General features: G+C 31.9%; 1 protein-coding gene across 4 annotated transcripts; it reads left to right on the top strand.

Moving 5' to 3' along the window:
* Window positions 1–35,575: 35,575 nt before the first annotated feature.
* LOC139500662 (orexin receptor type 2-like) lies at window positions 35,576–60,861 on the top strand. Of its 4 annotated transcripts, none has more exons than XM_071289438.1 (2): window positions 35,576–35,696; window positions 59,586–60,861. In XM_071289438.1, exon 2 carries the CDS (start codon window positions 59,662–59,664, stop codon window positions 60,781–60,783), a length of 1,122 nt encoding a protein of 373 aa, XP_071145539.1. In that variant the 5' UTR covers window positions 35,576–35,696; window positions 59,586–59,661; the 3' UTR covers window positions 60,784–60,861. The 4 variants fall into 4 exon arrangements, with proteins under 4 accessions (XP_071145539.1, XP_071145542.1, XP_071145540.1 ...); XM_071289441.1 differs by lacking the exon at window positions 35,576–35,696 and adding an exon at window positions 40,654–40,752; XM_071289439.1 differs by lacking the exon at window positions 35,576–35,696 and adding an exon at window positions 40,823–40,982.
* Window positions 60,862–72,089: the final 11,228 nt, after the last annotated feature.

The raw sequence follows: 72,089 nt of genomic DNA, 5'->3' as shown, positions 1-72,089 counted from the left end.
CGAAATACATAATGTAAAGAGGGTTTCATTCTCAAAATTTGCACACGGTCAACGTTTATACAACCCTATAAAATTACCTAAATGTCAAATACTTATATTTACTTATTTTGCGAGAATCGGGAAACAACAGTTTCTATCAGTTTTTTTTTTTTTTATTTACCTGACTTTTGTGCACGCTGAAATGAAAATTAATTTCAGAATGACGCGATATTACTGTTAGTCGGTCAAAATAACGTATCAAATGAAACATACATGTAAAAGAATTTTTTTTTAATTCTGAAACGAAAGTCCAAAAAAAATATAAGTCTACTGTCGTAGAACAGAAACACTACCCTTTGGCCAAAAAAAAACAAACAAAATAAAAAATATCAAGTTATATTTTAATGAGGTTTTTTCCAGCTATGCTGATGACGGTTGAACTTTGAAATTATGGTTCAAATATATCATCCAATAACAAACATTATAACCAATTAAAATATAATGAATGCTGCCATTTTAACCTTTCACTAAGTGACCATAAAAATAATTGGGATCTCATCCTGTACATAAATTCTAGTTCAGATATGTTTCCTTCAAAAGGTATTATCTGGCAACCAATATTTTGTACCTACTGATGCATGGAAATCGGAGGGTGTCAATCATATTTTATTATGAGTTGTACAACATCCGAAATTGTTTCAAAAGTATTAATCTTTTTAACAATTATAGTAGTAAACGGATAGGAAGTTACGATCCGACTAGAAAACACATATACATGACGATTATTTTGTTGAGGAATAAACAGGTTCTAGAGTAATTTCATTAAGTTTCTCATATTTTAATTCAACCTTTCTAACGATAACAATCTCTGTTCCACCAGTAACCACTGTCTGCTTTTCAACGCGCGGAAGTTCAAAGATAGCTATCTGTTCGTCCAAAACTTTCGCAACTTCAAATTCAGTTGCCTCAATAACGTCACAAAATTCCTCATGTTTCAATTCATATGACTCAGCGATGTAGAAAACAGACTGTTCACTCGGATAAAGGAAATTATTACGTACATTTAATTTACTAACAGTATAATTCTCTTTTCCCAAATTCTGCTTACTATTATATAAACTAATGTCGTTTTGCATATTAACGGCAGTATTTTCAGAAACTTTATTCCTCCGAATATCATGCTCTGTGAAATTCATATTACGCTTATTGCCTATTTCAAAATGTTTCTCAAAGTTACTGTCTTCAGTGCAACGCGATTTTTCTACGGACTTTAAAGAGTGTATACAATGTTCCTGCCACAATATTTCTTTTATAAGTTCACTAACTGTTGACGGTTCTTTAGTCAGAACTCAATATCCAATGTTACCATCAGGATATCCATATATAGCATACTCAGTAATCAGCTTCACTAATAAATCTTCGTTCACACCAGGGAACGATTTCCGAACATTTATCTCAGTTCTACATACGTACTCTTGAACGCTTTCACTTGTAAGCATAGTCATATTTCTCAATTTCATTCTACAAATCTGAGCAGTCTCAATATCACCAAATCGACTTTTCAATGCAGAATACAAAACAGATACATTATAAAGATCTCTGTGTGGTAAATACGACACATATTCTAAAGCTTTACCTCTCAGTGAAGTAACCAAATAAAAAGCCATATCACTAGATGACCAATTAAAACGTTCAGCAAAGATAGAAAATTTAATCCAGAAACCTTCAAAAAGTTCAGAACCGTCAAACTCTGGTAAGTCACACCAGCTCATGGTTAATATATCAAAATGCTGACAAATATAAGTTATAGACATACATAAAACAACAATTATTTATAGATATACGTGACAATGTTGATTTCTTTCAAATTTGCACCTTAGATTATCATTTTATCCTTGATGCTAACACCGAACAAAAATGTTTAATTAATTTCCGTCCACTTTTGCCGATTAAATACTTCTCTGTGAATTATGTGGTCGAATCTGTTTTAATTCCAATATCACTTTTAAAATGACGAATCTTCGTATTCCAGTGCCGTATCGTCCTTCTGTTGTAATGCATACATTTGGTCACAATCGTATTGTCGAATAAACTTGTTTACGGTACCTTCATTGTTTAATTTCATATTTCCTCCCCTCTTTAAAAGCATTTCGTCTGTATAAAAATATAAATCATCTGTCTGCGTAGATCCGTTTCTGTTCGCTGCCACCAATGTTGTAAACGTAGAATTCCGAGCGTTCAAAAATTTATAACTTAACACCATCTTTGTAGAAAATAGCAGTCACGATTTATTCACACTATGAGTATATACAGACGTTACATAAAATACAAAATACACGACATACACTCCGACAGTACAAACATTCAGCCATCTTGTCCATCCGGCAACACATCTCTCTCTCTCACGTCACTATCACACCACGTCAAAAATACGGGAAACAACGTTAACAGTGTTTTGCGACATTACGGACATGAAGACAAAGTCACATTCACAACAGTGTGATAGAGCCGATTGATATCCCTCGAAAAGACATTGCGAACCTTGGCTTCGCCTCAGTTAAAGATGTTTTATAGGGGTAACAATTGTGTATTATTTATATACTAAATGTATTTGACTGGGTTCTTTACCGAAAGAAATCTATGCAACGTGCTTAATTCGAACAAGGTTTTTCATTGTAAGTTTCTACAAATGTTCGTTAAAGACATAGACAATGTATTATGATCTAAGCAGTGTTTTGACGTCATACAAGCATTAAATAGTGGGAGTCATCATTTCCATGTCTTAAATTATTTTGATTGGTAATTAAAGGTAAAACTAAATACCGTAGGTGTTTTTGTAAAGAGATATTTTCATAAATATGAACGCAATTTTATGTTATTCAAATTCATAGAACAAAAGCTTAGTAGTCAACAAATTCTTGATTTCAATCAACAATTCCTTTTAAGTTGTCAAGAAAACGCTGGCGAACATGATTGCTAAATTTAATCAAGGTTAACATTTCACATTTTACCATTTGCAATTCAAAAAGTTATTATTATTCTCACCAGGTAACTTTTGCATTTGTATTTCCTCAGTAATAACAGTATTGCGTTTCGATTGTTACATGTGCACGCATTTACTTCTGATGCAACCTTGATGTTTCATTTAAACAATATTAAAAAAAACTATTGTAAACCGGCGTTGTGTGCAATACAATAATGAGTAAGATTATTCACAAGAAACAGGTAAACAATTTAAACTTACATCGAAGTATGATGCGTCTTTGGATTATCGACATCTTCACAATAAAGATATTTTTAGACAATACCCATGAAGGCACAGATATTGATACGAGTTTTTCATATAGGCAATCAGGGGGATCAATGGTATTACTTTCGGCACAATCTTCATAGTAGTTTTTTCATCTGACTTAAAGTGGCCTTTAACATAATTTAAAAAATGTACAAATATAAGTAATTAAAGCAAGTCCGTCAAACAATGGTGATGAATTAGTCCTATTTGATGAGTGTTGAATCTTTTTCTACAGTAACTGCTTTAAATTGAATCAAATGTTGTTGGTTTATATACATCAATTCATTGTCATAATTTCTTTTAACCTAAAACTATTTATAATTATATGTTATGTGACTTTGACTAATCTCTGATAACTTTCAATTTATCAAAACATTATATTTTTTTTACAAATATTTATTGAAACTTAAGTTCAAACTCAGGCAAAGTAGACGTAATGTGATGTTGTTATTCTTTTGACGTATATGTTGGTTATATAGCAAATCTTTTATTTAAATCATATGACGCGTGTGTACATCGATGGCTCATATTTTGTTTAGTTTTAGCATTCTTGCTAAAATTTTATAGAGAAAAATACGTTAATGATGGACTCGAATATGAACTGCTATTTCATGTTATAAGGGTCAATAATATGTTGTGAAAATAGAACTTAATCCCTTAATCTACCGGAAACAGTTTAGAAAGAAACTACAATAAGTAGCCCATCAACGCAAAATTCTACAAGACAACAAAAAGAGGCATTGAGATATAAAAAAGACAGCCACTTATGATGTATTTGTCTTGAAAACTACACATGAAAATGAAGCGCGACTAAACAAGTGTTATGAGATCCAATTTCCCAATTTAACCTTGATCTGTTAAATATAAAAAAAAATAAGTCAGAGCATGCACCAAAAAAGTGAGAAAATTAAAGGAATGACAAGATCTACAACGGTATTATGAACCATTTGTGGATTCTTATAAATTCTACAACGGTATTATGAACAATTTGTGGATTCTTATAAATTCTATAGAACTTTTGGACTATTTTAAATCTCGGTCTATTTCTGAAATTAATATTAACATACTTTTGATTTTTTAACCCTGTATGCTAACATTGCCCATTTGAAATTTTAAAATTGTTTGTATAAACATTGAACGACAAAAATTCTGTGACGTAACCATTTTCTGCCGTCAGACACGCCAAATTCTTTTTTTTTTTAAATTGTAACACGATGAAGACTGCTGTACCAATATTTATTTATTATGTCTGTTTAGTTCACGAATCGTTGTAAATATAACGGAATTTGATGAGACTGTCTTACAAAACAAAATGAGAGGTTTAGCGCTATAAAACCAGGTTTAATCCACCATTTTCGACATTTGCAAATGCCTGTACCAAGTCAGGAATATGACAGTTGTCCATTCGTTTTTTATGTGTTTTGTCATTTGATTCTGCCATGTGATTATGGACTTCCCAATTTGATTTTGCTCTGAGTTCAGTATTTTTGTGATTTTACTTTTTTCATAATATGAATTATAAGCGACTGTTATTCAAAAAAGAAGTTATGTTCACGAATCATTGTAAATATAACGGAATTTGATGCGACTGTCTTACAAAACAAAATGAGAGGTTTAGCGCTATAAAACCAGGTTTAACGCACCATTTTCGACATTTGAAAATGCCTGTACCAAGTCAGGAATATGACAGTTGTCCATTCGTTTTTTATGTGCTTTGCCATTTTATTTTGCCATGTGATTATGGACTTCCCAATTTGATTTTCCTCTGAGTTCAGTATTTTTGTGATTTTACTTTTTTCATAATATGAATTATAAGCGACTGTTATTCAAAAAAGAAGTTATGCTAGCTATAAAACCAGGTTTAATCCACAATTCTTAACATAAGATATTGTCTTTACGAAATCGGGAATATGACAGTTGTTTTCCATTCCATTGATATGTTTTAGCTTTTTATTTTGCAATTTGATCAAGGACTTGCCGTTTTGAATTATTCGGGAGATCGGTATTCATTTCATGAAATTAGGGGAAAATGTTCAGTTACCCTGGTTTAAAAAGAGAGGCAAAACTCGAGAATAAACTGACAACGACATGGCAAAAAAGGACAAAAACATAATGCAAACACATAGAAAACTAAGCAAAGGCAAAGTTGTAAATTTGCAATAAATGTTACTTACAACTTTGTTTAAAAAGTAAAATCACAAAAATACTGAACTCAGAGGAAAATCAATTTGAAAAGTCCATAATCACATGGCAAAATCAAAAAACAAAACGCATCAAAAACGAATGGACAAGAACTGTCATATAAAAGAGGGACGACAGATACCAAAGGGACAGTCAAACTCATAAATCTAAAACAAGCTGACAACGCCATGGCTAAAAATGAAAAAGACAAACAAACAACAGCACACACGACACAACATAGAAAACTAAAGAATAAACAACACAAACCCCACCAAAAAACTAGGGGTGATCTCAGGTGCTACGGAAGGGTAAGCAGATCCTGCTCCACATGCGGCACCCGTCGTGTTGCTTATGTGATAACAAATCCGGTAAATAGTCCAATTCGGTAGGTCACATTCATTGAAGTCATATTACTAAATTTTGCCCTGAAAATGGCCAATGTTCTTGTGTTTTATCGATATTTAATATGAGGTTTTCAAGCTAATCTTTTATTTAATTTATATGACATGTGTACATCGATGGCTCTCAATTTGTTTGGTTAGAGCGTATTGGTGAAATTTTATAGAGAAAAAAACGTTAATGATGAACTCGTTTATAAACAGCCATTTCATGTAATGATGCTCAACATAGAGCCGTAAATAATATGTTGTGAAAATATAACTTAATCGCCTGAATCTACCGGAAACAGTCTAGAAAGAAACTACAATAATTAGCCCATCAACGCAAAATTCCACAAATGAACAAAAAGAGGCATTGAGATATATAAAAAAAGACAGCCACTAGTGATTTATCTGTCTTGAAAGCGACACATTAACATTAAGTGCGACTAAACAAGTGTTATGAGATCCAATTTCCCTATTTAACCTTGATCTGTTTAAATATCAAAATATAAGTCAGGGCATTTGCAAAAAAAATCAAGTGGGTAAATAAATGACAAAATGTACAATGATATGATGTCATTAAATGGATAATATGCGACTATCATCCAAGTAAGAAGTTAGGTTAGCTATAAATTCAGATTTCATCCAGCATTTTCTACATAAGAAAATACCTGTACGAAATCGGGAATATGACAGTTGTTTTCCATTCGTTTTGAGATTTTGAATTTGTAATGAGACCAAGGACTTTCCTTTTGAATTTTCCGGGAAGATCAATATGTTTGTTTTTCTACTTTTAATTATTGAAACAGGGGGGAAATGTTCATTTTACCCTGGTTTCAAAAAGAGAGGTAGATCTTATAATATGGAGAACAAAAAGACAGTGACCTATAGTTTTAGTCATATGCCCGTCATTCCTATCAGGGTACTAAATTTTGACCCCGAAATTGATTGATGCTCCTCCGTTTTACTGTAATTAAAAATGTGGTTCTTCGTTTCTTTTGACATATGTTCATGTCATCTATTGTGTAAAACAAAAGAAGCTCATGTAAAACCTTTTACGCAGAATATGTATTCTTATAACCATGATCAAATTGAATAAGATTATTATTTATAATATCTTGATTTTCATCGTTTTATGTCAAATTATGAGTATTTCGAATACTAATAGTATATACATTCAATTATAAGGGTGACTTTATGTTTTGTGGAATGCATGATAAGCTGTTAATGGTTATATTTATATATCAAAGTCTCAAGCAAGACAATAACCGTATAACTCAATGACTGATTATCACAAAGGAATCTACGGTCAATACAGTTTGTCTTCACAAACAGCAGAGTTGCAGTATAAGTGTGTATGTAAAGTATAACAAAATGTGTACAAGTGTTTTTATTTCCATAGAATTATATCAATTTATACAAATGATAAGGTCATCCACAAATAGGTACTGTATTTTTAGGAAATGTGTAATCCCATGTAGCTTTTTGAAACCGGAAGTCTGTAAAGTTTTTTATTGTTACATATTTGTCAGTGGTGCATGTTTTCAAGAAGACACTATATATTAAAATTCGTGTATAATAAGATTAATCCCTTCTCCCGTTTCTTGAAAAAATATAAAGGTTTATTTTAGAGAACATTTTTGTGACAGTTGATTTCTAGGATGCTCTTCTTTTCTTTTGCAAATGTTGTATGTCAATCAAAGCAGTGACATTTTATTACATTGTAATAACAACCGCAGTCGTATGTAGGTGGATACAAAACGACAAAAATTACTTAGCTTATTGGAAAGGAAATAAGGCCTTAAAGTCAGACAGTACATGATATACTTTCTGACGTAAGGATGTCGTCTAAAAAAAGACGACAAGTTGTAATTTGTATGGAGAGTTGTCTCATTGGCACTCACACCACATCTTCCTATATCTTTAAGTTGTGTTACAGATTTATGTTGAGAATATTTCAGTGGCTGTCATACTCGATGTGTAATTTTATTAAACATAATTCCTTGAAAATCTATTGATGACAGAATGATGTTGTTCACATGAAATTGCTTACAACGACTATCAATACGAATATACTGAGGTTTAATTGTTGCATACACTCATCAAATATACTAAATACGTAAGACATTTAATTCGTGTTCGTTGGTATTACCAATGTTATTTCAACTGAACGGGCGGAGTTTACGGTTTAATTTGCATAAGGACAGTCTTTTTGAAGATGTGTGTGATAAGGATGATTAGCGTTATAATTAGTATTGAATTATAATCACCTATCAATGTCATCAAAGGAATTTACAAAAGAATGACAGGACACTTCATTGATGAGTTTATCCTAAAACACCTATATATAGGTGGACTGGTGTATTATAAGCGAATCGGTTAAACCCCGCCAAGTCAAGTTAAATAAATAGAGTAATAACATGGATTAAGAATTACAGATATTTCACTTATGCAAAGTCCGATATCATATATATCGACCTATCAGGTATATAAAACATGTGTCTAGAGCGTGTGACCAGAAGCACGTTCCATCCATGTTTTGTTAAGGATTTGGTTTTTTTTAACATCCCGTGTCTGCTTTTTCACTATCTTCCTTTAAGTTTCGAATCAAGTCGTGTGTCCTGTTTATCTTAGATTGGCTCAAGCAAATAAACTCAGCATATATACCAGATTTGAAATCTATTATTTGTGCCAAACACGCGTTTCGTCAACAAAAGACTTCTCATTTACGCTCGAATCTACAAATAAGTTAAAAAGGCCAAATAAAATACGAAGTTGAAGAGCGCTGTGGACACAATTTTACTAAAAGTTTTGCCAAATACAGCTGTGGTAATCTATTTCAGAGGTAGAAAAGCCCTAGAATTTAAAAATAAAATGCGTTTTGTTATTTGATTTTGCCATGTGATTATGGACTTTCCGAATTGATTTTCCTCTTAGTTCAGTATTTTTGTGATTTTACTTTTTACCAATATGTTAAGTACTGTATCTTTTTCTACAGTCATCGCTTTAAACGACAGCGAAGTCTATCAATTTACATTTATATATTTGAATATCATTGAACAAATGGTGTTTTTTAAAACATACATGTAATTAGATAATTAGCTTGATGGTTTATTTTCTGCAAATATTTTGTCTAGAACATGTGTCAAGAAGCACGTTCCATTCAGGGTTTATTGTGTTGTTTTGTTCATCCCTCCTGTGTCTGCTATTTTACTAGCGTCCTCATATGTTTAAAATCAAGACTAGTTTCCCGTCCTATACAATGCTATATCAGATTGGCCCTAGCAGGAGCTAATCACTCAGTTTTGGCCAGAACAGAACCATCGTTGGCTAGTGTACTTTATAATTTGTAAATGTTTTTGAAATAATGCCGTTTGTTTACATAATAATAAGATAACTAAGTTGATAGTTTAGTTTTGCTTGTGACGTTTTTTTCTTAAAATTTGGTCTACAGCATGCGTCTAGAAGCACGTTTCATCCTGTTTTGTCTTGTTTTTATTTGTTTTTGTCTATTATGTGTCTGCAATTTCACAAGTGTACAACACTATTCAATTTTGAGACCTGTTATAGTCGGTTTGTCTCCGAGATAACGATTATCTGTAGTATTATATAAAAACAACAAGTTTGTCTATGACTTTATAATTTCGTATAGTAATTGCTTGAATTGACGCGACTTAATTAAGTAAACCCCAAATGAAACTCTACGCATGTGGTTCCTTGTCGTCTACGTTTTGTACGCAGGTGAAAATTGTTTTGTATTCAATTTGTCTTGAATTCATGACAACTTGGCCAATAGCTAACTCGACAAAATTTAACACTCTCACTAATAATTACAACTTGCATCCTTTATAAAACGTGCACAATTAAAAAAGAAATATAACAAACTCGAAGAAAAATTGTTTGATAACCCAAAAACATATCAATGAACTGAAATTAAAACAAAAACCTACAAGATGACAAAGGCCAGGAGCTCATTAACTGTTTCCCTGCTCTATTCTCTTTCAGTCTCTCACCACCCTCTCTCTCACTCCCACTCATCGCTCCCGCCCACACTCAACATTCTCTCTCATACTCACTGGTCGCTCTCTCTCTCATATTCACTGGTCACTCTCTCTCTCTTATACTCACACATGGCTATGAATGAACATTTGGGGAATCATTGGGGAGGACACTACTGTCTACAAGTATTTTGGAACGGTCGGCACCCTGAGCGTTAGTTTCATGTACCTTAATTAGGTCAGCGTAGTTATCTCCTAGCTTGTTATATCAATGGAATAATTGTACATATTGGTAATTAAAAAATGTATATCTTGCATTTAAACTTTTTTCAAAAGAAATCTTTATTTAGTTGCTTTCATTTTATGTCGATTATTGATCTGTCTACAGAATTGGAACCAGTTTTGTTTCACGGGTTTACAATTCCTTATGAATACAACTTGAATTGGTAACTGTTGAAAACATCTTTTATTTAATTGTTTACATATCAATTTAACCAAACCAATTTCGACAAAGATAATAACAGAATTCCATTCATGCACGAAATGCATCAAAAATTAAATTTGTTTGAAGTACAAATTGAAAAGGTTGTGTCCATAAAACACATTTGATTAAGGTTAAAGATTCTGCTATTGGGTGAATATTGAATGAAAATCAATATCCTGTTTAAATACACACTATCAATGTGTCACACCCTGTATAATATTGAAGTTATAAAAGTTTCAGTTGTATGGGGAGTAAGCCGGACAAACCTTGTTGGTTTACAGCCGATTTAATATAGTGTGTAGAGAAAGGTAGAATATTTGGTTACCTTGTTTGTAACTTGTACCTTGAAATCATTTATAGGTAAGGAATACAATGTACTACCCTCTTTTCGAAGTAGTCTAGTGTTCCTGTTTACCTAACCTAATAATGACTTCACGGTTCAGCTAACAAACAAGCTAACCATGGATTCTATCTTTCCCTACACACTCAACAAAATCGGCTGTAAAATCAAGATTAGTGTCATGTCCTGTAATATATTGGCTCTCACAAGAGTCACTTACTCAGTGTCGGAAAGAAGAGAACCGCACTTGTGTATACTATATAATTAGTGAAAATCTTTGAAATTAATAATGGTGTTTGTTTATAACATAATTAGATAATTAGCTTGGTTGTTTGTGTTTGCTTGTTGCGTTTTTTTCCTCTATTTACAATGGTATATTGCAAATGAATTTAACGGACTGTTGGAACATAATTTCTTTAAATGTTCTATTTTATAATTCATATATAAAGGTCATGCTGGCAGCTTTTCTCGGTAATGACGACTGTTTTGTACTCAGCTGTAACTTTGTTTAAATGCATAAAATTATAATGTGATTCATGTAAGAACAAATACCTTCTTCTCTTTGCAAGGTTGTACAACTGATTGGTTGTAACAAAAATTAAAAGCGAAAATCGGATATTGTTGTATATAAATATGTAACTACTTCCGTTAAAAGAAAGTAGATTTATTTCAAATTAAAAAAAAAATCTCTATTACATTAACTCTGTCATTGTATAGTGGAACAGAGTCTGGTTAAGTGGGTGGGTGTTACTAATGTGTGATGTTTGTGTTTAAGTTGTCTTTAGTTTTTTGTCATGGCGTTGTCAGTTTCTTTTCAATTAATTAGTTTTGAATCTTCCAAAGAATAAAGCAGCCGCAGTCAACCGATACACTGTGAGGAAATTCAGCATCAAGAGGCGGGATTCAGCTGGCCTCTGAAACAAGTGTATACTTGTTAAGTGAAAATGGACGACACACTACACCCAAAAACATATCAATGAACTGAAATTAAAACAAAAACCAACAATACTGACAAAGGCCAGAAGCTCCTGATTTTTGACACAAACTGAATGCGGCCGGGCTAAATATTGTATTCATATATATTTAAAGTTTATGTTAAGGTTATCTTCTGTTTGCAACATTCTCAAAAAGTTAGAATTGTGTTTGCAGTTTGCTTGAAATCCTTTTTTGTATACTTTTTCAACAACAAACAAATAATCTAAAACCATCACATCGTTATGTTTAATAATGCAATACGCAGCCGATTCTTTCTGTACGTAAATAAGTTATTTTCACGGAGAAAAAATAATCCAAAATATACAGATCACAAAAGTCAAAACTGTACAGATCGTAATAATCAAAAGTGATACTCACTTTTATATCTTACTACTTTTTTTACATCAGCATGCCAATTGAAATCTACTTGCAAAGTGCATTTGACACATTGAAGTTAACCTACATGCATGTAATATAGGTCGATATCCTTAAAGTAATTCAGCCGTACAACCACTTGTAATTTGACTTACATCGTTCTTTACAATTACGTGTTTTTTAATTTCTCTGCATCTAATTTAGCAAAAACTGAATTGTATTTGAAGGGAAAAATTCAATTGAACGGATAAAACGGTCCATTTTTTAAGTTAACATTTAATTACAGCTTTATTGTTGTACATTTGTTTTTTAAATCTAAATCAATTATAGATGGCTATACTTGTAACTCAATTGATCCACGAACTACATCTATGAACAAATCATTTTGTTTGACTTGCTTTTGATCTTACTAGACAAAATAAATTAAATGGTAGAAGAAAAAAATATCAGCACGAAATATTCACATTTCCTATTTTGTTTGAAGTACATAAAAACATATTTACATAATTTTAGAATTAGAAACATAATATGAACCATTCTTACGTACATGTACCTATATATGGATACCTATGGATCTTCAGAACGCTAGCACTGTTGTACAATTATAATCTGCTCTACTTCATCATCGTTGTATCTAATTGTATGTTTCCCATTTCCGGATACAATTTCATATTCTGCTTTGAAATTATACATTGGCGGATGGTTCTTATAAGAGGATTTGTATTTATCTGATATTTGTACTAGCATTTTATTAATTTGAAAAGTCATGTCTGTTTAAATGAAAGGAAAACTGCAGAAAATTTCCGTTTCAAACATGCAATCTCATTTTTTAATCTCATTACCTTTATTTTGTTTTTCCTATCGTTGGTTTGCCAAACTAAAAGAACAGTTAGTGGCAACTATTTTTTTAATAAGTTTTTTAAATGCATCATTTTACTAAATACCTCAATTATTATATCTGTACTTTATAATGGTATAAGAAAATGTGGTATAACTGCCAGTGAGACAACTCTTTTTCCAAGTATTAATTTATAAAAGTAAACCATTATAGGTCAAGTACGGTCTACACCACAGAGCCTACGCTCACACCAAACAGCAAGCTATATGTTTTTTTAATCATTGGTTCATGTTGTTTAAGGAGAATCATTACAATGACTCCCGTCGTAGATCACGAAATGAAATCCACTATTAAGCAAATTATGAAGTATTTATGTAGATAAAGAAGCCAATACATCGATAATAGGGACCATTTAAACGTCGTCTGAACGGCATACTGAGCTGATATATTGTTATTTGGTCAGGTTGTTGTCTCTTTGACACATTCCCCATTTCCATTCACAACGTGACTTTTTGTAAAGCGTATGTACTTGAATGACGAATTTCTAATGTTATAATTCATGTAACAGTAGTGTCAGGACCTCGGTTCACGAGTAGTAGGTCAAACAATACATCAATAGACTGTCTACACGGATGTTGTGATTTCGAATTCCGCATAAAAACAAGTGAAACGACAAAAATACTGAACTCCGACGAAAACTCAAAAAAGGAAAGTCCCTAATCGAAATTATGGCAAATTTAAAAGTTCAAAAACATCAAACGAATCGCTAACAACTGTTTTATTTCTGACTTACACTTGTAATTAACGAAGATTGTCAGTTGTCCTGCCAACGGTCATCGTCCGGTACTTCGGCTTCCTCCACTTATGAAAAAATCTGACGGCAACGATCAAGCTAACACTTGAATGTGGCGTTAAAACACCAAGCATATCCATGTTTTTCTTGTTTCTTGAAAGATTAGGTGAATCCTGTTTTTTTTAATTTGAATGATCCGTTTACATAATAATATATTACATGTATAGAATTAAAACGCGTGCACCAAAAGACAGCCAATTATCAGGTTATATCAGTTGATAGTTATACATTTAGATGTCAAAGATGAAGCATTATGATTTCTACTTTTCTTATTTATGGCAGATGAATCATACTCGTTTATTACCCATAAAGTTTCAAGGAATGAGTAATCACCGGTGGGTTTATGATTGGTAACTATTACTTTTGCCCTGTATTAACTCCCTTTCAGATAAAACATGTAAATGTCTCGACAACTGTTCGAAATTAAAAGATTGTGTTGATATTCACAACTATTTGCGCATGTACAAGTTAATTGTTTTTATAAGAATATCAAAGTTGTTTTATAAATAGAAAAATATTGAAGCCAAAATTATTTGGGAGCAGGAATTTCAAATGTTGAGAAATGTACATTGAATATTGATAAAGCAAAACAAATATTTTCGTTACTGTGTGAGGTCAAAATCGATCATGCCAGCTTGGTTAGTACCTACAAACATGTTTATCCGCTGTACTGATGATACACGGTGAGGGAGGTATATAAGCTATTCGACATATAAAAAAGAACACGACATATGATTTCTTTTTCAGGTGAACTTTTTGATTACATTAGTTTACATTGAACACTTCAAATTTAGTACAAATTTGCATTATGATGTGCATATTTTGTTGTTGAATATAATAAATATCGATTTCAATGCCTAATAAGTGGCTATTTTACGGGTTGCTCAATGTAGAAGGGCGAAAGATACCAGAAGGACATTCAAAATCATAGATCAGAAATAAACTGACAAAGCCATTGCCAAAAAAGAAAAACGACAAGCAGAAAAATAATAGTACATTTTTACAAACGGTACAACATAGAGAAACTGAAGATTAAGGTGTTACCTAACACTTCAGGGGGAATAACTCTGTAAAATCAGCTAAACGTTTTAATCACGTTATATTGTTAAGGAAATATGAAGCTTCTCAATAATCAAAATAAGTCTAAGTATACCTAATTGCAATGTATCCAATGAAATTTTTCAGACAATGTGTGGGTTCAATTTTGTTTTTATTTTTTATATTTTATTCAAATGGTCAAGGTGAATATTCTGTACAAATTTTTAGGAAAATTAATCTAGCCAAATTTATTTTAGTCAAGGTGTTAGAAACCACATTAAGGAACACGAATCCAACAAAAAACTGGGGTGATCGCAGGTGCTCCGGAAGAGTAAGCAGATAGACATGTAGACATGTGGCCATGGTACCCTGTAGACAAACATTTTTGTTTTAAAAATAACTTTGTATTGGAACTGAAAGATACAGTTAAGACATCTGTGTTAAAAACTTTATATCTTACTCGTATCCAGCTATTGTGGTCATCACGTGACTTTTACACGTAAGTTTTATGTCGTTAATAGCCGATTGATTATAAATGAAAAAGAACGGAGTACATCGATTAAATAACTGTTTTGTTATATTTTACCTCCAAACCCCGCGTTTTACAGTATATTCATTTTTACAATTCAAAAAGTTTAAAGTTTCAGTTAATATGTATAATTTTTTTATTAAAAATATGTATGAAAATTGAGGTGACATAACCACACAGCCCCCGTTGTCTTCATCGTTAAATACAGTAAATGAATGCAATGTAAATCTTTTTGAGCAATGCAAAATGTCGAGATTTAAAAAGGGTTGAAAGAAATATAGAGATACATGCAGCTTGCATTATTTCAATACTTGTCACGTGATTATCTTTGTCTTAATCCGTTAAACAATGGTTATATCAAAAGATTTGCAACAGCTTAAGGAGACATTGGTATCTTTTCTGCATAGCGTGATATGTTCTATCTAATTTATCTAAATTGTAAAGATAATTTCTGCCGGAAGGTTTTAGAAAATTTGAAATACTAACTTTGACAGATGTGGGTGAAATCTAAAAGTGCAAATATTTGTAGGTTAAAATGTAGGCATCACATACAAATGTAAGTTGTATGCACTTAATGAATAACTTTAGTTACTGTGGATTTGTGATCGTCAATATCAAATTTAATCACCCATCTTACAATGTATAAAATAATGTTTTAATTTAAATAAAACAAAATCGATTCCATAAAGCAGGCAATAAATTGTATGATTTTAATTTGTTCTATATCATTTTCTATAAAACATATTTCACTGGTTTGTTCGTCATGTTCGTGTCTTTTTGAAAAACAAATGATATGGGGTATCTACCCATTACACAAATACAAATCAGTACATTTACAATAAAACAAAAACACACAAAAAAGAACGCAGCGCTTTTATTGCTGTTCGTCGTCTCAAAGTCACAGTGATGCTTTCAACAGGGAAGCCAAAACCTCTATTACTGCACTGCAAGTTTAAGATGTGACAAAACCGAATTGGGGCCGATAAAAAAAGAACATACGGGAAAGTAGTACATATCTAAAGCAAATACATATAGTACTGCAACTGACCTCGATAAAGACGCTTAATTAACGAGTTTAATGTTTTGGAATAACACACGGCTGCAAATTGTTTAAATGATAGAATAATATCTATATTTTGATTTCCGTCTGGTGGTATAAAGTTTCTATGGTCACTTTATTTGTATTTTAGCCTTTAATGGGGTACCCCTCAATTAAAGGTTTCGGGTAGTCACCTGAAAATCTAAAAACTAACTTTTTTTGTTAAATTTTAGCTTTTTCGAAAATATTTTCGATGCACATAACATCAAGGATCATCGGAATGGTGAAGACATAAATATAATACAATCCCCGAGTAAAACTTTCAAACTTAAAGTTGGCTGTTTTTTAGATGGAATTTTAACATATGATTAAAAAACAGTATTTGACATTTGAGAGGACAAAATATATTTTTGCGATACTGCATGCAAATTTTATTGGACAAACTCCATATAATTTTGTCAAAAACTCAAAAATAAAAACATCATTTGTACCTTTTTTAATTACGGAAATGTCCTATCCGTCAATCAGCTCCACCATTTATATTTTCCTTCAAAATGAATATGCTAGTTTCGAGGTGATATTAGTTAGTTTAAGCATATTTATTTATAGTGGACTGGGAAACAAGAAACTTATATTAATCCCTTTCCACTTGCGGTTGCGAGTGCTACCTTGTAGCGGCATTCGCCTGCTCTTCTTAAAAGTCTACAAGGGTGTCTTTTACGTGCAAGAGATATGGTTCTCTCGTAACACGGGTCAGCCATTTATCTTCCCCTTCCGACGGACTATCATCGTTTCCTCAAGACCATACTCGCAAATGGTGTTAAGGGAGAGCCGAAAATGTATGATGTATGATGTAAAAATACAGGGATATTGGTCCCGCTTCAACAAAATGTTTTGAAATGAAAAACAAATATTTGGACATGAATGAGAGAAAAGAATAGAGAATAAAAGAGTGCGTTTTTTTAAATTTTAGTTTACAAACTGTCCTAACATTGAGGGAATGATATGGCACACAGAAGAGCAGTTATCTCAAGGACAAATACATCATAGCTTTATCAATCAGATGAACCAAGTCTTTTGTTAAGTGATTTGTATAGGTTTTTTTTTTATATAATGTGTCACAATGATTTGCATGTTATCCTATATTATAAAAATAGAACATAGCATGTCAAAATTCATTTAATTGTGTCGATGAGATGAAACACAACAAGATTAAGACGTGTGATTGTTCCAAATATTCACTTCTAAGATTACCCGTCATTTATTTCTATATTTTCATCTATCATTTTTAAACTGTATTTAAAGTAATAAAAAGTAGACTTTTAGTTTTCGTTAAATGCCAAGTGTGTCCTAAGTGTGTTTGTCCTCTAAAAATATCTTAAACTGTCAAGATAATTATTCATAATTCCATACAGACTTGAAACAGTCATCTATTTTTGTTTTGTTTTGACAAATTTACTCATATTTTATTATGCATTGCATTTAAAGATAATGAGAAAACATATAAAGATGGTGTGAAAATAATCAGAATTTTTTATGATTTCCAAATTATATTCATTAAATGCCACTTAATTAAAAAACAAAATAAACGTTTAACAAAACTTGCTTTATTAGACTGTTATATTATAGCATATTTAAAGAGAACAAGTGCACATTGCAAAGCCAATTACATAATAGTAAAGCACTATAATGTAACGAGATTATAAGTTCCTAAAAACACTATAATGTAACGAGATTATAAGTTCCTAAAAACAATTGTGCAACAAATTCTGAGTTATCAGGCTATTATAATTTCTCTCACTAAGATGTAAATGTATTGTTGGTGCTTTTTTCCTGACACAGTTAGTTACAGACCTTTCTTAAAATCTGCGTTGGTAAAGTAAGAAATAAAAGAGGAAAATTGTTCCAGGTGGTGGTAATTAGAAAAAAATCAATCATCAAGGACGTTGCGTGATAACAGTATGTTTATTTTCAAATTATAGTTCTGTCTTTGTTGGTAATTAAATAAAGAGTCAAAATTTAGATCTAAAGACGCCAAAGTCTCCACTGTTGGTTACACGTCATTTTGTAAATTTTTATTAATTTTGAATAATTATAATTACAGAGTTTGTCGGTTTCTCAATTTTTATTACATAGATTTGATAGTTGGTTTTCCCCCATTGAATTGTTTTAAACTAGTCATAGTATGGGCTACTTTGGGACTTCCTGTTCTGTGTGAGTCAAGGCTCTGTGTTGAAGACCTACTTTGACCTACATGACGTATAATGGTTTACCTTTACAAATTGTGACTTCGATCGAGAGTTGTTTCATTGACACTCATACCTCATCTTCGTACATCTATTTGATCTTAAAAACTGGATTAAAAAAAACATGTGCAATCTAACGGAATCATACGCATGTATATATTTTTTAATGTAAGACAGAAAGTCACACGGCAACAAGTCATGGATACAAATAAGTCAGGTACCATCAGTCATGGATTAAAAGTCACAAGACGAATAGATATAAGAAGATATGATATGAGTGCCAATGAGACATCTTTTCAGTGTAACAATAACAGCAGTAACTGTATCGCTTGACTGGCACTTTGGTTAAATTTGAGCATTTTTGTGCTATATGATTGGCTCAAGTGTATTTTACAGATTTCAAAAGCAAGGCCTGTTTACAAAATGAAAGAGCAACTGCAGAAAATTTCCTTTTTACATTTTCACTTTTCATTCTCGTTATCTTTACTTTGTTTTCCTATCGTCGTTTTGCAAAACTTAAAGAACCGTTAATGGCATTTTTTTAATGAGTTTTTAAAATGCATCATTTGACTAAATACTTCAATTATTACATCTGCACTTTGAGTTGATGTAAGAAGATGTGGTATGATTGCCAATGAGACAACTCTCCATCCAAAAAACAATTTCTAAAAGTAAACCATTATAGGTCAAGGTACGGCCTTAAAACGAAGCTTTGGCTCAAACCGAATAGCACATTTAAAATTACATTTTTATAACAAAATAGTCCTTACGCACAGGTGGTAATCTAAAACTATAATGTATGTAGCATATATTTAAAATATTAAAGTATCAGAAGAAAGGTGAAGGACTGCTGATCTTTTAAGCATAATTGTATATGGCTTGTTTCTCAAATATGAAGTGTCTGGTTTGGTGTATCCAGTATATAGAACATAACCTGTCAAAATTGATTTCATGGTGTCGATGAGAGGAAAAACATCCTATATTCCTGAACATGATGATGACGTGTGATCGTTCCAAATATTCACCTCTAAAACTACCCATCATTTGTTTCTACTTTTTCATCTTTCATTTTAAAACAGTATTTCAAAAGTAGTAAATAGTACAACATTTCAGTTTTCATTAAATGAGAAGTGCGCCCTAAGTGTGTATGTCATCTAAAATATCCTTAACTGCATAGATGATCATTGTTCATAATGCATGCAGTCATCTATTGTTGTTTTGTTTTGACTAAATTTATTCATATTTTATTATACGCTGCATTTAAAGATAATGAGAAAACATATAAAGATGGTGTGACAATAATCATTTTTTTTTAGATTTGGCAATTATATTCAAACACTCGTCTGATACTTTATTTTAAAACAATATAAACTTTTATCAATTTTATATTGTATCCTATTTTGTAAAAAAAGATAACAAGTGCACATTGCAAAATCAATTACATAAAATACAATTACATAACAGTTGTGCAATAACTAACAGGCTGTTAAATGTGAAAATAATCATTTTTTTTTATGATTTGCCAATTATATTCATGAAATGATACTAAATTTTAAAACAACATAAACGTTTAACAATTTTATATTATACCGTTTAAAAAAAAAAAAGATAACAAGTGCACATTGCAAAATTAATTACATAATTACATAACAATTGTGCCATAAAATAAAAGTTTGCATCGCTGTTAGGTTTTCTCTCTATAAATGTATTGTCGGTGCTTTGATACTGACACAGTTACTAATACACCTTTCTAAACATCCCCGTTGGTCAAATAAAAATATATATGGAAAAAACTGTTCAATGCAGGTGGTGGTTATATATAATACTAAAATTACGAGGTCCAATTTATCAGCCGTCATCACGTAAAAACGACGAATCAAAGAATTCAACTTTATATATAACTAATATAGTACAAAGGTGTAGATTAAAAATTACACCACTCCAGGCCCTTTTGTTTTCCACGTAATTAATATTGCCAATAATTAAGAAGTTCCGGGTTGAGTCCGATACCAATACCAATAGTATATTCACCTGTTACCTATTACCTTATTTGTACGTTCCGCATCTGACAGGTGCACCACCAAACGGTGTATTCAGGATTAATATGCTATATACACCGGTCATATTGACAGGGTTGACACTATTAGATTGTCAAATTGTTACCTATTGTAGCATTTTCATCAGTAAAACTTTCTAAGATAACAATAGGAATACTAAAAATCTGGACTAAAATAAGGCGTATAGTTACAGTTTACAATTTGTTAGCGGGCATGACGTAAAACAGCAAATCAAAGAATTCAACTTTATAACTAATATAGGACAATGCTGTTGATTAAAAAATATTCCATTCCAAGACCTTTTGTTTTCCAACTAATTAATACTACCAATAATTGATAAGTTCCAGTTCGACGGATTCAAACAGAAAGATTTGAAAGCAGAGAAAACTGTTTATACTGCACTCGTTCTATTTGAGCAGTCAAAATGCGTTGACCGTATATTTCTATGTCATATACAGTCACTGACCTGATATCACTTTTCCTCATGAATATTTAAATAGAAATTGTCGAAATTATGTTTGATTATTCATACGACCTCTTCAACCTGTTCTTGTTTTCAATGTAAACAACGATGCGTTTAACGACTCTAACTTGTTTCTTTTGAAATTTTCGGGAAAACATATTTCACTTTTTAATATTTTTTTGTTTGCAACCTATAAATCATAATGTTTTATGTTTATTGTTGATATTTCAGTCTGCAACGAATTCGTTCACCATTGATTGCGGTAATGATGTACATTTCATCGTGTTTTATATTTCTCCGTCTGTGTGATATGAGGCCTTTTTAAAGGTTTTTTTTTTCCAAATATCTAAATAAAAAAAATAACATTAACACAATAAACAACAATTGAAAATGTTTTTTTTTTTAGATTGCAGTATAAAGACAATAATAGTGCATTGACTTGACATATCAACGATATAAGGATTCAGCTCGAAACGGGGAAAATGCTCGGCACAGCCTCGCATTTCCCCGTTTCTAAGCCTCATCCTTATATCGTTGATATGTCAAGTCAATGCACTATTATTGTCTATGTATCTTATAATCGGCATGACTAATATCAAAATGAGGCTTGCGCATAGTTATATACTTTAATTCAGTCACGGACCCGCGATATCACGGGTGTGTTCTAGTTAACATAAAAAATATTCAAATGTCGTGGAAGAGGGAAATATCATAGAACGTTAATTATTAAATTCTGATTCTGTATTTGCTGCTAATTAAAAAAAAATATGTCGATAACTCAACTGGTGGTTACCCGTTTTGTTGTAAATTTTGTTTAAAAGTTATATTAGTACATAGTTTAACTTTAATAACTGACAGAAAGGAAAATCAAATCACAACCAGGCATGATGGATATAAAGAAGTTAGGTACAATGATAATTTAGCAACTTTACCTGACCATATAGGAAAATAGGTATTTAGTCGGATCTTAACACGTACTTGTGATTTGGTTAAACCGGTTTTGTTCAAAATATACGAAGAAATGTCGAAATGTTCAGGACTTAATTAAATCCGTATTTCGGTAGGATGGTGCAAGCATACGATTTTTATTGCGTCTTACACTTTGAGAAGCGAATAATCTTCAACTACTTTATTCAAATATTGTGTAAAAACGTTACTTTTGAGCTATGAAAGTCAAGTGGCTCGAGTATTTTTCTGAGGAAGTTTTAAAAAATTGCAAAGAAATATTTTTACCTTGGGTTAGCTTTTATTAGTCTTAACTATCTATAGATTAACAACTTTTGGTTATATTTATAATTTAGAATCATCATTGAAGGTGGGGGACGATTTCGCAGATAATTAATTATATTGATGTGCCATTTGTATGCAAGAGTGACATTTCGTTGTATTATGTGCAAATTCGAAAAAGTTATGCGAGTATTCTCTCCCCTTAACAGGTTCATTATTTTATAATTAAGTTTAGGTTTCTGATATAATTTTGAATAATTACAAAATGTATCAATTCAATATATTTTAATTTTTGTTATTGGTGTATCAAAAACATTGATGTACGAATATAATTTCATAAATTTGAAACGTTTAAAATGATTACATACCAATATAAAGAACCGTTCATTGTTCACTTTTGAAAAAGACTATGAACGAAAATCGATTTATTTATCTTCCCATGGTGACAGATTGATTAGGAAATGAACCAGCGTAATATAACGGTAATCACAGAGAGGGACCAGCAAGCAATTTTTAAAGTAGCTTATTCAACGTTAAAACAATTTTCCACTATAAACGAATGTTACTGTATACAAATATAAGGACTTTGTTAGCTAAATCTACAAATTTTATTAGATATTATGATTTTTTATTGCAATAGATTAATATGCTATACAATGTACCAACAGTTACGGACTAAAATTCACATGACGAAAAATCAACTCAGTTTTACAATATTTTTTACTTTGAAATGCAAAATGAATAACACATTGTTTGCACGCTTTTTTATGACCAATTTATGGGCATTATGTTTTCTGGTCTGTGAGTCCGTCCGTTCGTTCGTCTGTCCGTCCGTCCGTGCGTCCCGCTTCAGGTTAACGTTTTGGTTAAAGTTTTTGGTCGAGATAGTTTTTGATGAAGTTGAGATCCAATCAACTTGAAATTTAAAACACTTGTTTCCTATTATATGATCTTTCTGATTTGAATGCCAAATTATAGACCCCCCCCCCATTTTCACGGTCCACTGAACATAGCAAATGATAGTGCGGATGGGACATCTGTGTACTGGGGACTCATTCTAGTTAACTATTACATTGTAACACTAGAAATAAAATGCATTAAAAGAAAATAGTGTCGAATAATTATTAAAACAAAACCAGCTGTCAAGTTGCTTCCCAGCAGGCACCCGATGTTGTACAGACGTGGATATTTGGTTGTAAATAGTTCGCAACGTTGGTTCTTAGCTGACTTCGTGGTGCTAATAGAAATACCATGTTCATTTATCAAGACAGATGACCTAAACAATCTTACTTAATACTTAGACTTTGCTGGGAAACTACGCGTTTGAAATATTGCCGCTAATTTTGAACAGTATTGTGTATGTCATATTTTACATTAATATACTTATCATTCAAATTTGAATTATTAATAAGAATGATTGAACATAAAAAAGCGTATCTAAAATTACACAATATGTCTATATTATGATATCAGGCATTTTCAAATTAATTTGTCAAAATTTGAATATTCTTTTGGAATTATATTCTTTTGGAATAAAACATTAAATTTATACTTTAAAAAAATCCTAAACGGTTAAAAGGGTTAATCTAATAAAAAGAAAGTATTTCAAAAACTGTTTCTTGTATAATTTCATGTAAAATAATTGTACAATAATGTATATCAATTTGACTTTTCATCCTATGAATTGCCGTCCGTTTCTGACTTTCTAAATATGCACGAACTATCTGCTTCTCCTTCGAATATTTCGCTCAAACGACACAAGCTTTGTTATCTGAATAGTTTTGTATTTCCATATTCTAAATTTTGTACATATTTGTTGGAGTTCAATGGTCAGTTTTAATATAATGAACTTTGATAGGTACATTTGTACTACATGTACATGTAAACATGATGGAAATAAACGTTCTTTAAATATTTACGTCTCCATCATTGTCAATAGTATTGTAATAACATAGCATGTTTTAATTGGAATATCTATAACAGAACAAATGTTTTTATCAATAACTGAAAATTGATATGTGTGACCCTATTGAACAGAATGTAATCTTAAACGGTATAGATTACCATCTGTGGTCGTATATCTATTTACAGTATCAGTTGTCCATTGCGATTAACAACTTTAACATATTTTATTGAGTTTAATATATTACTGCAATGATTCAATAAACTGAAATAAAATAACTTTGGATTTCAAGAATAAATTGAATTGTAGTGATAGGAAATATTATCTTTATGAATGACACAATCTGTGACATACAGCACGTATAAAAATACTATTGAAATTTTATGATCTGCTTACACTTCCGGGGCACCTGATATCACCCCCTGTTTTTGGTAAGGTTCATGTTGCTCAGTCTTTGTGTTCTATGTTGTCTATTGGCCGTTTCAGAATCTAAGGCACCATGGGTAATTTCACTGTTCGTACCCCAAAGTGAAAATAACGTTACGTCATTGGTTGAATTTCCATTGTTTATAACGTTTGAACCAATCAATACGCTTTGGTGTACGCTTTTGAAAATATTACCCAGGATGCATTAGGTTCTGAAACGGCCAATTCTGAACTGTTTATAATTGTCTATAATAATTGGTCTTTTGCTCCTTTTTTTATCATGTCAATGTCAACTTATTGTCGACTTTAAAATTGTGTTGCCCCTTTGGTATCTTTTGTGTCTGTCTCTTTGAGAGTTAACATCGATAGGTAGACGATTTGTCTCAAAAGTCAGCTTATCAGTAAATGTTTTGGTTCAAATTTACGTCGTCAATTGAAAGATGTTATCCCGAGTTGAGTGAAATCAAGATCAAAATATAATTTATTATTCATTTTTTCACCAGCAGGTAACAACAGCATACTTTTGAAAGTCGTTCATTTTTTAAGAAAAATATTTAATCATCGAAAGGGAAAACCACCAAACCCCGGATTGTACTCATAAAATTAGCTTTCAATGGTATTTTAAGACGTATCGTAAATATCTATCGATTACTTTTATTTAGATTATGTATTAACTTTTGTAGATGTTTTAAATTAGTATTATGCTGTAGATAATTTGATTTTTGAAACGGACACGACAATTTATTGCAATATGTCACATTGTACACGAAACGCAATCGGGTTAATATTCTATCAATATAAATAGAGGAAATATTAGATGAAACAATATAGACAGGGTTTTGCTAATGAAAAATGGCCGTACGACGACCTATTATAGTTGTTGACACCCACACAATTTATATTCTGTTAGGTAACTTTCTCATTGGCAATCACACGAAATATCCTTCTTCTTATAAATAAGAAATGTAGTTGCATACAAATTTTTATCTTTTGCTTTCCACTTTCTTTACGGAATCTAGAGTACGAAATATCTTAAAATGCGAAGACCTTGCATTTATTTGTTGTGACACATGGGTGTCATGAGTGAATGAGGGTCTCCTTACCCTTACAAAACACATGAAATCACCACGAGGTCATTATTGGGTTCGTTTTGCTCTATTTATAGTTTTCATTTGAGTTTTTGGTAAGGTTAAACTTTTTTTTTCGTCGTCTTTTGATTTTTTTTCCATGGCGTTATAAATTTATCTCAATTTATGAGTGACCGTCTTAAACTTACATAAGGTTCACGAGTGATTTTGGTGATATTCGTTGAAGGTCTCATTGTGACTTTCAGATGAAGATCCGCAATTAAAGTGTGTTTTTTTTTTTTTTTTTGCCTTTTGTCGGTTTTTGTAAAGCATGTACCGATTGTGTGTTGTTTTATTGCAGTATGTCTTTGTTAGCGACAATTGAAACAATATGAACTAGAGTAAGTACTAATAAGTACAATATGAACTAGAGTAAGTACTAATAAGTACAATATAAACTAGAGTAAGTACTAATAAGTACCATATGAACTAGAGTAAGTACTAATAAGTACAATATGAACTAGAGTATGTACTAATAAGTACAATATGAACTAGAGTAAGTACTAATAAGTACAATATAAACTAGAGTAAGTACTAATAAGTACCATATGAACTAGAGTAAGTACTAATAAGTACCATATGAACTAGAGTAAGTACTAATAAGTACCATATGAACTAGAGTAAGTACTAATAAGTACAATATGAACTAGAGTATGTACTAATAAGTACAATATGAACTAGAGTAAGTACTAATAAGTACCATATGAACTAGAGTAAGTACTAATAAGTACCATATGAACTAGAGTAAGTACTAATAAGTACCATATGAACTAGAGTATGTACTAATAAGTACAATATGAACTAGAGTAAGTACTAATAAGTACAATATGAACTAGAGTAAGTACTAATAAGTACAATATGAACTAGAGTAAGTACTAATAAGTACCATATGAACTAGAGTAAGTACTAATAAGTACCATATGAACTAGAGTAAGTACTAATAAGTACAATATGAACTAGAGTATGTACTAATAAGTACAATATGAACTAGAGTAAGTACTAATAAGTACAATATAAACTAGAGTAAGTACTAATAAGTACAATATGAACTAGAGTAAGTACTAATAAGTACCATATGAACTAGAGTAAGTACTAATAAGTACCATATGAACTAGAGTAAGTACTAATAAGTACAATATGAACTAGAGTATGTACTAATAAGTACAATATGAACTAGAGTAAGTACTAATAAGTACAATATAAACTAGAGTAAGTACTAATAAGTACAATATGAACTAGAGTAAGTACTAATAAGTACCATATGAACTAGAGTAAGTACTAATAAGTACCATATGAACTAGAGTAAGTACTAATAAGTACAATATGAACTAGAGTATGTACTAATAAGTACAATATGAACTAGAGTAAGTACTAATAAGTACAATATAAACTAGAGTAAGTACTAATAAGTACCATATGAACTAGAGTAAGTACTTATAGAGCTTTCTTACAAATTGACGAAAGGTACGTATGATTGACGAATCATACGTAAGACTCGTTTTTGGGATCCTTTATTTTGACATATTTAAATAATAGTCGTAGAACTTCGGACAATTATCGTGCATGCAACTACACTTATTAAATTGGATTTTTCTTGAGATATATTTAGCATTTCGGGACGTGTGATAAGTTAGAATATGATTATTGATACCACCAGGTCGGAGGAGATAACACTACAAAATATTCTAAGTATAGAGTAGTCAGACGAAAAAATTGCCCCTAGAAGACTAAAAACCGGCCCCTCCCCCACTCTTCAATATTACAATGTTGCACTGTTTAACCTAATAAAATGTCAAAGCAAATACATTGTCTTCTTACCGAACAGAAACACAAATACTTCCTCGATTCAAAATTTGCAACGCTCAAAATAATATAACGAAAATGAAGAAAAAAAGATGACCTTCATACTATGCCATATGCTGGTGCTCGTTTCATAACTTTTGAATCATCGCCTCTCCCCTGGTAATATTCATTGCCCCCCTAAATGTGTATATATGATACACCAGAGCAAAATTAAATTTAGACTAACTTACTTCAATAATGTCATCGAAATGTTAATCCTGAAACTCGTGCTTAAAAAATTCCCGCGGAAATGTGTGTACTCGTGGTTTACGTAAGTAACGTATCGGACGTAAGTGTATTTGACACTATTTTTCTCTGTTTGATTTTATTAAAATCGTGTAATATTTGCGATTTTTTTTTTTTTTTTTAAGTACCTGTCTTTGTAAAAATCATGCAGAAGGTGATTCATGACATGTCACAGAAGTAATTTTGTTTTGCCCTATATCATAAGAACTTTGGTAGATGAGTAAAATTCTGTCTTTATTTTCCCTGTATTATGCCCGTTGCCATGGTAACCATCAAATCAACATTTTGCTTGAATATGTGAAAAAAGACCCTTTTTGAAAATATAAAATAACGGAATTTAAAGTCCCATAGAAATATTGTTAATCAATACAAACAATATGTATATTTACAGTATTGACAAACAAAACCTTAAACTATACAAAAACATTAAAATTTTGAATTTACTAAATAGTTTGTTTCCATAGCAACCATTTAAAAATGTGTTAAATTTCGAAGATGAAAAATTTCAAAAACTCCTAAATTTTAAATCTGTTTATCTCCCAAGACCAACAATACCATGAAATGTCATTGACAAATTTTGAAAGACCACATTCTATATATTCATAAAATAAAAAGAAAGTCGTGCGTTTTTTTTTTCTTTAAAAAAATAATTTTAGTCAAAAATTGTCAATTTTCACCAAAATTCAGATTAACAATCAGATGAATAATCAAACATTTAGTAACTTAAAAAGCTAAAATATTCCATTTATATGTGCAATTCTGACACGCATTTGTTAATTTTAAACAAAAATATATAGTAAATGAAGATAGACTTGTACAAAATGAAAAATCATCACTCTGGGTATGGTCCACCCCCCTTTTTTTTTTTTTTTTTTTCAAAATTATAAAATTTGTTGAAAAAAAACGTGGTATCTCATTTAGTTTACTTGTGAACTAAGTATTTTAAGAATTTAAGCATAACACAACTTCTAAAGTTGAGGGCATCATATGTACCCCCTCCCTTCAATCTTATATGTAAGATTTCTCAGAAGTTTAAAAAAAAATTGGTAATACGCATAACCCGTTGTAGTATCTAAGACTGATGCTGTCAGTGAAAAAGAATAATGTTGAATCCAAAACTTAATTACTAATAAGTCTATGTATAGAAATAAGACGATGTGTTGTAATTGTCAATGAGACAATTAACTCTCCACCAGAGAGCAAAGACATAGAAATAAACAACCACAGGTCACCGTATATCCTTCAACAATGAGCATAACATGATTATCTAGAAAAACAAATCTTAATGAACATTTTAAAAAAAATAGCTCAGGATACTTTGTCTTTCAAAATGGCTATAAAAAAGTTACTGGAACAATTTAATGCAACTCATTGTTGGTTTTTGAAACAGATTAATGCATTAAAAAATTTAAACCTAGACTAAGATCTGTTAAGCAAGAAGGTTCACCCTGAAATGTCTGGTTGGTTTTATTTATCATTGAATTACTTTTGAAACTCTGTAAGTGTTATGTAAAGATTTTAATACAAGTATCATATTAACTTAACATTATCAATGTTCTAAGAAAATGAGGTCAGTGTAAGATCATGAACTATGTCAGACAGACGAAAAAGAGAGAACGGAAACGGAAAATTCAGCATTTTTTCCAATTTATAAGGGGCATAACTTATTGACAGTACATGTTAAACCAATAACATTCTAACTGTTCTAAATTTTATGGAAATAAGCATTGTGTATAAGTTTCAAAACATTTGGTTGTGGCAAACTTCATGAACTTAAGTTAGAGAACGGAAACAAAAAAATCAGCACTTTTTTCCATTTATATAATGGTATAACTCTGGAACGGACGTACTTACGGACAAGGGTACAACTTAATGCCCTCTTTGCTACGGTGGGGGCATACAAATTCTACATGTTCTATCTGAGGAAAAATATACCAACGATCTACATTAAATTGAGCAAGAATTTGTCAATGTTTCTATTGTATATGGTGGAAAAGGACAGCTTGTCTATTATTATTATTTTTAAAAACCTAACTGATTATTATTGTATACGGCAGAATAATCGATTTTTTTATGGTTCTCAAAACATATTTTCCTTGTGGCCTTGAGGACAATTTGCTGGTACTAACTATTATATACTGTTTTGATTCTCAAACCTTTATGACAACCATGTGCAATGACCATTCATTGAATTTTGCCTAATTTAATCAATTGTTATATTTACACATTTTTATGCCCCCGCAGTGGCGGAGGGGGCATTAAGGTTTACCCTTGTCCGTCCTTCAGTACGTCCCAAAGTTGGTTTCTGTTCTCTATCTTTAGTTTGCCTCAACCAAATGTTATGAAACTTAATCACATTGCTTATTACCATAAAACACAGACTTAGTTTGAATTTTGGTGGTGTCACTTAAACCGTCCAAGAGTTATGCCCCTTTACAGATAGAAAAATTGCTGAATTTTCCGTTTATGTTCTCTAACTTTAGTTTGTCTTTACCAGATGTTATTAAAATTATACACAATGCTTAAAACCATCATATACAGATCAACTTTGAATTTTGGTGGTGTCACTTTCACTGTTCTATGCAATGCCTCTTTATAGAGGAAAAAAGTTGCTGAATTTTTTGTTTTGTATTTCTTTTACACAATAGTTATCACCATAAAAGTTAGTACACAATTGGTAAGTGTCACTTTTACTGTTCTTCAGTTATGTCCGTTTATAACTTTTATGATATGCAAGCGGGAGCATCATCGATCATCATCTGTGTCCAATGGACACATTCCGCATGTATTTCAAATCTTTTACATAAGTTAGATTAATCTATTATATATTAGAATAGAAAGAAAGGTTCTGTAGTTCTTCTTCAATTTCAATTTTAACCCAGTTAAATTGACATAGTGACAAATAAGTGTTTGCATAAAAGTTTTGATGTACATGTCGATTTACATTGGAGGTAAATAGTAACAGCCATTATGTGTACATAATCTGACTCTGCGCAATAGTATACTAGTCCACAAAAGAAACGATACAAGGCATGAATGTATTTTCCATAGATAATGAAATTTGATACACTGTACCAAGCTTAAAACTGTCCATTGGTCTAATCTTTACAGACTGTTATTTTCTTATCAAAACCACTGTTTTAAGACAAAAAAAAAATATTTTTTTATTTTTGTTATATCAAAAATAGTATTTTTATCAACAAAAAATTCGAAATTAAGTTCTATAATGATGGACAATGGACTTTTTTTTAAAGAGTAATGACCCTTAAAAATATTAAAATTTATGGAAAGTGGCCTCGTTAGCGCTCTCGATGGTACAAGTTTTTAATTTTTTATTTTCAGTTTATTTCTAATAGGACGGACGTAGTTTTTTTTAGCTCACCGTTTCAAAGCAACTGTGAAATTTGCCATCACTTGGCGTCCGTCGTCGTCTGTTCGGTGTTAAATATTTGAAACATTTCCACTGACACTACCGAACCAATTCCAGTAAAACTTAAACTGAATGATCCTTAGGATATCTAGAATAAAGTTGGTGTTTTATTTTCAATTTTGTAAAAAAAACATGGCCGCCATGGGTAAAAATAGAACATAGGGGTAACATGCAGTGTGTAGCTTATATCTCAAACACTAAAGCCTTGAGAGCAAATTTTCAGATAAATCTAACAACCCATTGTTGGGTTGCGGCCACTAAATTGTTAATTGTACGGAAATTTTGAAGTTTTTGGTTATTATCTTGAATATTATTAATGACAAAGATAAACTGTAAACAGCACAAGTTTCAGCAAAGTAAGATCTACAAATAAGTTTATATGACCAAAATTGTCAATTGAATTCTGTGGAGTTATAGCCCTTTAAAGAATTATTTCACAATTTGTTCATCTAGTTTGCTTACTTTAAAAAAAGTCTTCTTCTGAATATGCTAAATCGATTTCGGCCCAACTTGGGAGTATCTTGTATAAACTTTGTATTTTATTTCCTTGTACTTCAAGAAACTTAGCCACTATGGCTAAAATGGAACATAGGGGTAAAATGCATTTTTTTGCTTTTGAAGAAAAAACGACAGATACAAAGAACATTTAAATGGAATTTTTAAGCCACTCATTGATATATATTGAAAGACACAAATAATCATTGATGCAAAATTTATGAAACTAGGACAGAGTCAATTTTAAAGACCATGAAATAGCACTTAAAGATTTTAAATTTCAATTTGCACAAAACAAGTGTAATTAGGGACGCAGCTATCCTTCATTCAGTTTTCAACCTTTCGGCTATTTTCTGTTGATTGCTTTGGTTGTTGTCTCTTTGACACATTCCCCATATCTAAAAAAAGATCTTAATATATAACCAGGTGCTCCGCAGGGCGCAGCTTTATACGACCCCAGTGGTTGAACCCTGAACAGTTAGGGCAAATTTGGTCAGAATATTCAAGCTTGATTCTGTCTGAATTTGGATTGTGATCAAATTTTTGAAATAATATAGGTTTTTGTCACAAAATTAATGTGGTCAAAGATCTTACAAATATATTGCACAATACTGTGCAATTGAAGATTTCTTCTTGAAACTTTTCCAAATTCGAAATTTGAAAAATTTTGAAAAAAAAGGAAGCCCTTCAAAAATCGTAACCAAAAAATCCCCCCCCCCCCCCCCCAATTTTTTTTTAAACCCCCTTGGAGCAATAACCCTTAAACTCAATCCCATGCTTTCCATTGCAGTATTGAACATTGTAGTACAATTTCAGAGAGATCCATACAATTACACATAAGTTATTGTCTTGAAACTAGAAAAATGCTTGTTTTGACCCCTTTTTGGACCTTAATTCCTAAACTTTGGCCCCATTACCCCTAAAATGAATCCAAACCTTCTACTTATGGTTTTAGACATTGCGATATGATTTCAGAGCAATTGAAATACTTCTACACAAGTCATTATCCTGAAACTAAAAAGATGCTTGTTTTGGGCCCCTTTGGGCCCCTAATTCCTAATCGGTTGGGACCATCATCCCCAAAATCAATCCCAACCTTCCTTTTGTGGTATTGAACATTTTGAAAAAGTTTCATGAAGATCTATTCACTTAAACTATAGTTATTATCCGAAAACCAATGTGTCTTCGGGCGACGACGACGCAGACGACGTAGACGACGCAGACGACGTAGACGACGCAGACGACGACATCATACCATTATACGATCCCAAATTTTTTTTGGGGTCGTATAAAAATGGTGTAGGGGGTTTCTATTAATGCGCTCACCCTTTGAAGAAATTTCATGTTTTAATGCTCAAAATGTTCACAATTGAATTCCATCTTTTAAATTTTTAATAATTTTTTGAATTTTGAAAAAGGGGGGGGGGGGGGGTGGCACCATGCCCAGAGAGAAAAAATTCCTTCTCTACCAAAATATTTCTATCAATAATATATTCTCATTTATAATTACCAAATTTGTGTCAGAAATGCACGTATAAATAGAATGTTTTAGCTTTTTCAGTTCAAAATGTTTCAGTATTCATCTGTTTGGTAATCTGAATTTTGGTGAAAATTGACAATTTTTGACTAAAATTATTTTTTTAAAGAAAAAAAAACCACACGACTTTCTTTTTATTTTATCAATATATAGAATGTGGTCTTTCAAAATTTGTCAATGACATTTCATGGTATTGTTGGTCTTGGGAGATAAACAGATTTAAAATTAAAGATTTTTTGAAATTTTTCATTTTCGAATTTTAACACATTTTTAAATGGTTGCTATGGAAACAAACTATTTAGTAAATTCAAAATTTTAACGTTTTTGTATAGTTAGGGGTTTTGTTTGTCAATACTGTAAATATACATATTTTTTGTATTGATTAACTTTATTTCTATGGGACTTTAAAACCCCTTATATTTCAATTTTCAAAGGCTACTGATGAACGTATTTAGGCAACATTTTGTAAGGATGGTTTCCATGGCAAACAAGGTTCAAAAGAAAAAAATTAATACATGAAACTTATTTCCATACCATACCCTCCTCATAAACAAAATATAAAGACATTTGAAGATGGGTCATGAATCGCCTATCAACGGGAACCTGCATGATTCTTACAAAGACCGGTACTTAAATAAACTTGATTTAGAAAAGAATGCTGTTTTACTGGATAAAACAAAGACTCTTTTATCTGTTATTGTAGAAATGAAATACGTGCTCCCTTTACGTTCGTTCGTACCTTTCGTCAATTTGTAAGAAAGCTCTAATAAGTACAATATGAACTAGAGTAAGTACTAATAAGTATTATAAACTTATGTTTTACATCGAAAATTGTCAGCTTCTGGTAGTACCGCAAGCTCGTAAGTCAGCATGTCGGTGCTAAGGTTTAGTATTACAGCCAATACTTTAACATACATTATTAGTCTGCTGTTTGTTCTAAGACATAAGAAAATGTGGTATGAGTGTTAATGAGACAATTCTCCCCCAAAGTCACAATTTGTAAAGGTAAATCATCTTGTCTTAATATATACATTTAAGTCGTTGTTTACATCATTTTCTTTGGGTTTTTTAAATGTTTAATTCATTTCTGTAATGTATACTTATATTTTTCGAATTGGTAGTATCAACAAAATTTTGTACAGTTTTCGTTTATTTTGTGCAGTTGCACCATTGTTCCAGGTAGAGCAAGGATTGGGCTCTCATAACATGCTTAACCCCGCCACAATCTATGTATCATGTTTATAAAGATAGTTATTTGTGATAACTTTGGAATCGCATTAATGTCTTTGCTTTTACATTATTTATCTTTCGTCTTGCGATATCGATATCGGTAACATCTTTAGATATAGAAATAGATATTTTATTGGAAAGAAGATGAAATTAATTTTCAACTCGGCAATTAACGTCAAATTGTTGTAAACACGGTGGTATATATAATGTGAAGATAATATTTATAATAGTCGCTATCTAGCTCCTTGTGATGACTATTTGAAGCAAATTTACAGAAAGTGATTTGTCTTTTTTCTCGTGAAATCATCAAGGAAATTTCTTATTATTTAAGGAAGCTGGCTTGTCATGTTTTGGAATTTTGGTCAGATTTTCGGAATCCTCTGGTTTTATCCATTGGAATGCATAAACAAATTTTGCCTGGTGATCCCCATTTTTCTTTTTCTAATTCTTTTACATGTATAGTTTTAAGCTGTCTGTTAAATTCTTTTAAAATTTTAATTACTTTTTAATAATTTTTGAGGACTTTGACTTGTCAATGATAAAGCTATGAAAAGTCAAGAGAGAATATTTTCCCGCCAACATTTCAATGGCTTATATATCGAAAACGAGCACGGCGACCTACAATGTATATATAACTGAATCCATTTCTAAAAGGGAAAATGCATTCTTTTCCTCTTTGAAACATGTCAACCATTATACATTCATGTACTAGTTAAAATACCAATGCAGATCAACATATTTAACTGACTTCATTGCAAAGTTTGAATAATTTTTTATTTTTTTGACTCTATGGATTCCTTTATTAATCCCCTATCAATATATATATAAACTAGTCTTTTGAAAAGTTAATTACTTTGAAACTGAGAAGCGAACTCCCTTAAGTTGTTTTGTCTGGTTTACTAAGGTATTGGTGATTGATTTAGTATTAATTGCCGTTAAATCTTCAACTATTGGATTTGTTTCGTTATCTTTATTTCTGTTCCTGATGTTGACTGTGTTCAATGGTAAAATTTGATTGGCGAATGACTAAGCTTGAATTCATGACGTTAGATGAAAACGAAAAATACAATTATATATAGAGAAGCACGCTGACAGTTAAATGTATTGATAAAAGTGTTGTTCATTTGGCAAGTTCTATGAAAAGCTCTAAAACTGCATGCATTAAGGTAGGAAAATTACTTATATTGTTATTTATAATAATTAACACTAATTTTTACAATTTTTTTTATAAAACAAAAGGCTTAATTAGTTCTAATTGACTTTATTCATTAGCGTGCTTACCATCGTAAAACTTACGAATTATTTAGATTTATTATTAATAGTGTAATAATTTCATTTTTTTTAAATTAAGAATTTTACTACAATTTTTTTTCATGAATTTATTAATCAATTTAGTCTAATTTTATATATCTTCTAGGTAAATATTGTTTATTGACAACGTTTCAATTTCTATAAACTTAACAGCTTGCATAAACAACATTCGTTATAACAGTACGACAAAAATATGGATCAATTGTATTGCACGCATAGTAAATAACCTCATCATAGATACATTTGTACAAGGATTGAAATTTTGTATTTACGTCAGACGCGCGTTTCGTCTACAAAAGATTCACCAGTCACGCACGAATGAAATAAAAAGAAGTTAAAAAGGGCAAATAAAGTACGAAGTTGAAAAGAATTGAGCCCAAAAATTCCTAGCAATTTTGCCAGATACAGTTAAGGTAATATATTGCTGAGGTAGAAAAGCCTTAGTATTAAAAAAATCAAAGTTTTTGTAAACAGTTATTTCATAATTATGACCATATCAATGATAATTCATGTCAACACAGAAGTACTGACTACTGGGCTGGTAAAAAACTCGAGCAATAAAAACTCCACCAGCAGTGGCATCGACCCAGTGGTTGTAAGTAAACTCATCATAGAAACCAGGATCGAAATTTTGCATGTTTGTCAGACTCACAAGTGACACTCTAATTAAAAAACTAACATCGAGAGCATTGAGTAAACGTAATTGTTATTTGGATGGTGAGTTGTCTCATTGGCACTCATACCACATCTTCCTATATCTATTGAAAGGTCATCATGTGATATTAATGCTTATTTTTCTTCTGTTAAATTATTTTCGTTTTCATTTGCCGATTCGTTTGGATTGTTGTAGGCATTTTAATTGCTGAAGAACAAACGCAGATGTACTAATACATGATAGATAAATTATATAACACAACAGCAAAAAAAGAATGACAGATCATTACTTCAAATCTCCTCAAACAGAGAATGTTTTCTTGATTTTTTAGCAATGCTAATGAAGTATAATGAATTATATCTAAGAGAATCTAATTGAACGAAAAATAATGCAGATTTGCTAACTGGAGCATTTTTCGATATACTTTCCCCAGGAAGGTTTTGTGATTACAGTTTTATAATTGACAGCTCCAATTGCTAACATGCTGTACTTTAAAAAAAATAAAAAAAAATAAAAAATAAACAGTCGATTGCATTGAGTGTGTACGTAAAAGCATTACATCTATGGTAAAAGGAATATCGAAGTAGCACATAGACTGGTTATCTGTCGGACCTCATAATGACTTCACGGTTCAGCTAGCAAGGAAGCTTACCAAAGATAATATATTTTACCTACACACTCAATGGAATCGGCTGTAAATGTAAAATTCGTCTGGCGCATATACAAAATTTAAATCCTGGTAGCTACGATGAGTTGCTGTACCACTTCCAGTAAACACTATATCCTTCCACAGTTTAATGCCCCCCCCCCCCCCCTCGCCCCTTTCCTCCTCCTGTTACATTTTGTTGAAATCAAGATAGATCATGTTTCAATTGAGCATTAACTTTGTTTCGAATAGAAAACATTAAATTTAGAAAACGAATCTGAAAAAAATGACTCTTTTTATTTTATTCCATGTTTTGACATGAACTGGGGTTGTTTATACATTTGAACAAGATTTGTGACTTCTGCGACTAGATTAGAACTCTTAATTCGTGTTGAAAACGTATGGAGTTTTATAATCGAAATGGTTTAAACTGTTTAAAACGTAGCTGACTTTTAAGTACGCAACTCAGGTTTGCACTTTGCACCCTGTTGCTCTATACAATAACTGTATCATGCACAGTTTCTGATCAATTGTTAATTTGAGCGAAAATGTTTTTCATTAAAATCGTTTTTAACATATGAAATGAGGTGTTGATCCATTAACTTTGTTAAACATCGCTTACGCAAGTCATGTTCAATAAATCAACTATTAAATTGGTGGAAAAATAATCTTGTAAACACATTCAGTTTAGGGGTACATAGAGAGTGAGCGAACGACCGAACGAGCTAGCGAGCAAGAAAGAGAGAGAGAGAGTGAACATACAAATACGACATTATTTTTTTTATAAGGAAACAGATGCACAATTTATAAACTTTAAGTCAAATAATTAATCAGAAATTGGTCTCGATTTTATGAACTACAATGAATATAATTGGCTATGTGTAAACCGATGGTTAATGAAATATAGATTTACGATTATACAAAAGTCAGGAGTTTGAAGTACAGAGTAAGTCGTTCATGCCCCTCATATTTGTTTGTTTTTTTCCATTTGTGTTTTCATATTATAAGACGTTTTATCGTTTGAGCTGTTTCAGAATTGTTCATATCCATCTTTTATGGCCGACTATACGGTAAGATTTTTTTTCTCATAACCAAACTACTGTTGCCTACATTTGCGGGAACCAACCGAATTTGAACTCTTGTTGATAGTGAACTTGAAATTAGGAGTTTTACTCGACTGTCATACAATTAAGAAGTTAAGCTTGCTACAATGCATATATCAAGTAAGGAATATGACAGTTGTTTTTATTTTTTCTTGGATTTTATTTTCTTATTTTTTTATTTTCACCTATGATTCATACTAATTCAACAGGGACGACTTGTCGATCTTGTACACAAATATGGTTCACATTCATATCACATTAACATGAACTTGCAATGTTATGCATGTAATACTTGCAACTGGATTTTTAACACAAACCATCATCATCATCATACATATAATATTTGCCACTGTAACTTAAAATCCAAGTATCATCATCATCCTCATTATTATCAATAGCATCATATACAACCTTGTTTATGCAACTGAAGTCACACTATTTATCATACAAAGATATACTAGTATTTGATAAGTGCTAAAATAATAAACATACTAGGCAAACTTTGTAAAGCGTTTTGAGATGACAAGCACAGTATCAGTAGCGAGAAAAATTATCTGAATATTCTTAAACAAAGCACTTTTGACAGATCATATTCATTATGTACTAAGATAACGTCAACGCGTATTTTTTAGTTTGTTTTTGTATGTAGAGCTACATGTATACTGTCTCTGTTGTTAAAAGCGGACAACCCGTATTCAAGCCTGCAAAAATGAAATCTACATGTATTACTGATTCCAATTAGATACTATACTGTCGCTGTTGTTGAAAGCGGGCTAATATTCAAGCCTGCTGAAATTACATCTAGTATGTTATGACTGATTCCAATTTTACACATAGAGTTCAAAGTCCTTGTCATCTTATATCGCATGCCACGGTACCTCTTTGATATTTTGCTAAATAAGTATCATGTTTATCCTGATCAGTCAATCAGGGTTAACTTAATATGAATTATTGATGAAATCCTAAATACGCAGTAAATATTTCAGACCTTTAATAGTCGACACAATGTTGTAAAGAAAACTCATGCTATAGAGACCCGTCTTTTTGATTGGGTGGTGCTATACATAAATACGAAGTCACAGCTGGTAAGAATGTAGACGGAATATCCATTGCGTTTTGTTGGAAATGATAATAACTCTTTGGTATTAAATTATTCTCCTGTGAGTTCGTAGGTGGCTTGCTCCAGATATAGTTTTAATTTATCTCTGTAAAGACGGCACAACCCCTCAATTGTATTGATTATTTATTATTGATCTAAATATGCATGACACATTTTATGTTATTTATACATCATTACTTTATCATACCGTATTGTTGATGTCCGTGTAAGAAATTATTTGCTATAGCATTACCGTCAATTGTTAAACAGCAATGCAACGATATAATAACACATAAAAGACAACGTTTTATATGACACAAGAGTCATATATAGCATAAATATTGGTAACTGAAGAACTTGGTTTTTTTTCTGTATTCATTTATATTTCTAAAAATAATCATTTGTAAAAAGACACATAATTTGTAGAACTGTGGTAGATTTTGGAATACTTTTCTGATTTTCAAGATTCAGGTCGATTTGGTGTTTCTTATTTCAACATACATGTACCCCATTTCCATTCTCAATTTTACATTAGCATGATTCCTGCAGGTGACAGAATGAATGTCTAGTGAGAATTAGACTCGACTGTTTCATTTGGCACCAATCATAGGACTATAAATGTTACCAGAAACCCTACGTCGGTCACTTCCCGGAAACGACTTCGAGACTTCTGCGTTTTAACAGGTCAGCTCTCTAACTGAACGCTCTAAATAAGTCTTGCCTTCGATCGACCAAATACGATTAGCTTAGTATCTACTAATGCAAGGGCCTCGGTGGCTAAATGGTTCAAATAGTTCTACCACTGCGATCACTAGCCAGTCAACCCTGAGGTTGTGAGTTCGAAAACTGACCGTGCAGGTGTACTCTATTCCAATCTCCAATCGCAATTGACTAGGATTGCCAGTTTTCTTATCGAAGGTCATTAGTTTTTCCCTTGGCACCCCGGCTTCCAATTGCAATGAAAACTGGCCGGCACGAAATAGCACAAATTTAAAGTGGCTTAAAAATGGCGTTAAAACATCGACAATCAACTGTTACAATAAATAGTATCTACTACTAAATTGATGCAATCTGGTCGTAGTATTAATAGGTCAAGAGCAATGGACGTCAGAGATTCAGCACTTTAAGTCAAATCTTGGTAAATATTTTGTAAACTGTCATTGTCTTAAGTACCATGTTTAAGCTGTCTAAACACCTGGTCATTATGTTTTTGTTTTCCATTAAAGCCAAGTAAACAAAATTTGTAAGTTTTCCGTTTCTAATTCATCTTCAAAAAGCGAAAAGTAATTGCTTTTGTTGACGTAAATGTTTTCAATCGGTTCATGACAAAATGATGGGTTGGATCTATTTTAAGCACATTCCCTACTACCTGGTCTAGTAAAATGAAACAAGGTGACACTTTAAACAGGTTACTAGTAGTATGTTTAAATTGTTATTTTCATCAATAAACTGTCATATCTGTTCACTTAAATAATCTGCTAATGGATACCACTTCCGTGATAACGTTTTAAGTGATTATAAGGAAATTATTGAATGGAATAACGGTTACCTATTAAAACGAGGACGTTGGAAGAAAATCTTATCTGAAGGGATATTTATATCGGTCAGTTTTAATGCCAAGAAAGTCTTAGATTGCACGTGAGTTGGTGATATAAAATAAGTTTTGGATCATGAGATTGTACGGATTTTTAACTAAAATATGAAACAGAACCGATCACAAGAACGGTAACGAATGTTTGTTTATTATACAATTGTACATCCGGGTTATACATTCAGATCCTCTTTTTATAAGTAATTTGTATTAAAACACTGAGGTTGCGAGTTTGAATTCTGCTCGTGACATGCTGTGTTCAAATCCGGTCGTACATCTATGTGACGAGGATTGTCGAATGTAGATGGTTCACTAAGGCTACCGTTACTTGTAGAAACTGACCGCTAAGTAATCAATGGTCATATGTTTGATTAGTGTTTTTTATGCTCCATTCATGGACATTATGTTTTCTGGTCTGTGCGTCCGTTCGTCTGTTCGTCCGTTCGTTTGTTCGTCCGTTAGTCTGCTCGTTCGTCCGTCTGTCCCACCTCAGGTTAAAGTTTTTGGTCGAGGAGGTTTTTGATGACGTTGAAGTCCAATCAACTTTAAACTTAGTACACATGTTTTCTATGATATGATCTTTCTAATCATAATGCCAAATTACAGTAATTTGTTTTTTTCTCATTTTAACGGTCCACTGAACATAGAAAATTATAGTGTAGATGAGACATGTACTAGAGACACCTCAGAAGGACACATTCTTGTTTCTTCAACATTTCGTCGTATCTCTGTCAATTTGTATTAAAAATTTAAAGTCGTTATCAATAAATATTTCATTGTTTACGAGAAATTTGCAATTTACTGTCATTGTCATAAACTGAAAATACGGCAAATAGTTAAAAATAAATTGATGAAACATGTTTATATCCGCTAACTAAGCCCCTATTGAGACAAACACAACAAAAAGCTATGAATAAAAATACGGATATTCTTAGAATTGAGGGTCATCATTTAAAAGTTACTATTATTTTTTAAAAATAACAGTCATTCTTTACAAATTACGGTCATCTTTTACAAGTTACGGTCATCTGATTACCAATCACGGTCATCCTTGTTTTATGTTACGGTCATCTTGAAAATATTTTGATAATGATTTACGAACATCTTAGCGATTTTTTCAAATTGAATTTCGCGTTTCCTGAACATTTTTCGGTAGTAATTTGTGATTCTGTGTGAATCTTTTATACATTTACATCGTATAAATGTATACTTTGTAAAGAAAATGATATAAAAACACTGTAACAGACAATACAGATACTGACCTAATTTTTCATCCGACATCTTGGGATGACCGTGAATGCAGTTACGGTCACCAGCTTTACCCCAGTGAAGTAATATACTAGAGTGCTGAAAGTGGCATTCAAGCTGATGCATGAAGTCCTTTAAACTGATTTTTAGTTTGTTCTTATGTTGTAGGATTTTGCTCATCGTTGAAGGCCGTACGATGACCTATAGTTGTAAATTTGTATGTCATTTGGTCTCTTGTGGAGAATTGTTTCATTGTCAATCATACCATATCTTGCTATTTTTATATTGCAGCAGATTCCATTGAGTGTGTAGCAAAAGGTAATATCTTTGGTTAGCTTGCTTGTTAGCTGAACCGTGAAGTCATTGTTAAGTTAGGTAAACTACCCTACTTTAAGAATAGACTAGTCCGACAGAAAACCTATTAATCTGTATGTTGGACTATGCTACTTCGAAAGGCGGGTAGTATACCTGACCTAATAATGACTTCACGGTTCAGCTAACAAGCAAGCTAGCCAAAGATATTACCTTTCGCTACACACTCAATGGAATCCGCTGTAATCACCCATTATTTTAGAGGGCGGTACATGTAAATGTCGAGATCTATTTTGATGAACATTTATTTAATGAAGCAGAAAGCTTGAACTCGGGCGCTGCTGAGTCAGTCACTGGCCAACTTAAATAAAGACTTCAGACACGCGCAGCATTTAGTAGTAAGGACACTGCCTGGGCGGCTCGGATAAAGAGTAAAATAATTCAAGATCGTTATCTAAACGATAAGCAATCAATAAATTCAAAAATTAATCTGATTTTTTTATCCCATGTCTCGACTCGTTCATATCTACTTATATTTTCGATAATTGCAAATTTCCCATATAAAATGTTCTAGTCCAAAGGTCACCTATCGATATCCTCACTGTTTATTCAAATAAAGTCAAGTTAAAGTGGTTCCCACAAAATTACTAGTAAACATAATCATAAAATTATTTACATCATGATTAAATGAAAAGTATTCCATAATATACTATCATTATATTTAAAATTACATTTTATTCATTTTGATAGTTTTAGGGTGTTTTAGTACGAAAATTGAGAGGTAAATGCGTATAGCATGTTACTTTGTATAGAAAAATTGTGTATATATCCTATTACTTTATCTAGTTTCCTATATATAATCTCGTCTGTGGTCTCGTGGTTTCATAGAAGTCTGGAGTAAGGAAGGGCTTGGATTCAAACGCTCCCACCCCAGGGTAATTGGCAAAGGAAAGTCATTTAAATCTAATTTTTGGAGTGTGACTGAGACAAAAATAAGGTTGGAGTCGAGCACACCTATCACGTACTGGATTCGAACTCACAACCTGAATATATATTGATAGGCTAGTTTAACTTCTCGGACCAATAGACTACAAAGTTAACATCCCTTTGTGTGGACGAAATGGACATTAGTATTTATACTCTGATTTTATAAATGCAAGTTGTTTTTTATTCCAGTTTTTACATATAACAAAACATAATGTTGGTTCTAACGTTAACGTTTATTAGCAATTAAACGATAAAAATAATGTTAGCCATATAACCCTATTGAATACTGTCAAAAGATAAAATTACAGTAAATATAATAAAGCAAAAAGTCTAAATGGGTTTAACTTGCGAACAAGCCTGCTTTAGTAACGCTTTATTAAGTTAATGTCCATCGAAATAGACAGTCAGTTATATCAGTTATCTAATTGCAAGAGAAAATGTAATTAATTGACTATTCTGCTACATTTAATTAGTAAATTATCTCTTAGACAGGCTGTACATAAAATGTAATAAGGACATGGTTTACCATCCGTCGTTATGTTTCCTGGCGACAAAACATTTAAAACTCAGCAAGCTGATTTATCTATGTATCAAGTTGAATAATCTTGCTAATATCATATGGTGTAAAAAGAAATTAAACCATGAGTCTCAGAACTGTCTGCCATGACAACGACGCTTTGTAAAAAAATCAAAGATAATCATATTTTAATACAAATACAGGTGTCATGTTTTTATCTATATAATATACTATATACAAGCAAAGCTATATGCATTTTGTACATGTATTAAAGTTCCATGTTAATGATGTGTCACGTACGCGTGTCACCACTGACATTTTTATTCGAATTTCAGATAAGCCGCTTCTTATTTATAAAAATACCAAAACGATATCAAGAGTGAATGAGAAAATTATACCTCTAAAACAATTACACTTGTCAGAATAAAAACGGTGAACGACAGGACAAACCAAAGCATTAGACAAAATCAAAACTAAGATGTTTGCCAACTAGACTGCCACTTCACTGAACAAAATTGGTTGCCCAAGATGCAATGCATGCTACAATGAATATGACATATAGATGTTATTTCCATTTTCTTTTGCGATATAGCTAGTACAGTAAAACACGTATCAAAGAGATTTGGTGTGGCAAAAGATTGACTGTAATGAAAGATTTGAAAGAACTTACATGTTACGCAGACATACTTTTTGTATTTGCTCTTTTCACTTAATCTTCTTTGCAATGCAAATGTATTTTCCTCCTACGGGAAGCAACTTGTACAAATGAATTCTAATTATAGGATAGTTAACGTAATTAGCATTTTGACTATGATCAAAACCGGAAACAAATCTCCAGACCTTAATGCTTTACTTATAAATTGAACAATACATTTGACGTTTTTAATGCAAAATTAACGCCAACAAAAACTTGTAATATCAAAACAATTATTATAGTGTGTTAAAAACGGAGTTCAATGTGGCTTGTTATTCATGTTCACGAAACAGAACAAAGATTACTTTTGGAAAATGGAAGCGAATTAATATGATTTTTAAATCAATTTTGTTACAACGGATTTACCGAAAGTAATAAATGCTTTACGTTTCCAAACTGTAATTTCCTTCTTTTGTAAATGTGCAATTTACAAATGCAATAGTACTCATAAATTAATTGTAATATTCACAACCAGGATGTTAGTTCTCTGAAAAAATCTGATTCCTTTGAAGTTTAAATATTAACCTGTAAAAATTATAGTTAATCATAACTTTCTATTTTATATAAATGAAATGTCGGTAATTACGATTCTTTTCAATAGCTTCAAATTAATTATTCAGAAAAAAGAAATTAACGATCTTCTCTTAATAATGTTGACGGTTATTAAAAAAGTGCAATTCCATTTAGATTTGTACTATAATGAAATTGCTAACTACTGATAAAACGTCCGTATCTTCATAGAATTGAGAATGAAAGCGGGGGAATGTGTCAAAGAGACAAAAAAACGAACAAAGAGCAGAAACAACACAAGGACATCAATAGGTCTTCAGCACAGTGTGAAAATCTGAAGCTACGTTCAACTCAGAAACATAGATTAATATACCAATTTTACATTTGATCTCTTTGTCAGTTTGAATTTGTATTTCTATGTATTTCTACTTACAGAACCATTCGTTATTGTTTGCATGCGTCCTATTAGTCAGACATTTTAGGGGTCTGTGTGGCTTGCAGTTAGGTGTGAGCCAAGGCTCCGTGCTGAAGTCACTGCTTACTTTGAATTTCAATTGTTTACGTTTTACACACATTGTGACTTGGGTTGAAAGTTGTCTCATACCACATCTTCTTATTTCGATTATCAAATATTCATTATACATGTAATTGTTCAAACTATAACATGTACTTACATATACATTTATGTTGCAATATAGTGAAGATCAGTGAATACTTATTTGAAATGGAGTATAAAATTGAGTTTAGTAAAGGTCACGTGTATCACAATTTTACAAAATAAAAAGGACACAGCGTGTGAATCCGAATTATTATGGTGATTTAATCTTTCAGTATATCAAAATATAGTTATACTTTAACAGACTTGAGAAAGTGGATATGATATGAATATTCTTTTCCGTTGTGTATTCTATAGAAACATCTTTTATTTAAATATCATTGAAAGCCTCTGATTTTTGCAATTTTGTCTCTTGTATTCAATTTTTCTCTTTAAATTTGAAAGGAATAACGTAGTTCTGATAAAGATTAAATAAATCCTTTTTGAATGCAAAACATATCAATATGTAATCAAAGATTTTGGTTATAGATTATACATTCATGTTGTAACAGTCATTGCGCTAAATTGATGGCGTTGTCTCAAAGCATACATAGTCTGCAGAATTCAATGACAGAAAGCATTAGTTTTTGTGCCATATATTTTAAAGATAAATGGTTGTTGATATCTTCTTGACAGATAGATGCTATTTTTTCCTGTTTGTACGTACAAAATATGCTGTCTGGATGCTTGTCATTTTGAAAAGGAATGCTTTTATTGTATCTTAGTACTTGATATTCCTTAGTAAAAACATGATCATTGTTACTACTATAATTATACAGCCTGTCTTTAATTGAAATAAATTTAATCCTGCATTTGACGTCAAGAGATTTTCAAGTTATATTATCATGATAATTAAAGGGATTTGTTATAATTTGTTATAATTTATCTATGATATTAGGTGCTTTGATTTTGGCAAATTGCCATTTCATTTGCGCCAAAAAAATCATTCATTTGCGCCACAAACCATATTTCCCTTAGCGCCAAAAATAAAACCTTTTATTTGCGCCTATAATAAAGTTCATAAGATACAATGTATATGGATATAGTTACTCCATTTATGTACTGTTTTTACAATAATCATGATCGTGGTTTAAAAAATTTCATTCTTGGGCAATTATTTCTTTTATATGATTAGACTTTCTCCCATCCGTTGAAGTTGAAAGATATTCCATGGAGCCACATGAAATCGTGCCTCAAATTCGAAAAAAAAACCAAACAATATGTGCTCTAAACACAAATTCCAGCATTTTGATTGGTTGAATTCTGAGTCTTAGTAAGATAATCGTACTCCAAATTTGTATGATCAAAAGGCCAGAGATGGGCGAATAACATTAAGACGATGAAATTGAAAATGTCAAAATCTTAGTTTGAAATTGATACTTTTATTAAGTCAATAAGGTTAAGTGATGACAGAAATCCATTTCTAGTAATGAACTTCTGGTGCTGCACAATCCGAAAAAGCATAGATCTGCTGAACTCTAGAAAATACTGTGTCAAACAGTATCCTGCCACAGTTCATATTAAAGATAAACCTTAAGCGCGAATGAAGAGATTTCTAATTTATAGAAGCTTTTGTTTAATCGTGTAAAATGCTGATTATGCGGTATGGGCTTTGCTCATTGTTGAAGGCCGTACGGTGACATATGTATACATGTAGTTGTTAATGTCTGTGTCATTTTGGTCTTTTGTGGATAGTTGTCTCATTGGCAATCATGCCACATCTTCTTTTTTTATATTGTAAGACAACTTTCATAATAAATCTGTGTAACTAAACATTCCAGTGCACATTCTGTGGTTTACTACTAAATGACACCGATGCACTCGTTATTCAATATTCTCTATATCATATTAATAGTTTTCTACCACATTTCAGAGAATTATAGATTATCGTTTATCATCTCAACGAGATTGATTTTCTCGCTTGAGCTGGTACAGCGAAAGTGAGAAAAGCAATCGAGTTGAGATGACCAATGATAATCTGTTTATCGCTATTTTACCTATGACGACGTTATCAATTTCATGTCAATTTCGTTAGCAACGCCACGTGGCCTCCTTATTTTCTAGCGATAATTTTTCCATCTCAAGCAAGAAGCATGATACGAAAATTATCACAAAAAAAAGATCAAAAGAAAAATGCACAAAATAGCGATAATGAACTTTATGCGTGTTTTTAAAAGGAATGAAGTAATTTAATAGATGCTTTTAATAGTGTAAAATGCCTGTAAAACAACATTTATTATCAATCTTTGAGTTTTTTGTTCTATTTTTAAATTAAAATCCCAAGTGCACATTCTGTGGTTACTAAATGTCAACGATGCACTCGTTATTCAATATTCTCAGTATATCATATATTATAGGTCATAAATGATTCACATTCTTAATCGATCTCCACATATGGTGACTTACAAAAGAAAGCTTTTCAATCTTTTGTTGAAATATTTTCGTTCTGTTCGCTGTCGGAAATGACATTAAGGCGCACAGATTTCCGTAAGGAATCTATCACGTTGAATTAAATAGTGCAGATTTTCGTATTATGCAACGATAATGAGTTAATTAAAATGAATGGCGGGAAGATTTACAAAGAATAATGACATTTAGTATTTTGCAATTGGTAACTCTGGAAACTGTATTAATACGAATGAAAAATTCACACAAAAACATCGTTCCAAGTAGGCTGCGTTGTACTTTTTCAAAACAAAAGTATTGTTTCCTCGTTAGAAGGATCAATTTGAAAAGGTAAGGTTTTAAAATGTTATATTTGTAATGAGGAGACGTTGTGTAAATCCAAAAATAATACAAGATTGTATAAAAATTATATTGATTATAGAATTTCATTTCAATGTTATTTTATTTTTATCAGATTTTTTTTATTTCCAATAATAATATTAATTTCAGTTTTTATTCATTACTGCTTTATTTACGAAATTGCACATGCGTTTTCCCACACATGAGTGCTTTACTAATATTTGCTTTACAAAAGAGATTGAATTTCCTTTGATGCATTTTCACTGGTATTTGTCGTTTAATTTTTTCTCATTTTTAAGATTGAAATAGCTTTTAATTAACACTGTTGACGCACTAGATTAAACACCTCTTTTTCGAGTGATGAGTCCGAAAAACGTCGTTTGTATTCATCTCTCATCTTCCTTTCTTTATAATTTATGGTACACGTTTTGCTCCTTGGGTTTTCGACATTCAGATATTTTATACGTCGATGAATGATTTACGTAGGTCTGTATCAAGCATATTTGACCGCAACAAGCGGCGCCATGTAAGAGTATGAAGAGCAGTCCAAGGCAGACCCATACGCATGTACAGTAACTATTTGCCGCTGGACGTTAAACGCCAAAACATCCATCCATACTCATTTTCACTTAATACACGTATAAGATTTGGTCTCTACATGTATATATCTCTCACTTTATTACAATGTTTCTCTTATAGCACTGTCGTCAAGAAGATTACTATTTTTTTTAAAGTTTGATGATTTTGCTGTTACGATTTAGATTTAGTGCTTTGGTGTCGAATGGTGTTCTAGGCAATAGCATTATATCATCAATTTGTAAAAGTTTTGAACATCCCAGCCTCTTAAATCATTCTTAGCACACATTTATATGTTTATATTTCATTAAACTTGTGTTTACAATGTAAATGTTGCAACAGGGTAATGAATATAATCCCAATTTGTTATTTATTACGCAATTAATGTCCATTATCGCGAAAAGGTTAAAATTGTTGCTGTTTTTACATTGTAGTTTATTGCTACCTATTACATTTTTCTACTCATTTTAAAGTGTAAATTAGTTCCTGCTGCTAAAAAACAATCGATTTGCTTCTTATAAACAACTTGCATCTGTTTTTATCGCTTGAATTCCATAAGAAAGTGTCTAATATTATCTTTCCAACGTGTAACCTGTAATCTTTATATGATATCCTACCGTACTGAAAACAATGTGTGGTCTTCTCAAATTATTTTATCATTTTATCGAAAATTAAAAAGTGAGACTGGGATTACACACAGAACTCATTAATTTTACAAAACAGATGTTTTCTGTGTTTAATGGCTGTCGATTTTTGATACAATGTTATCTTTTTGATTGGTTTGTTTTATTTTTACGGTTGTAATTTATTTCTTCACTTAAAATTTTAGATTGGATACGATTGTTGTCGTATATATTCATTAGTTCAAGGCTAACATATACATGTACAAAAAAACCAAATGTATATATAAAGCTTATTTTTTTCTTCGATTCGAATTTCATCACGGTATTCAAACGGGGTTAATATAAAAAATTATTAAAAACCTGGTATGTCAAATATTTTAAATAACCTTAGGAAAATATAGTTCTGGAGCTTTGTTTTTCTAATCTTTTTTGCACACTTTAACATTTATTTAGGACTTAAACTTTTCAAGGAAAATGTACATATACATTCTCTTTTTCAAATGGTAACTTCCCAATCCTACATGTAGCTTAGGGATCCAAACTTGTTATCTCAGTACTATCAATTGAAACAAACGTCGTTTGGAATTAAGTTGTTATTTTTAACATTAGCAGCAAACATTCCTTAAGAGTTCTAAATAAATGATTTAATATTGGCAATCCAAGTCAGGAGTATCTGGCCTTTGTCAGTCTTGTATAATTCTTAATTTTAGTTCATTATTTTATATAATTCGGAGTTTAATTAGTACAATGTGTATGACGTCTATTATCACTGAACTAGTACACATATTTGTTTAGGGGGCCAGCTGAAGAACGCCTCCTGGTGCTGGAATTTTCTCGCTTTGTTGATGATCTATTGGTGGCTTTCGGCTGTTTAGGTTATTTTTGTTTTTGCTCATCGGTCGGGTTGTTGGCTTTTCCCCATTTACGTTCTGAGTTTTAAAAATTCCACCCTAGTACAACACGCTATCGTATCTGCAGATGACAATCAAAACTTGCTAAACGCGATGGCAATATCAATTTTACAGCAATAGAAATCTACCTGGCAGACAAAAATCTGCTGAACAGAAAAGAAAACAAAAAATGTTTCGAATAACAATCGGGAGCACAGACCCTATTATATTTGCTGTAATGATAGCCGGTCTAATAGGATTTGGAAATATAATTATGAATGTTGTTTATTCTGTAATGAACATACAGCCTATATTTTGATCACAAAAAAGTAAGTCATTTAGATAAATAAGAAGAATAGCACCCCCGTGTGGACAAAAGAATTTGATCACATGATCGACATGGTGTTAACGGAAGGTCAATATATCACATTTGTAAGAAGATTTCCAGCAGAGCGTATTAATATGAAGTCAAGAAGAAAAATGTTATTATACAGTCGTTTGTCTGATTGTTTTCACAGTATGATTAGATTATTAATCGTTGGTTATTCTGTTATGTTTGAGAGCCGAATGGTTTCACTAATAACCAACACTGTGATAAAAAAGTAATTACATAAGGATCTTGATCTTGGCCATGCATGGTTTGTTTCTAGAACGGCGTGGGAGTTACAAGTCTTATCAAAACCTCTACACATTTAGTAATAATTTTTTAAATTATTTTTTTAAGCACCAGCAGTGTTTGGTATTTATTAAAAGAATCTTAAAACGATTTGAACTTGCTGATTGGAATGTTTAACTTATTTGTCAACATTTGTAACTGCAGGATACTTTGCTTCCTAAATGCTCTCATATATTGCATTTATGCTTGATGCGCAATATGTTGCAATCGTGCTTGATGCGCAATATGTTGCAATCGTGCTCTTGTGCAATTGCTGAAGCTAATATGCTTCTTACGTTTTGGTTTTTCTTAATCGAGAACGTTGCAACAATTTGGGTGTTAGACACGTTAATGTTTACAAATGCGTTGTTTTTTGAAGACTCAACAGTTTATATTGCTGTTGTTTAGTACCGATTATAGAGCTGATATTATTTACCGTATCTACAAAAATGTACTAACACCTCCTTGTTATCTAGAAGGGTTGAAAATGAAATAAAAACAAGCTATTGAGTTTAAAATCTATTGAAAGATTTACAAATGTATACTCCATATGCATGCAACTGCTTGTGAAATTTCATTTCTCGTACAGTTCTTCGTCTATGGTTATTTGTTACACAGTAGGTTCATATTTTAAGCATTCTTTTCATTCCATTTTATATAAACTAATGATACAAAGGGTCAATGATGTCCAAGTTTAAAAAAAAATATTGGTAAAGGGTGCCACTGCACCTTGTCTGTTCTATGAATTCTAACCCTGAGTTTTCTATGTCTTCTATGCCAAGACATCCTCGCTCAACACTCCGATGGACCTCCTACGGCATCCTTTATAGTTACAGATTTGATTTCATTCAACAAATAATACATGAACTGCAAGTACGCGACCATATACCAACTAGTCAATATTAATCATCCGTGTAATTTGCTCTATGGGTTATTTGCAAAATTTCAACGCAGTAGCGGATCCAGGGGTAGGGTTTCGGGGGTTGGAACCCCCCTTTTTTTGGTCGATTAATGCATTTGTATGGGGACATATAGTTGGACCCCCCTTTTGTCCTGGGTTTGGACACCACCACCCCTCCCCATTTTAAAAATGGCTGGATCTGCCCCTGCAACGGAGGTACATTATGTAATTTTTCAAAACTAAGAAGTAACGGACTTTAGACCCGAAATTTTTTGGCATGCTAGTTTATGTCCATAAACTGGAGGTTAAAGTATATCTTTTTGCGGCATAGAATAACTCGTTCTGGTATATTTAGATTAAAGTGTTTCCATCAGTGTAGCAGGTACATTTGTAATAATCCGTTAATGGACATTTACGTTAGATAAGCTTTGATGAAAAGAAAATGAATATTATCTCTTCCTTTTCATGCTCATATAACACAACTAATTTAACAACATCACACATCCGCGTGAAATAGATTGAACTGATTTGATATCGTTTTATATGAGGAAATAATCCCGATTTAGCAATTTGAAATAGCTATCAGTAGTTATGAACTGTTGAGTTTATGGACTTTCATAGAGACAATTGCATAATAATGACACTTAGAAAGATAAAATGTACTTTAAAAATAGTCCGGCGGTCTTTACAATGATAGACCAATACACCGTTAAGCAGCATGGGTGCAGCCATTTTATGAAGATAAAACAATCCATTCAGAATTTACCTGATCTGTCTTTTTGTCCATCAGATATTTATTTATAACAGAGACATCTGTATCCATATAAGCTGTTATCCATAAAACCATGTAGGGTAATATCCAACCGCAATAGTAATTTATCGTAGGAAATGTAGAAACATACGTCCGTTCGAGAAACTAACTTTAACTTTAGTAGCTTTATGCATATCAGTCCTGCCTCTTTGAAATAAACAACAATAGCATCGTATCTGTGGTGATCACAAGCTTTACAACACTTAGGTTGTGGGTTCGAACCCTACGCATGGCTTATGCGTTCGACTGTATCGTCACTGACGTGGATTGTCGTTTATTTTCGGACAAAGGTCGGTGGTTTTCTTTTTTCTTGTAATAACAACTTTCCGCCATTTTTTTCGCGAAAAGTGCTTAAAAACACATGTACACTTAAATTCAATAAATCACCCCTTTGTCGTTTAAGAAATACGAAGACTTAAAGTCTTTTATTAGTTTGACAAGACATGCATTTTGTATGCAATCAGTACGTAAAGGAATATTTCTAAAAGACGTAAATGAAAGCAACTACATTTTTGAGATTGAAAAACAAATACATGCCCAATAGTTTTGTTTTTGTTTTTCAAAAAAGGGTTCATTCAGTAATGCACAACTCATTAGCGGAAAATTAATTTAAAACAAGATTTTAACTACTTTATTATCCGTCTTATTTTCTCTTCTAATACTGTTGCCTTGAGCGCACGTGAAGACATGAATAGTTTTGAAAGTAGAGAGATCTGGTATGCAAGGCATGATACCAGTAATATTTATCCACCAAAGACGAAAGTCAATAATTGTGTAATGGACTGGATAATCAGACTTTCATTTAAAGACATGTTTACTTGTTTTGTTAAGTCGGGGTCTTGTATACATGTACATGTACAAATGTAGCTATCATATCTAAAATGTATTTACGATATTGGGTTGATAGCTGCCCGGTAACCAAAGTTGCTTTTAATTTAATGTATTTGAGTTCTGATGAATACATGTAGTTGTCTCATTTGATATCATCCATCGTCTGCTAGTTTTACATGACTTAACATTCTGTATAGGTACAGATAAAAGTTCACTAAAATATTAAGAGCCGTGGTATAGTGGTTAATGCATCGGACTACAATCACCAAGGTTCCTGGTCCGATCTCTTTTCCGGGGAGGAATTTTTTCAAGCACTTAATTTACGCCCCCCCCCCTTAATCCCTATTTGCGAGTATGGTCTTAAAAACAACGATATTCCATCAGAAGGGGACGATAAATGGCTAACCCTTGTTATGAGAGAGCAATATATATATATATATATGGCACGTAAAAGACACCCTTGTAGATTTCGAAAAAGAGCAGGTAAATGCCGCTTCAGGGCAGCACTCAAACCTGAAAAAAAAGTTGAAAGGGATTTATTTGAGATGTAATAACTTGTTTCCCAATCCACTATAAATAAATATGTTTATAAACTAAAATGAAAGGCTAGGATGAGATACGAAATGAGAAAATAATTGAGCTGACGGATGTCACACGAAATCAGCATCTCAGTTTACAGATAATTACATTGTAGCCTTATCAAGTTGTATGATCAGATCTGTATAATATGTCTAAATTGAAATGTTAATCGTTTACATGTAAATCGTTTGAAATACAATGAAAATCATGCAAAAATTAAATGCAATTGGTATGGTTTAAATAATCTTTATTAACAACAATTAAAACTAACTCTGGTGGTTATAAAGATGTACATTAAATGATGACTCAACTTTCGGATAATTTTTGTCTTTATAAACATGCATAGTTTTTTTTGTATTACAACACAAAACAATAATAATAATCATTAGAAATGCACCATAACACCTTGCAATAAACATAATATATAAAACAATAAGCATGTCGACCTTGTTCGTTTTCTGTATGGGGCTACATGTACATGTACTGTAACAACTCTGCAGAACACTTTATATCAATGATTATATTCTATAATATTGTAAAATTTCAGAAAGTAATATTACACAATATCATACTCGAAAAAACATATATAAACTTATAGTATTGTAAATTGTTTAACAATATCAAATTGAATTTCAATTTATCAGGATCTTTTGCGAACTTGAATTGCAAAAAATGAATTTTATTTATTTATGGTTGAAGGTTAAACCATAATATCAAGGAATTGTATATTGTATAATATTTGAATATAAAATTATAATATATATCATATGTATCCTCAAAACTTTGAAATATAAAAATATTTTTTACCGGATTTTTTTATGATCTTTTATGCAATGATTGCATTCACAAGTTAACACATCATTTTGTACTAAATATGTCTTTGTCAACAATCGAGGTCAGTCTCTTATGTTTCAAAAACTTGACTTATTCTCATTAATCCTCCATAAACCTGTCACACGCTAGTTATTATTGTTTGTTCATTTTAATACCGGTGTTGCGCTGTGAGGTCAATATACTGTTTGACAGAATATTCAATTTCTAAGAAGATTACGAGCGTGGACTATTAAAATCAAATCAACTAATAGAATGATGTAATAAAATATGCGACTTTTTCTTGTGAAATATTTATCCTTAACTTATAAAATGGGTAGTTTGTCCTTGAATCATAAAACACATTGTACAAAAAAATCTGATTATTGCATGCATTTGTATGCAGTGTCGGGGTTTTGTAATGAAATATAAAGGTTAGGAAATGTTGCATGCTAGCAAGGGAAATTACCATTTATTGAAGGCAAAATGACGTATTTTAAACAGGATTATAGCTAGATTACCGAATCATGAGCATGGTTTTCTAAAATGGTCACCAATCATAATATATATTGTATCGGGTATTAAACCTTTAAGAGATATTTTTTATTTAATTCAAAAATTGACAAAATAGAATCATTTACATAACAGCGTAGACAACCGCAATGTTTATGTTGGTAATAATATACTGAATCATGTATCTTTAACTTGTTTGTCATTTGCTATCGATAACAGTGATGTTATGCTACTGTCGGCTGTCATCGGCCTTCCAGTAGGTATATAAATAGAATAAAAGAGTACAGACATGCAGGTGCACGAGAAGAAAAGCAGAAAGTTGAAGTTTTCAATATTTAAATCAACACACAAGGTTTAGTCTTCTGCTAGTTATTCTTATTATTTGATTTAGGCGTTTAGATCATTTGGCTACCCAACAGTTTAAATATATGCAACACGTACAATGTGACAACTGGTCGTTTCAGACAAACGTACACCTAATCTGACTCAGTCAAAGGATAAACTGAGCGCATCAAGAAATGATCATGTCTAAACTGTTATGAAAATGATTCTAAAACATACTTCAGAAATAATATTAACAACTAGTAGCATTTCATGGGTAAAATGATAACGATATTTTAGTGCTTGGTCATTCTTGCACTTGCGGGATCTTCTTTAAAAAAAAATATAAGTGTGTAACCAGCTTATAATACAATTTCATTTTAATGAAATCTCGCCAATAACACTCGATTCGAAAAGTTAACCGGTCAATTGCTTATATATAAAGATCGCAGTTGAAATATTTAAGACAATGAATTATCTGAAATTTAAAACTTTGCAATTACATTATGTCCTTCATAATAACATTAAAATGGAATTATGTGTTAGGGAGCTACCATTTGATTTTTATGGGGGGGGGGGGGGGGCTAGGATGAAATTTGAAAAAAATAAAAAAAAAGGCAGGATGAGACACTTTGCAAAAAAAAAAGGCAGGATGACAATTTAGGGAAAAAAAGTTAGGATAAACTAATAAAAAAAAAGGCAGAACCGAATAGAGTGAAAAATAAAAAGGCAGGACAGAGATTACAACTAAAAAAAATGCAGGACAAAATTTTTCATCCTAGCCCCCCCATAAAAATCAAATGGTAGCTCCCTAACATTAAAATGGAATTATGTGTTATTCCTTCCCATCAAATGTTAAGGATTGGCGAGTTATATTGTATGCATATAGCTAGTGCATCCACTTTTCTGATAATAAAGATGTGTTACTTAATAATAAAGAGAAATAAGAAAGCAATTCTCCGGTGTACATACCGTAATATCTAGGCGTATTTGACTATACGTATCAATAGAATAAATAATCAAGAATGGTTATACGACGTTCGAGCAATATGACTGTTGAAAAGTATAATAAATGTCTAGCGTTACCAATATATTTCCTCTTCTGTCTATTCATTAACCTCTTAACATTATCTTCACTTGGTGAATTTATTATAAATAGCGGAAGGAATTCAGATTACTTTTTGCTTAAGCTTTTTAATGAAATGCCAGATTGCCTACCATTACTTAATTCTACGTCGTGTAAATAGTTAGGGTAATTTTTAGTGTTGTTTATTATTGGAACTAATACGTACATTGTAACTATGTAACTGCAATGGTAAGAATTTGCATTGAAATTTTGTAAATTTTTTGGAGCTGCAGTCTTGAATTTCAAAACCCTTTTCTAATATTAAGTATTATTGCAGATAATACGTATATAACTGTAAAAGTAAGAATGTGTTTGAATTTTTGTTAAAATTTGGAAGCCGCAGTCTTGAATTTCAAAACCTTTTCTAATATTTAGATAAAGTAAAGCATTCTACTACAGATTATCTTACAGCCAACGCAAAGTATTATCGGAAGAAACCTTAAAGCTTTGTTTGTAAATACTATTGTAACAGAAAACTTAAGATAAAACTATAATGTCATTCCACAGAATCTGTAGATACCTTTGTTTTCTAAACAAGTCTTGCAACGCATATATGAATATGATTAAGCTATCTTAAGTGATAAGAATGGATGCAGTATTGTTTTTATGACGAAATACGCTGCCAAACGAGATTAAAACAATAATCTTTTACTCAGCGAAAGTCTTATAATTTACTCCACTTACATAACATATGACTTTTAATTTTTTTTCTGAATAATTTCTATTATTTCATATTGGAACGACTATAGAAGGGTTTTCTATAGCATAGGATTTTGAATAAACCAGCATGTATACTAGTCAACAAAAGAAACGATACACGACTTTGGAATAAAATTTATCAAAAAGTATTAAATATGAAACAATGAGATACACCATTTTAGAAAGCTTTCATTTGCAATGTATGCACATACTATAATGAAAATTAAAACCTGTCGGAAAGTAACTAAATTCCGTGTAAACGATCATAGGGTACACATTTTTTTTTGCGGAAAGTTGGATAAAAAATCGACACACAATTTTGTAAGTAGTAAATTAATTTTCAAATTTGTTTAAAAATATTCAATATGCTATTCAAGCTATGTTCATGTTGTAACAAATGGGTTAAAATCATGATTTTTTTTTAAATTTTTTGTTAAAAAAAGAGTTTTTTTAAATCTCAAAAAATGCTTAAGATATATAAACAACACACTGTAAATTTGGAACCATTCGGATTAGTTTTAAGATTGTTACCGGTTTTTTTAATTTCACTTTACATGTAAATCAATTGATAAAGTATACATTTTAACGATTTTTTTAAACGAAGAAACTGTATGATTTTTAAAAAAGAATTGGTGGCAAACATTGTCTTAACCTTTAAATGAGAGGTTGGCATCATTAGTTGGAACTTCTGTTTTTAAAATTGTCGTTTTATGAAAATTTTGTCAAAAAATTTAAATTTCGCCTAATGACGCCATAAAAGCAAAACAAAATATTTTTTTTAAACAGATATGTGTTGCCATGGTCATTAAATATTACTACCTTCAATATTGATCCTTCATCTTTTATTTGAAAACAAATCGTGTATCGTTTCTTTTGTTGACTAGTATATATTCACCTGAAGAAAAGAGATACATGTACATGTAGTCATCGCGTAAAATGTCACGTACTTAAACATGTATCATTATTTAAGAATTTTATGCTTCTTTTTGTAAATTCATTGGGGTGTAAAAGCGTTGACCGAAGTACATTTCTAAAAATGTGCGCACGGTCAACGCTTTTACAACCCTATGAAGTTACAAAAAGAAGCATTCAATACTTATAATTACATTTTTTAGCTATGATCATGAAAACACGAATTTTATAATTGTTTTATTTAATTCACCCGTGCACTTTATTGTGGGACCACGTGTTATCATGAACGAAAAGTTTTATTGAGAATTGCAATTGCTTAAGGAATAACACGTGATGTGCAGTTAGCCAATCAGAATAAAGTATTGTAATGAAACATACATCTAATGTAATTATGGTAAAATTTTTGTTGTAGAATTGGTTTCAGTTACTGTAAATAATCGTCATTGTATGAATTTCGGATCTCGGATCTCGGATTATAAATAACACAATTACTGTCTATTTTCCGGTAAATATGTGGTTGCATTGTATTTTGAAGAAAAAAAATGATATTCACAACGGTCGTTGGTCAGTTGGTGGTGGTCTAGAAAGTTTACATTTATTGTATGAAAGGAATTGTTCCTTATTTTTATCAATTAGACAACAGACAACTCAAAGAGAAGAGGTTGAAAACAAAACCAAACTTGAAAAAATACACCCGCGTCTACTTGGCATTGTATGATTTGTGTTGTTTTGTTGTTGATTAAAAGTCGTAATTATTGATGAATTCTCTGTTTAACAAATTCTCTCTTTTTTCAGATTGGATAAAATCGCAAGATAACTTCAAAGTATTATGTAGATTATTGTTTCCAGACTCAGCATATAGAACGTCATCATGTCGGACAATATAGAATTGAGTGTTGTGCTAGGATTGTTAGGTATTTTCAGTATTGCTGGAAGTATTGGCAATGCGTTGGTGTTATACATTTATTCTCGAAAACGTGACATCACAACTTCATCTCTATTCATTCTTACACTGGCGGGAACAGATTTCTTCACTAGCATAATAATTATTCCGTACAATATAACCGTCCTTCATTTGAACTATAGATTACAGTACGAACTGGCATGTAAGGCATATATGTTCCTAATCACGTGTAACGTTCCATTCTCTGCATTCATCATGGTTGCAATTGCGTTTGACAGATTTTTCTGTATTTGTCATCCATTCTTGCATGCTATTACAATTCCACGGGCGAAAATAATTATTTTGACGATGGGACTCTTCGCCTGCTTACTTGGGATAATTACATCCATGTGCTATGGTATTGTGCCTTATATACATGCTACAGACGTTAATTCAACTGTAAATGCGGTATCAAATGCTTCATTGGAAATTAATGCGACTGTAAATTATTCGATTACTAACGCTGTCAAAATGGCGCCCGGTAACAATACCGTATCAAACGAGCTAGCTGGAATGTGTTATCTTAGCAACGACATATTTGACATCTCTTTCACAAATATTTACCAGAAAATATACGCTGGATTTTACTTAATATCTTTTCTTGTTGTGTTTGTTCTATATGGACTTATTTATCGATCTATTCATATCCGGCGTGCGCAAAAAGCTAGGCGTAAACGGGCAAGTTTATTTCCGTCATCCCCAACCGAATATTCCGGTGCCGAGACACAACTTACAATTTTGAACGGGAATGACAATGACTCTAATGAACCAGAACAAAGAAAGTTTCGAAAGAAGACAATCGGAATAAAAGAAAAAGTACTATACGCAAACATTCGTACAGCCGCCATGTTGTTTATTGTGACTATCGTATTTCTGTTTGCTTTCTTGCCAGCCTGGCTGATGGCACATGAATTAATGTCATACAATATGGTAGTCTTTTATATGTACTTTATTTATAACGTAGCAAATCCAGTTATATACGCTTTCATGAACAATTCCTTTCGGGAAGATCTCAAAATGTTGTACAAAAGAATTTTCCAAATTATGTAGTGAACTGTACTTTTCTCAAAACACAAATCCATGTTGATTGTTTGTGCATTGTTTGATGCAATAAATATTGTTACAATATGTATGACTCCTTCATTATTAAAATCAGAAGAATATGTCAGAAGTGTGTTTGATAATTGTACTTAAGTTCCTGTTATTACTTCAACATCTATAGTAAAAGTCATATTTTTCATGCCTGGGTCATTTATAACCTCTATACGGTATGGGTTTTCTCATTGTTGATAATTCATGAAGACTGCATATAGTTGTCTCATATATATCATTGCTTACATCCACTCTATGTGAACTTTGGGGTGCATTTGTTATATTGGCAATCATACCACATCTCCTTTTTTTTGAAGCGACATTTCTTAAAAAATCAAGAGCTGCATATTCCTGCAGCCCCAGTTTTTAGGGTTCCTCGAGTGTTATACTTCAGTGCAACTATCTTCAGATTACGTTTCTTATTTCGTTTGTCTGTGAATGGTTTACCATTACTGTTGTCTGTCCTAAACATATAACTTGACGTATAATGTCCGGTGGCATCTTATTATATCGAAAGTTTGATTGCAGATATGTGAGATGAAGCTTATATATTTCCATAAAAACTCAATGCTATTCAACTTCGTACCTAATTTTACCTTAGACATTTAATCGAATCGAGCGTTACTGATGAGCCTTTGTAGACGAAACACGAGTCTATCGGACACAATTCTATTCCTGGTATCTTATTTAAAAAAGAGGGACGAAAGATACCAAAGGGACAGTCAAACTCATAAGTCTAAAATAAACTGACAACGCCATGGCTAAAAATGAAAAAAGACAAACAGACAAACAATAGTACACATGACACAACATAGAAAACTAAAGAAATTATTTAATTTAGGGAACCTGTACATTTAATAATTTTAACATTCAAATACGATGAGAAATTTGTTGCAATACTTTGAATTCTCGATTATCATCTTACATCTGCAATTTGTTTTCCGATTTTATTTTGGTGAATGTTATATTATAAGTTAGATAATAAAAAAAAAAGCATTGCAATATTTGAACCTGTTCTTTTTTTATAAATAACAACATTAATCTTGTCGCATGATCCATTTATATATTGATCAAATTAATTCAAAATTTTAAAAGAATTATTAAATTACTACCACTTTATAATTTCATTATTTTCACAGCGTGTCAAATCTCGCACGAATACACATGTATTTTGTCAACTTAATTCATTTATAAATCACAGAGTGTACGAAATAGTGAAATTATTTTTTTTTAACTTTCTCCATATGTTAGAAGTAACAATTATGAAATATATCAACCAGTGACATGAGAAAAAAAAGCAATAGTAAATTGTTTATGTACAATGACCTTTTGTGTTTTGTTTACTTATAAGTATTCACTTGCTTGGTGGGCGGGTTAAGCGAACACACATTTATTTTGTCTCAGTCACGTCTTTTGTGTGCCTGTCCCTATTCATGAATCTGTAAATAAACTCATAATAGATACCAGGATTAAAATTTTATATCTACGTCAGACACGCGTTTCGTTTACAAAAGACTCACCAGTGACGCTCGAATCAAGAAATGTTTAAAAGACCAAATAAAGTTCGAAGTTTAAGAGCATTAAAGACCAAATATTCCCTAAAAGTTTTGCCAAATACAGCTAAGATAATCTATTCCTGGGGTAGAATTCAAAGTTTTGTTAACCGTTAATTTATTACTATAAACATACCAATTATAACTCTAGTCAACACAGAAGTGCTGACTATACTGGGCTGGTTTAATCCAGTGAACGTCGTTGGTTGCATATAGACATACGAAGATGTGGTATGAGTGCAAATGAGACAACTCTCCATCCAAGTTACAATTTGTAAAAGTAAACACTAGTACATTTTTTTAGGGGTTAGCTGAGGCCGGGTGCATGATTTTTTTGCTGCGTTGAAGACATTAATTGGTGGTCTTCTGCTGTTATCTGTTCTTTGGTCGAGTTTCTTTTCATTTGACATGTTCCCATTTTCCATTCTCAATTTTATTGTTCAAAGTACGACATTCAACACGGAGCATACTCAGCATAGGCTCACACCGATCAGCAAGCTATAAAGGACCAAAATAGTATTACTGTGGATTCATTTATTTTCGTGGGTGTCAATTTTCGTTGATTGCTGAAAATTAGCATATTCGTAGATATTTGATTTTGTGGTTTTACCAATCTCTGTATACAAAGCCCATTGAAAATAAGTTATTCGTTTAAAATTTGAATTCGTGGTACACCTGTTCCCACGAATCCCACAAAATTTGTATCCAACGAATAATAACGAATCCACAGTAGTTTAAAACCATTCAACCAACGTTCTAATATATATATAAAAAAAAAAAACGAAAGACAAGGATTACTTATGAACCCAATCAATAAACAAAAACCACTGACGAACAGGTGCAGTAAGCTATATACGTTTATCCTTCTGTAATTACAAATATATGTCATAACAATGGCCGTTGGTTTTTTGTTTTGTTTTTTATAAATTGTTTTAAAAAAATTTTAATGTCAGGTTCTTTGGTAACTGACTATACGATATAAGTTTTGCTGAATTTGCTTAAATCATCGTTATTTGGACTCAATTTGACAACTGTCTTGTTTGCATACACCTACCACATTTCTTGTTTTGTTTATGTACGTCTTTTGATTTATTATCTAACTCTTTTTCTAGTTCAATTGGATTAAGTTAAAAACTGTACAAGTAAACATTTGAATGAGCCTTTCCTTTTTATACGACCGCAAAAATTTTAATTTTTTGGTCGTATATTGCTACATGTATCACGTTGGCGTCGTCGTCCTGCGTCGTCGTCGTCGTCGTCCTGCGTCGTCGTCGTCGTCGTCCGAATACTTTTAGTTTTCGCACTCTAACTTTAGTAAAAGTGAATAGAAATCAATGAAATTTTAACACAAGGTTTATGACCACAAAAGGAAGGTTGGGATAGATTTTGGGAGTTTTGGTTCCACCATTTTAGGATTTAGGGGCCAAAAAGGGCCCAAATAAGCATTTTCTTGGTTTTCGCACTATAACTTTAGTTTAAGTGAATAGAAATCTATGAAATTTTGACACAAGGTTTATGACCGCAAAGGGACGGTTGGGATTGATTTTGGGAGTTTTGGTTCCAACAGTTTAGGAATTAAGGGCCAAAAAAGGGCCCAAATAAGCATTATTCTTGGTTTTCGCACAATAACTTTAGTATAAGTAAATAGAAATCTATGAAATTTAAACACAAGGTTTATGACCAAAAAAGGAAGGTTGGTTTTGATTTTGGGAGTTTTGGTCCCAACAGTTTAGGAATAAGGGGTCCAAAGGGTCCAAAATTAAACTTTGTTTGATTTTAACAAAAATTGAATCCTTGGGGTTCTTTGATATATGCTGAATTTAAAAATGTACTTAGATTTTTAATTATTGGCCTAGTTTTCAAGTTGGTCCAAATTAAACTTTGTTTGATTTCATCAAAAATTGAATAATTGGGATTCTTTGATATGCCGAATCTAACTATGTAATATGTAGATTCTTAATTTTTGGTCCAGTTTTCAAATTGGTCTACATTAAGGTCCAAAGGGTCCAAAATAAAACTAAGTTTGATTTTAACAAAAATTAAATTGTTGGGCTTATTTGATTTGCTTTATCTAAACATGTACTTTGATTTTTGATTATGGGCCCAGTTTTCAAGTTGGTCCAAATCAGGATTCCATATCAAGTATTGTGCAATAGCAAGAAATTTTCAATTGCACAGTATTGCACAATAGCAAGAAATATCTAATTGCACAATATTGTGCAATTGCAAATAATTTTCAATTGGAGTTATCTTTCTTTGTATAGAATAGTAGTTGATAATATATGTTGGAAATTTGCCAGACATGACTATGATGTCATTTTCTATTTTTATTTGCCAATAACTTTATGTAAATAACTTCATTGGAAATTTGCCAATATAAAATGTTGCTGATGAAGCTTTTTTTCCTTATCTTATCTAAAATGTCTTTAGATAATATATGTTGGACATTTGCCAGACATGACTATGATGTCATTTTCTATTTTTATTTGCCAATAACTTTATGTAAATAACTTCATTGGAAATTTGCCAATATAAAATGTTGCTGATGAAGTTTTTTTCTTCCTTATCTTATCTAAAATATTTTTAGCTTATAAGTTGTGTCCATACTTGTTCTCATTTCAGATTTCATAAATAAAAAGAAAATTTCTTCACACATTTTTTTGACAGGATTAATATTCAACAGCATAGTGAATTGCTCAAAGGCAAAAAAATTTTAAGTTCATTAGACCACATTCATTCTGTGTCAGAAACCTATGCTGTGTCAACTATTTAATTTTAGATTTAAATAAGTTTGAAGAAGAAATCTTTAATTGATTTGTAAAATCTTGACATTTGTTTTGTGTAAAAAACCCATATAATGTCAAAAATTTGATCACAATCCAAATTCAGAGCTGTATCACGCTTAAATGTTTTGTCCATACCTGCCCCAACTGTTCAGGGATCGACCTCTGCGGTCGTATAAAGCTGCGCCCTGCGGAGCACCTGGTTGACATTGAAATTTAAATAAAAAATCCTAAAGATGCATGAAACACTTTCAACTAGGCGTACATATTGAATGGTTGATTGTTGATGTTTAACGCCACTAAGAGTATTATTGGCTAGATCATGGGAGTCCGTTTTTATTGATGGAAGCCAGAGTGCCCAGAAAATAGAACCGAATTCAGACAGCTAGGAAATCTGACAGACCTAGTCAATAAGGATTGGAGTCGACCGCACTGGACACGTGACAGTTTCGAAATCACAATCAGTGTTTTGGTTTTTGGTGCCCTTTATGACTTGCTGTTCGGTGTGAGCAATGGCTCCGTGTTATATACCGTACTTTGACCTATTGAGGTATACCATTACAAACTGTGACTTAGGTGGAGACTTTTCTCATTGGCACTCATACCACATGTTCTTATATTTATTCCAGGCTATTTATACAGTAGATGAACCACTCGGCGAACGAGACTCATCGGACGTTAAACAATTTGAAACCAATAGTGTATGGAACAACTCTATCGATACAGTTGTGTATATTGTGAACTTCAGGAGAAAAAACATCATCAATACGACGTATATATATACATGTATTATCTTGTCTTTCACAAAATATAAAAGGAAAGCTGATCAGATAAGTTGGTTTCAGTACAATTAAAAAGAAAGTACATCTTTGGTTTTCTTTAACATAATGGAAAAAGAATACTGATCTGATAAATTTTAAGGAACCAAAACTTAATGTGGCAAAAACAGTCAATTTTGTATTTCGATTCTTCAGTGCGGCACGATCATCCAAGTCGGTATTGTGTTTTGATTGAGACATGCGTAGGGAAATAACATTTCTATCTTCTGCAAACCAAAAACAAAAAACAAAACACGCTGGATTATAAATATAAGAAATGCATAGAAATTAGAAATTATGGCAGACTAACAACTCATTATTGTAGATCTGGATATTGTTATGTGCTATGGAAAACATAATCTCACAGCGGAAACCAAATTACTTCTAAATTATTACTACATCTACAATTGACATGCAGTTATATAAAACATACGAACATTATTTCATGTACAAATGTATGCCTAGTTCACAAAGTTGAATGTAAAAGTACACGTCGTTCTTAAGATAATTAAGGATGTTTATAAGAATTGTCAATCTTCTTTATGGGAACACCATTCAAATTTGAATGACTAACTGCTAGACGAGTCTTTTTAAATAATCGATTTAAGATCATATTATTTAAATAATTTTTAAGAATACATGTCCTGGTGAACATTGCTACAAAAGACATTTTGTTATATTCCTCCATATGTTTGCCTTAAATTTCAGAACATAATACAGATTTTTTTACAAGTCAGGTGCCTGTGGGGTTAAAGTCAGAAAACCTTGCTCAGTGCTTGGAGCACAAAACCCATGCTCTAAACATGAAATCCAGCATTTTGTTTGGTTGATTTTCAAGTACGAGTACAAAAAACTAACTCGGTTAATCTTGAATGATTTTTTATTTTAGTTAATTTTTGTTTTGGAGTTAGGTACACTGTATGGCGTCCATTTTTGCTGAACTAGACATGTTAGTCTCTTGTGTACAGTTGTCTCATTGGCAATCATACCACATCTTCTTTTTTATATAGACGTACACGTTTTTGTTTAGGGGCCAGGTGATTCAGAAGCTCGTCTCCGGGTGCGGGATTTTCTCGCAGTGTTGACGACCAATTGGTGGCATTCGGCTGTTTTTTGTTCTTTATTCGGGTTGTTGTCTCTTTGACACATTCCCACTTTCATTCTTTATTTTGTGTGACAGAAAAATCAAGGGCTTTTACGTTTCTTCAAAACGCTGGATAAAAATTTGGATGAAAAATATATAATGATAACAATATAAAAATCATATTATATAAACATGAGATCTGGTATGAGTGCCAATGAGACAACTATCCACCAAAGTTCAAATAAAGTAAATGTGAGGAATTATAGGCAACCCGTAATGCCCTTATAAAGACATCATATGTCATGAATAACGGAAAACTGCTTCAAGTCCAGCATTCTGGTTGGACGCGGGTTCGTACTTATAAATACGATACAATTCAATTGTCATCCTTCTTGCATGTGCTTAACTGTTGCACGTGAACATAAGGTTGACCATATATAACACCCGCTTAATGAAGCGTATATGTGTATTGTCTAGAGTGGAACAGAAGTTGCAATAAGTTATAGATACGAGACTGACAATTTTGTAAGCCAGACGCGCGTTTAGTCTACATTTCAAGACTCATCAGTTACACTCGATATATGCAAGTAATGATAAAGTTATAGGGTCTAATCAAGTACGAAGTTGAAGAGAATTGACTTGTTTCATCCACTTAAACCCGAATAAGACCATACGGCTACATGTACCACAAGCTTCTTCCATTTGTCACATGATGAGCTGCTCCCCATATGTAGCCAATTTTTTTAAGAGCATCGAAGAACGAAAAACTCCGATTTGTAACTGTCTAATTTATATTATTCTGTTGTTTAGTTTTCATCTAAATCAGTTTCCAGCAATAACAAGTTCTTGACATCCATAAAAAAACAATGTTTGCCATTTTAAAGTCGATGACTCGAATGTCAGATTTTAAGCTCATTTGCTTAATATGTATCTGCCTACATTAGTTAATTATAGAAAAGTACGCGAAGACAGTGGCACCAGGGTTTTGTTTAACTTTGTGCTGACAAATTAATTCGTATAGGATTGTAGATTGCAACAACCGTTTATTGATGTCTTTCCCCTGTCTTGTAAGGCTTATCGCTGTCAACAGTTGTCTCCGTCTGCTATACAAAACAATGACAGATTTAAAAGTTCACATGATACCATTGTCAGTGCAATCTTTAGAATTATGCAATTGCGTAATTATTTGATGACTTTCAAAATCTTACTTTTGTCAGTGATAATATGATTAAAGGGCTGTTTACAAGTTTTTACTTGGGTCAGAGATAAAAGGCGATGAAAAACAGGCTTAATTAAATATACAAGTAAGATAAAAGGAATTAAATGTGGGAAAATAATTGTTAATTTAAATCAACTGGATAAACGAATAATTCGTTTAAAATAAATATAAAAAAAAACCGAAACGACATATACAAACTAAAGTACAAAATAAAAATACTTCTGAATCAGTATTCATGAAAAAAACATATTCACCATTTGTTCCCTTCAAATACATGTATGTATCTGATATATGAATAATTTTCAGATAAAAAAAAATACATTGTGTTTTTCCTACCGACACAAGTACAAAAATATAATTAGAAAAGCAAGAAATATTCGTCTGAAATTTAAACCGAGTTTAACCCTACTTGAACTTGCGATCAATCCCAGTTTTCGGTAGGGTTTGTGTTGCTCATTCTTCAGTTTTATATGTTATGTGTTGTGTACTGTAGTTGTTTGTTTGTCTTTTTCTTTCTGTAGCCATAGCGTGTTTAGAAATTTTCATAGTTGGTAATAATATCTGCAAAATTCCCTGGCAGTTCTAGTTCCGATCCGCATACTACTAATTGACGGAGTAAAGGAAAATAGTTTTAATAGGCTAACAGTAAAAAAAACAGTAGTAAACAAATATCTTTAAAATGACTGACTATCAAAACTATGCCGTAAAAGTGAAACACTTTTTTTAAGAACTATAAAAAAACTATCTAACCCCACCACATTGTCATGAGCCAGTCGAAAGTCATGACCCTACAGTAGTTGTCATACGTCGTGATATATTTAATGGAGAAATTTGGTTTCACACCAGGTCTTGGATTGTTTTTATGCCCCATTTATTTTTTTAAAGCTATAACATCTTTTATAGACTTATAACGAAACAGAACTCGACAATTGATGTATAAACGACAGCTATCTATTGTTGCAAAATGTTTTTCGCCCTCTAAATGTTTTGCTGTTTCTGTCTTTTTTATGTATAAACATTTATTTATCTCATTTTATTCACAAAAATTTAAAAAAAAAGCCAGCATATGTGCAGTTATCGATGACTTGAGCCGAACTTGAACAAGACGGCACATTGTTAGGAGAGCAATGTCACCACCACAGAAAGCTAGCCACGCTACTGCTGCTGGTTGAAACTGAAGCGAAAGTAAAAAAGAACATTAACAAATGATTTTTTTAAATTCACAGTATTTGAAGAGGCAAGTAAGGAGTAATTAAAAACAACAAACAAATCTACGAACGATTACGTGTATGTTTTTATGCATGATATTTATTTATTTATTCAGAGGGAGAATGATTGGTATTTTGTACTGTTATAAAATAGGTGCTTTACTGGTTACTATAACAAGTCACCAGAATGATCGGTTTAATTTACTAGACGGTGAACTTAGTGATTTAATTCATCAACATCTGACATCACTCAATAAAATTCTGCTAGTGGAAGGTTACGTGTAGTCTCCGAGGATATAATCAGCTATGTAAGCAGTACTTCGTTACTTAAATGTTTTATAAAATATGCTAATTAAAAGTTTACTTAAAAAAAACTGTTGTGGATCCATCTTCCCAAGGCAAAGTTTAGCATTACGTTGTTGTCCATTCGTAAGATGTGTTTTATCTTTTGAATTTGCCATTTGATTAATGGACGTCAAGTTGGTTACTTATTCCCTATTCCCTATTCGTTACCTATTCCCTATTCCCTATTCGTTACCTATTCCCTATTCCCTATTCGTTACCTATTCTTTACCTATTCCCTATTCCCTATTCGTTACCTATTCCGTATTCCCTATTCGTTACCTATTCCCTATTCCCTATTCGTTACCTATTCTTTACCTATTCCCTATTCCCTATTCCCTATTCGTTACCTATTCGTTACCTATTCCCTATTCGTTACCTATTCGTTACCTATTCCCTATTCCCTATTCGTTACCTATTCCCTATTTGATCAGGGACTTTCCGTTTTGAATTTTCCTCGGAGTTCAATATTTTTGTGATTTGACTTTTTAGATGTTTGGCTATATTTTGCTCTTGTTCCTATTTGTCATATGGTCCGAGACCACCATTGTCGTCCCTTGATTTTCGTTGTTCACAAATATTTTAAAATTGCTGGAAAATATTACATCTTCATGTAAGGCCCCCTTTCATTGAAAAACCTCAATTTTTAGGCGCAGGCTCATATAAATTTGACTTTTGAATAATTATGCCAAGTCTGATAATTCAAATGAGTACTCTATTGCTTTTAGTACATGATAAGTTATATATTAAGGCATTTAAAAAGTATAAAATGCAATATTTTTATTTAAAGCCCCAAATGTTGATAGTTGAAATTTTTCAATTTTAACGTCAAAATTTTACACGGGTATAATATACATCCTATTGTCATGAAACTTTGTGTTATAATTCATTAAGCTTTGGTCATATACCAAGTTGTTTTAAGATTTGTCAACTCTTTCTACCCTATTAGGTCCGAGACCACCATTGTCGTCCCTTGATTTACAAATATAGTCCCTAGTGTTGACAGTGGGTTACTTGCCATTAATTTTTATACCCCTTCCAAATTTATTTCTCCATGTTTAATGCCTCAAATTGCAAGTAGGGGGTGAAATTACACTGTAAAAAAATTTGGGTCCAGAATTTTAAAGGAAAGTAGGGATTTGGTCCAGCTGAAAAAGGTTTAAAATTAGCACTTCGGAAGCTGTCAAAAGATTTCAAGACGCCCTAAACATATAATTGTCCATATTTTGAGTTAGAGACGATGAAGTTTTCTATAATTTTGATATAATTTGTCCCAAAAGTAGTACAACACACTGCAAAAGTTTCTTTGAGAAAGCGCAGGTGGGATTTTTTTTTTAATTTTCATTTATGTTCTAAAAGAAATGCACTACGAAATAATTGTGGTCTCGGACCATATAGCTTATTAACGCTTCAAAAGAGGGACTAAAGATACCAACAAAAACTAGGGGTGATCTCAGGTGCTCCGGAAGGGTAAGCAGATCTTGCTCCACATGTGGCACCCGTCGTGTTGCTTATGTGATTACAAATCCGGTAAATAGTCTAATTCGGTAGGTCAAATTCATGAAAGGGAAGGGGATTGTAGTTACGACGTAAAGAACATATCCGATATCATTTGTAAAACGGTTATTCCATAACGGTCAACCAACTCGTGATGGCGTCCGTAAAATTTATGAAGGGATGATTTCAACTTCACCATTTGGAACTCTTGGTTTAATCGCTTCCTTGTGAGCAGCAAACCTCTATCAAGAAAATCATGATAGGAAATGCAAGCACGGGAATATCGTATCAATTGGGATATATATACCCCGTATGCAGGTGCTGCTGGAATGTAGCTACTTAAAAATGGAAAATTCACAATTGGAAAGCTGAAATCATCTCTTTTGTCGTAAAGTTTTGTTTTCAACCGACCCTCATTGTCAATTTATAGATGTAAGTCAAGATATGAAGCCGACTTAACTGTATCTGTAGTATCCTTTATCTCTAGTTCGATTGGATAGATGCGTTCCACATAGTCACCAAATTTGGAATTGTTTAGTGAAAGAACATCATCTATATAGCGGAAAGTAGAGTTAAAGGATATTGCTAACTTCTTATCTTTCTTCCTAAGAAGTTTCTGCTTGAAGTCAGCCTCATAATAATAAAGAAACAAGTCGGCGAGTAGAGGGGCACAGTTTGTTCCCATTGGAATGCCGACAGTGTGTTGAAAAACACGTCCTCCGAACGTAACAAATATGTTGTCAATCAAGAAATCAAGCAT

The sequence above is a fragment of the Mytilus edulis genome, chromosome 13, assembly GCF_963676685.1.
Source record: "Mytilus edulis chromosome 13, xbMytEdul2.2, whole genome shotgun sequence".
NCBI lineage: Eukaryota > Metazoa > Mollusca > Bivalvia > Mytilida > Mytilidae > Mytilus > Mytilus edulis.
The sequence above is the reverse complement of the archived record's forward strand: the minus strand, read 5'-3'. Positions and strand labels throughout refer to the sequence as shown.

What these genes read in the sequence shown, in the direction of transcription:
- LOC139500662 (XM_071289438.1), top strand. Translation starts at nt 59,662, where the DNA reads ATGTCGGACAATATAGAATTGAGTGTTGTGCTAGGATTGTTAGGTATT.